At 44.5% G+C, this 72,089-nt stretch overlaps 1 protein-coding gene across 1 annotated transcript; it reads right to left on the bottom strand.

The window, feature by feature from the left end:
* Positions 1-29,842: 29,842 nt before the first annotated feature.
* LOC311521341 (O-acyltransferase like protein-like) lies at positions 29,843-66,774 on the bottom strand (the record flags this gene model as incomplete). Its single annotated transcript, XM_084629622.1, has 14 exons — positions 29,843-29,974; positions 31,028-31,170; positions 34,176-34,315; positions 35,087-35,283; positions 38,972-39,101; positions 42,820-42,933; positions 45,015-45,094; positions 49,085-49,154; positions 53,013-53,115; positions 54,729-54,908; positions 56,847-57,107; positions 58,336-58,390; positions 65,185-65,324; positions 66,627-66,774. The coding sequence occupies 14 exons, from the start codon at positions 66,772-66,774 to the stop codon at positions 29,843-29,845; spliced, it is 1,893 nt and encodes a 630-aa protein (XP_084485748.1).
* Between the last annotated feature and the right edge of the window lie 5,315 nt (positions 66,775-72,089).

The raw sequence follows: 72,089 nt of genomic DNA, 5'->3' as shown, positions 1-72,089 counted from the left end.
TGCATCTATATAAGTAGAATAATATTTGAATCAGTGAATATAAAATATTTGGACTGGAGACTATAAAATAAGCACACTGGATAAGGCTACTGAATAAGGCTACACTGGATAAGGCTACTGAAGAAAAAAAAATCACATTAAAGGATACATTTGAGGATACAAAGCTCAATTTTTTCTAATAGACACATTATTACTCAAAATTTACCTACTTTTCTCTTTCTAAGTACAAACCGGAGGTTGGGTAAGAAAGATGAAAAGAAGGGAATTAAGACTATTCTCCATGCCTGGGCTTTCCAGTTCTTAAAATTGTGCCGCTAAAATCAAGAGTGCTCGGGCACAGTTAGCCCATCTGCTCTCACTCCATCACACAAGAGGGCTTCCCCTAGGCCTCAGTCTCATAAGGGACTAGAGCAGGGGCTCTCAAACTGGGGGTCGGGACCCCTCAGGGGGTCACAAGGTTATTACAGGGGGGGTCGCGAGCTGTCAACCTCCACCCCAAACCCCACTTTGCCTCCAGCATTTATAATGGTGTTAAATATATTTTTTAAAAGTTCTGGATTTATAAGCGGGGGGGTGGGGTCGCACTCAGAGGTTTGCTCTGTGAAAGGGGTCACCAGTAAAAAAGTTTGAGAGACACTGGACTAGAGTCAATGAGCTTTTCTCTCTCTGCCAGTGTGCACTGCCTGAGCAAAGAGACTGAGATCACAATCAAAGAGATCTGAATCACAATCGGAAAGATTTCAGAGAATAGGGGAAGAGACATCTTGTTGCTTCCTGCTGTGGGGTGGGGCAGAGCTGTCCTGCTCTGGGAGCTCAGCGGATACAATCCTGCTGAGCTCCCTAGAGTGAAGTGGGAGGATAAGTGTCAGCAGAAGGGTAGAGACATGACCTCTTTTGGGATGACTGCATCCCTGGGAATGCAAAGAGGGAACAGCATCCCTGTGCTGCCCTGAACATAGGTACTGCTGATACACCTGCTCTTTTTTTTGGCAGGAGTCTATTTGCACCATCTTCCTCTGCAGGCCCACGAGTGTCCGGGATAATCTAGCCCTAAGTAAATACTTTAGGTTTGGACCCAAGAAGCTATTTTGGAGATGCTGGGTTAAGTTTTCTAGTCAGTTGCCAATATTTTCTAAGTACTTTCCCACACTACAGAAGCATCCCTACAGGAGAGGTACAGTATCCCTGAAGGGGAGATATTTAGTAAGAGAAATAAATGTTTGACACTTCAGAAGCTGGGATCTGAAGAGAATATGAAAGGGATCACAGTTTCTCCCTCTGGCTCTTCACGGTAAAGTATTCCAATTGTTCATTCCAAAAGGGGGAGCAGGCTCCCACCTCCATCAACCTCCTTTATACCCAAGCATTTCCAGGGAGAAGTTCCTGTAGTGCATAATAACTGAGTAGTATCCTTTTAAATAGTTTGTGAGTGCTCTATAGACCCTCACTGTTTTCTGTTTCAGAAACTACCAGAATTGTGCCAGAGTAGCAGTGTAAATATATAGCTAGGCCTTGCATGTTATATGTTTAGTAATACAGTTATTTGTTCCTCACGGTGTCTGTGTCATTCCTTCATACTATATATATGCGGTGTAAAAAGCAATACACAATTGGCTATGAAAATGGGATCCTGATCCAGAATCCAGTGAAATAGCAAATGCCTGCATGCCATAGACAGCGGCTATAATTGGCCAGGGCAGGCTAAGCCTCCTCGGGCAGAGCTGTGCTCGCTGGTTGCAGGGAAGTTTTTGCTTATTATTATACTCCTGGACTCCAGGGAGATTTCGGATGAACCCAGGAAGCTGACAGGTTTCAGAGTAGCAGCCGTGTTAGTCTGTATTCACAAAAAGAAAAAGGAATACTAGTGGCACCTTAGAGACTAACAAATTTATTTGAGCATAAGCTTTCGTGAGCCAGAGCTCACTTCATCGGATGCATTCAGTGCATTCAGGAAGCTGAGTAACTCATACCACCTCCTCAGATGCCCCAGAACCTGGATGGTGCATATCAAAAGCTCAGGTTCTTCAAGAAGATACGAGCTTTTCCCACAGGGTGGCTTGGGGTCTCAGGAGGGGAGGCGCGGCATGGCTGGGGGACTGGCTGTGGCTGCCAGGAGAGGGCTCGGGCCACCAGCTGTCCTCTAACTGTGGGGGGGGGGGAAGGAGGCTTGGGGTTCTTGTGGGGGGAGCCTCCGCAAAGGGGGTCTCCACTCGCCACCCATGCTGCATGATCACCTCTGTTCTAGGACTGATGTCTATGTGTAAATAAAGTAAGTTACGCAAGTATACCCAGACTTTGTGTGTCACTGATTTCTCCTCTAGTGGGAAGCTGACCTGAAAGGCCCAGGACATCTGCTACCTTTTGTCAGAGGGACAATGCTGATGTCAGAATGGAGCACCTGGTATTTTCACTTTGGGAAAGGTTTTAGTATATAATGTGCATATTTCCTCCTTCTCCCAACCCTCTGCCTCCTTCTTAGTATATTTCTGTGCATCAATTCTCATTCACTTGTGCTGAAATTCACCTTTGTGTAGAGGACCTGCACAAAGTGCATGCACCACCTTACATTCCAGCTACATCCTCAAAATACAGTTTGGTTGGGACAAAAACGGTACATAGCCCTTGCACAGACCCTCTCCAAAGGGATGAATTTCATCCTTGTAGCATATGCTTGTGCCTACATTCCTGTTGCTTAACCCCAATTCCTGCTTTAGGAGAGACAGAGGGTATGTCACAGGTTTCAGAGTAGCAGCCGTGTTAGTCTGTATTCGTAAAAAGAAAAGGAGGACTTGTGGCACCTTGGAGACTAACCAATTTATTTGAGCATAAGCTTTTGTGAGCCACAGCTCACTTCATCGGATGCACGATGAAGAGGGTATGTGGACACTGCGATTAAAAACCCGCGGCTGACCCATGCCAACTGATTCAGGCTCGCAGGGCTCAGACTAACGGACTGTTTAACTGCAGTTTAGATGTTTGTGCTTCAGCTGCAGACCAAGCTCTGGGACCTTCCCACTACCTAGGGTCCCAGAGCCCAGGCTACACAGCCTGAGCCAGAATGTCTACACCACAGTTAAACAACCCCTTAGCCCAAGTCCAAGTCAGCTAGCATGGGCCAGCCAGGGGGTCTAATTGCAGTGTAGACATACCCTGAAGTCACAAACCTGATCTTTGTTATTGTAAGAGAAACGGTAATAAATGACCAATTCCGATATGGAAGCAAAAGGGGGTTCAGCAAGGTCAGTTCTAGCAATATTTTAGAGAGGGGAGGTGGGGAATTAAGCTTTTCACGTTCTTTCCCCCTCTTCCCAACTGGTAGCCAGAGCTTGCAGCAGACACCCCAGGGGTGTAGGTGCACAGTGTGTTTGCTACACTATATTCTTATTTCTCTTTCCACTCCATTATCCCTTCTTGTTCCTTGTGGGAGCTCAGACAGATAACCTTTTAATAATCATCTGAAATTCAAATAGAGAGAAATTCACTCCTAACATGCCCTCATGTTTGAGAAAGGTTTTAGAATAAAGTAGGTGTTTAAGCGTCCCATTATTGCCCTGGCATCTGCGTGTGTGCTCTAGGTGTACCGAGGAAAGTAATATTAACAGAATGAAAAGGTCACTGTTATATAAAAATCCTTTTTAAACTAAGCAGGCCTGACATACTGAATTCCCCACAGACACTCCTGGAAGCGTTTAAGAGCAGATAACATTTGGACCTTTTGGGGGGGGTGGGTCAAGTTGTGCATGCGAAATGCCCTCAAAAATAAAAGTCTAGAAGTAAATAGCTATGAGTCAGATTCTTGCTGAATAGAACCTTACTCCACAAAAGGACTTGGATGAGGCTACTCACTGGTCAAGGTGCTACTCAACACAAGTAAGGGTGGCAGAATCTGGCTCTTTAGCCACATCATGAGGCAAGTCGGCAAAGAGTGACTTTTATGCTGTCTTTCTTGGTGTTTCTATTTTCTCTTTCATTTTTGTTCTTAAATTTATCCCATTATGTTCTTCTGTCTCCTCTCAGACAACTGGCCACCACCACACTTCCTCACCTGAAGCTGGAAGGTCAACTACCAATGCCTGTTCATATGACAGCCCCAGTGAGGGGGATAACAGCAATGCTCAGGCTTCTATCTCTATCGGTTGAACGACAGCTCAACAACTTCTAAATACGCTCAGAGGCTGGGGTCCTGGGTTCCCCACCTGGGCTTGTGATAGTCTTGCAGGCTGGGGATGTTCAAATGAGCCTAAATCTTATGGACTTTCAATGGGATTTGGATGCATAACTTCCTTCAGCTCCTTTGAAACTCCCAGCCCCAGTTAGTCACTAGTATCACAATAGGGTGCAAGGTTTTTAAAGCATTTTTCTCCCTTTTTAAAATGCTAAGTATCATCATCATAAATAGGTGAATCGGTATCAGTACATTGTGTAAGGGGTTCTGAAACGAATAACCTGCTTTAAAATTAATTAATATTTGCAAGCGTTATAAAAGCTGAGAAATTAACAAAAAAAGATATCACACATATATTTAACAAAACAAGGTACCTCCGCAATGAGTGTCTGGGACACAACTTTGCTTTTTAGTTAAAAATACAAGTAACTGTAAAAAGTATCTCTGCATATATTACATCACCACAGCTTCCACTATCTGCTGTTTTGGGCCAGAACCTCAGAGGTGCTGAGCACCTGCAACTTCGTATTCGCACTAGAATGGAAGAGATACTAGACATGTAAATAATTCCGTGTAGAAGAGTGGATTCACGACTGGCACGCCACGTTGTGGCAGGCTCCCCTAATCCAGCATCCCCTCCCAACAGCTGCTTTGGCCCTGCCTCTTCTCATGACTCGGCCAACCAGCCATTTCACATTTAGTCCCACTCCTTCCAGGTGAAGAGTTTAACAGCCTCACACCGACTCTGGGATTTGAGTCCAGAATCGGTAGCCTTTCCATCCCTGGTCTCCAGCAGTCTTTGCAACGACTGTTTTAGTGGGCCTGTAAGGAAACCCAGGCCTTCCCTCTCCTCTGGGTTTCAGCCCAGGGACCCTGCAGTAAGCAGGCAAAATCTGTCTATTCAGACTCCAACCCCCACTTCCTTGCTACACTTCTTCCTACCTCAGCCTATCTGCAAGCCTCTTCCTCAGCCCCTTCCTGGGCCCACTGTGTACCTGCATTCTTCTCAGGCTCCACACCCCCATGGGGCTCCACCTGTCATTCAGAGCCGGGGCTCCCAGGGACTCCCCCCAAAAATCCCAAATGAAAATATAAACTTAAATCACTTTGGTCCTCTTTTGCCTTGAGCTTTCATCCCTCTTAAGTTTCCCCTGCTCAGTTTCTCAGCTGAACACCTCCCAGGGCTTTCTCCCTGGAAGTGCCAACCCTGCCCTTTTATCAGGATTCACCCACAAGAGCTTTCTGCACCCCAGTGGCTTCTTTCTGTCCTCTTGCCAGAGTTCTCTCCTCAGGGGTGGATCTCAAGGCCAGCTCTTCCCCTGGGCTTCCACTACTCTGAAGTCCTTTGTTACTCTACCGGTGATTTTAAAGGCCCCAGCAGAGAATGAAATACATGCTTAAGTCTAAGAACGTACCTCACTCCACTTATATAAAGGGTATCGTAAGGTGAACATAGACACCTGATGTGTCATTTATCCTGGTGGGTGGGGATGAAACCAGAAAAGCATAGTGGTGCAGCCATATTTGGAATTGGATGTTTTAAAATTAAATCAGACTATAATCGGATTGAAATCCATCTGTTTACTTCAACCACCAGGTGCTGAACAGATGTCTTTTATTACCAACTGCAGTATGTGGTTAAGTTTAATCCCAAACCAAGATGTAATCATGGTTATTAGAGGCCTCAAGATGTTGCTAGAGCAAAAGCGCAAGATGAGCCATAAAAATCATTGGGCACATATTGCACAGTGATTATAAGCTTTCAGAGCTCATCACAGGAAAATAAGCCAATTATTGCTGTCATCCTGGTGATCAGGAGAAGTCCCGGACGACTGGAAAAAGGCTAATGTAGTGCCCATCTTTAAAAAAGGGAAGGAGGAGGATCCTGGGAACTACAGGCCAGTCAGCCTCACCTCAGTCCCTGGAAAAATCATGGAGCAGGTCCTCAAGGAATCAATTCTGAAGCACTTAGAGGAGAGGAAAGTGATCAGGAACAGTCAGCATGGATTCACCAAGGGAAAGTCATGCTTGACTAATCTAATTGCCTTCTATGACAAGATAACTGGCTCTGTGGATGAAGGGAAAGCAGTGGACGTGTTGTTCCTTGACTTTAGCAAAGCTTTTGACACGGTCTCCCACAGTATTCTTGCCAGCAAGTTAAAGAAGTATGGGCTGGATGAATGGACTATAAGATGGATAGAAGCTGGCTAGAGTGTCGGGCTCAACGGGTAGTGATCAATGGTTCCATGTCTCGTTGGCAGCCGGTATCAAGTGGAGTACCCCAAGGGTCGGTCCTGGGGCCGGTTTTGTTCAATATCTTCATAAATGATCTGGAGGATGGTGTGGATTGCACCCTCAGAAAGTTTGCAGATGACACTAAACTGGGAGGAGAGGTAGATACGCTGGAGGGTAGGGATAGGATAGAGAGGGACCTAGACAAATTGGAAGATTGGGCCGAAAGAAATCTGATGAGGTTCAACAAGGACAAGTGCAGAGTCCTGCACTTAGGACGGAAGAATCCAATGCACTGCTACAGACTAGGGACTGAATGGCTCAGCAGCAGTTCTGCAGAAAAGGACCTAGGGGTTACAGTGGACGAGAAGCTGGATATGAGTCAACAGTGTGCCCTTGTTGCCAAGAAGGCCAATGGCATTTTGGGGTGTATAAGTAGGGGCATTGCCAGCAGATTGAGGGATGTGATCGTTCCCCTCTATTCGATATTGGTGAGTCCTCATCTGGAGTACTGTGTCCAGTTTTGGGCCCCACGCTACAAGAAGGATGTGGAAAAATTGGAAAGAGTCCAGCGGAGGGCAACAAAAATGATTAGGAGACTGGAACACATGACTTATGAGGAGAGGCTGAGTGAACTGGGGATGTTTAGTCTGCGGAAGAGAACAATGAGGGGGGATTTGATAGCTGCTTTCAACTACCTGAAAGGGGGTTCCAAAGAGGATGGATCTAGACTGTTCTCAGTGGTAGCAGATGACAGAACAAGGAGTAATGGTCTCAAGTTGCAGTGGGGGAGATTTAGGTTGGATATTAGGAAAAACTTTTTCACTAGGAGGGTGGTGAAACACTGGAATGCGTTACCTAGGGAGGTGGTGGAATCTCCTTCCTTAGAAGTTTTTAAGGTCAGGCTTGACAAAGCCCTGGCTGGGATGATTTAATTGGGAATTGGTCCTGCTTTGAGCAGGGGGTTGGACTAGATGGCCTCCTGAGTCCCTTCCAACCCTGATATTCTATGATTCTATGATCCTTATTCAAAAGTAAGAAACAACAAAAAATAGAGTTTCCCTGGATCTCCTCAAACCAGTACAACAACATACAGATCCAGCTAGTAACAGATATATAGGGCTCTCATTCACACGGGTTCACACCCAGATAACCACTGATTTCAGTGTGGTTAGTTCTTATTTACACCAATTTATAGGAGACTGAATTAGTAAGTGCAAAGATAAGGCTGTCTCAGACAGCTCAGAGCTGGAATGTCAGAGAAGGAAGGAACTTTGAGATGAAGGAGAAGGATGCATTGGGGCTCTGGGAATTCAAAACATAAGACACTTGGTGAACCAGGAGCTGTTTGCACTCAAAGGGGCAGGGTGGAAAACAGCAAGATCAGCGGAACTGCAGGAGGACGACAATAAGGAGAAGGATTTTGTTGACTAGAGAGAACTGCAAAGAGGGTCTTACAATGAGAAGCGCCTTCTCAACCATAATGAGAACACTGCTAGTGCAACTCTGTAATACAGTAACTCCTCAATTAAAGTCATCCCGGTTAACGTCGTTATGTTGCTGATCAATTAGGGAACATGCTCGTTTAAAGTTGTGCAATGCTCCCTTATAATGTAGTTTGGCAGCCGCTTGCTTTGTCCACTGCTTGCAGGAAGAGCAGCCCGTTGGAGCTAGCTGGTGGGGGCTTGGAACCAGGGTGGACCAGCAGCCCCCCTATCAGCTCCCCTAAGTTCCCTGTGCAGCAGCTTCCCAGCAGGATATCAATTGCCTGGCAGTTCAGCTGTCCCTCCCCCCACTGCCATGTGCTGCTCCTGCCCTCTGCCTTGGAGCTGCTCCCCGGAGCCTCCTGCTTGTTGTGCGGGGCGGGGGGGGAGTGGGGGACTAATGTCAGGGTATCCCCTCCCCCCTACTCCTGCCCCCCGCTTACCCCTTCTCCATATAGGAGAGGGGGAAGAGACAACAGGGCTCAGGACGGAGAGAGCTGGCCACAGCTGCTGTCTCAACTTCCTGATCTTTTTAAAGGCAATGTACTTGGAGTGTGGTGTCAGCCTACTTACAGGGGAAATGCGCATCTCTCTCTCTCTCACACACAAACGCAGACACACACACAGAGGGTGTGTCTCTCTGTCTGCCATGCTGTCTCCCCTCCCTCCATTCATGCGGTCTTGTAGAGTGGGAGGCTACATTAACAACGTGTTAACTCTTGAGGGCTCAATTGAGTGCTAGTTCATCGTTTAGCAGCAAGGCATTCCCTGGGAAATATCCCACCCTCTGACTCCACCACTTCAACCGAGCTTCACAATCATCATTGCTGTGTACAGTATTCAATTGTTTGTTTAAAATTATATACTCTGTGTGTGTGTGTATATGTACACACACACACAGAGTAATATAGTTTTTTTGTCTGGTGGAAAAAAAAATTTCCCTGGAACCTAATCCCCCCCCCATTTACATTAATTCTTATGGAGAAATTGGATTCACTTAACATTGTTTCGCTTAAAGTCGCATTTTTCAGGAACATAGTTACAACAATAAGTGAGGAGTTACTGTACACTTTGGTTTTGATCAATGCGGTGTATGGTTTACCCCCATTTTTTTTTTTTAGACAGCTTAGTTAAGACTTCTGCTTGATGCAGAACTGCAGCCAAAAGAGCTAACATGATATTAGGATGCATAAGGAACAAAACAAAAAATTCCAGCTAAGGCCACCCCGTTATCATAATGCCTTTATATAATTCACCACCCTCAATTACCAGTTCAGTTTGAGCTGGTTCTTATTTTTCCCAGTTGATTCAACCCATTCCTATTCCTGACACATACAACAATATGTGACACCAAAATGGAAAGAGAACCTGTCAGCTGTATCAATAACCATAGAGCCAATCACTACAGGCCAACAGCTATCAGCAAAGGAGGAGTAATCTCTGGGGCAAGCATGGTTTGACTTTTTCTGCATGGCATGGCATGACATTAGTGAGGATGACCGTAGCAACCTTCTTCGAACTAGTCCCTGGCTCCCTTGTGCTTTGTCCTATATTAATGTCTAAATCATGCAATCTGTCAGCTCAGTAGGAGGAGCAGATTGAGAACTAAATGCCTCTCCAAGTCAGAACACCTGTTATTGTATTGTAGTTCTTTTTGCTAAGAGTTTTGCTTCCTATAGAGCTAAATGGCAGATTTCATTAAACAAGGCAACTTTGGATTCTCTAGTGTCCCACTTCTATTCTTTCATTGTTCCTTCCTGCAGTTCATGAAGCCTTCCTTTTCCATGGGTACTTTCATTACCTGCAAATTGAATGTTTTGGAAAGTAAATTAATAAATCCATCTGTGAAATGGAAATGGGATTTTGTATTGTTTTCTTGCTGTGCTATTCTAATTCCACACACTGTCATTTCACATGATCCTGCATGTGTGTTCTCTCACCAATAAGAGTGCCTCCCAATAAAAGTGTGTATTCAGTGTGTTATGAAAGTCTCCGTTATAGTCTTCCTGACCACACTAGGCTTGTTTTACATGGACAGTGTTCTCCATTATCCCTCTACTTCTGTGTCATATGATGAGCCATCTGTATTTATACAATGCTTTCAGGATAGCCTCTAAAAATCAATCAATGTGCTTGAATGTAGCAGTCTGGCTAATACAATATTTATGGTAACAAACTATGCCACATAACAGCCTGGAGTCAGGTGGATACTTTCTTTGTTGAAAGTGGTCCAGCCAATATATGACACATCCCAAACAAAAGGACATGCTAGAAACACAAGAGGTAAGGAAAGTTCACATACTCTCTGGAGACGATATTTTAAAGACTAGAACACAAAGACCTTATGCACATTATGTGAGACTCTAAGTTAGGGACAAAGAACATTTTATCATTTGTCACCTTTCTTTTAGCAGAAAACTATTTTAACCAATGAAAATGGGTGAATCGTGAGATATTCACTCAATTTTTATTAATAGAATAGTAGAAATCTAGGATTGGAAGGGATCTCAAGAGGTCATCTAGTCTAGTCCCCTATGCAGAGGCAAAACAAAGTATATTAGACCATCCCTGCCAGTCGTTTATCTAATCTGTTCTTAAACCTCCAATCACAGGCATTCCACAACCTCCCTGGGAAGCTTATTCCAGTGCTTAAATATCCTTATAGTTCGACAGTTTTTCCTAATGTCTAACCATAATCTCCATTGCTGCAGATTAAGCAGTGGACATTGAGAATAATTGATCAACATCCTCTTTATAAAAGCCCTTAACGTATTTGAAGACTATTATGAGGTCCCCCCAGACTTCTTTTTTAAGACTAAATATGCCTAGTTTTTTAACCTTTCCTCATAGGTCAGATTTTTCTAAAGCTTTTATCATTTTTGTTGCTCTCCTTTGGACTCCAATTTCTCCACTCACTTTCCTAATGTGTGGTGCCCAGAAATGGACATATTACTCCAGCAGAAGCCTCACTAATACTGAGAAAAACAGGAAAAATTAACTCCCATGTCTTACGTACTCCTGTTAAAACACCTCAGAATAATACTCGCCTTTCACAACTGCACCATGTTGTTGGATCATATTCAATTTGTGATCCACTATCATCCCAAGATCCTTTTCAGAAGTACTACCACGGAGCCAGTGATTCCCCATTTTGTAGTTGCACATTTGATTTTTCCTCCCTAAATGCAATTCTTTGCACTTGTCTTTATTGAACTTCATCTTGTTAATTTCAGACCATTTCTCCAATTTATCAAGGTTGTTTGGAATTCTAATCCTGTCCTCCAAAGTCCTTGTGATCTCTTCCAGTTTAATGTCATCTGCAAATTTTATAAACACAGTCTCCATTCCATTATCCAAGTAAAAAAATGAACATATTGACTACTACCAGGCAGTGTTCCCTCTAATTTTTCCCACTCATGTGCAGAACAAATTTTGTTATGTGCACCAATATGGAGGGGATGTATGGGGGCTGGGTTGGGGCTGTGGAAGAGGCTCCTCTCCCTCACCTCCAACCCAGCCCCAGCATAGACCTGCTGCAGCTGTGGGAGAAGCGCTCTTCCCCCGACCTAATACCGCTGCAGTCCGGAGCGTACCCAGCGCTCGCTCCGCATTAGGTGACCCTCTGGCTATTGCCTGGGGGAGCATGCTGAGCTGCTGTGTAGGGCATAATGGCAAAGAGCCACTCCTCCTGTTTCATGCACAGTGCGTTTGAGTCTGCCGCTGTGCCAGAGCCTTGGTGTGAGCGGGGCTTGGAAACACATATTCCAGCTGAAGGAGGAGCTCCACAGCAGCTCCAGGCCAGGCTGGGTTGGGGTTGCGGGAGAGATGCTGCTCCCCTGGACACAGAAGATCTGGGCCAGGCTGGGTTGGGTTGGGTCTGGGGGCGGGGAAAGAAATCTCTCCCTGATGCAGCCCTGAGCACCTGCGCAGGGCTTAATAGGCTGCTTCAAGGGAAGTTAGGTACGAGGCCCAGAACAACCCCTGTGGGAACCCTCTAGATACACCCTCCCAGTCTGACAGCGAACTATTGATAACTACTTTTTGAGTATTGTCTTTCAACGAGTTGTGCATCCACCTTTAGTCATTTCATCTAAATCACATTTCCCTAGTTTGCTTTTGAGAATGTCATGGGGGACTGTGTCAGCAGCCTTACTAAAAATCAAGATATGTCATGTCTACAGCTTCTACTCATACGCTAGACTAGTAACCCTGTCAAAGAAGGAAATTATGTTGGTTTGCATGATTTGTTCTTAAATCCCTGTTGGCTGTTCCTTATTTTCCTATGATCCTCTAGGTGTGTACAGATTTATTATTTAATAATTTTTCCAGTACCTTTCCAGGCAGACTGGTTTATAATCCCTGATGTCCTCTTTATTCCCCATTTTGAAAACAGGTTTGTCCTTCTCCACTCCTCTGGGACTTCATGCTTCCATGAGTTCTCAAAGATAATTGCTAACAGTTCCATAATTGCTTCAGCTAGTTCCTTAAGGATCCTAGGATAATTTCCTCAGGCCCTGCTGACTTGAAGACATCTAACTTATTTAAATATTCTTTAACCTGTTCTTTCCCTATTCTGGCTTGTGTTCCCTCCCCCTTGTTAATATTAATTATGTTAAGCAGCTGGCCACATTTAACCTTTTTACTGAAGACTGATGCAATATAGGCATTAAACCCCTCAGCCTTCTTGAGGTCATCCTTTATTAGCTCTCTTTCCTCACCGAGTAGTGGGCTTACACTTTCCTTCATCTTCCTTCTCACACCTAATTCAGTCCTTACTCAGGCCAAACTCCCATTAACTTCAGTGAGCCAGCCCATGCCTTTCTGATCAGTGTGATGAAGGGTAGGCTAGCCATCTCTGCAGCAACATCAACCCCTGGACCCCGTGGAGGGCTCTCTGTGTGCATGAGAATCAGTGCAGGGGCCATGAGAAAAGTTGGGTGAGAAGAAGCAAGGGTGATGGGTATAAACTCACTCCCTGCACCCAGTGATGATTTCTCCCCCCGCCCGACGTGATACAGCCAGATGCTAAGTAACATTTCCACATCCTCCTTCCTGGGAAGCCTGCAGCCACGCATGGCACTGCTAGGGGGCAGGGGCAGAGCCTGAGCTGCTGCAGAACCATAGGGTCTCCATGGATCTTGGACGATTCATAGGGTTGCCAACTGTCAAATCACACAAACCCCCACCACCCTTGCCCTGCTCCTGCCCCGAGGCCCCGCCCTTGCCCCACCGCTTCTCTGCAGCCCCACCCCATTCATGCCATCCCTCTTCCCTCGGTTGCTCACTCTCCCCCACCCTCACTCACTTTCACCAGGCTGGGGCAGGGGCAGAGGTGAGAGAGAGGGTGCAAGCTCTGGGCTGGGGCCAAGGGATTCGAACTGTGGGAGGGGGCTCTGGGCTGGGGGAGGGAGGGGAGGGCTCCAGCCAGGCAGCGCTTACCTCAGGCAGCTCCCAGTCAGTGGCGCAGCGGGCTAAGGCAGGCTCCCTGCATGTCCTGTGCCCACACAGTTCCTAGAAGCAGCAGGCACATCTCCATGCACTGCTCGCGCATCTCCTCCACAGCTCCCATTGGCCAGGAACTGAGGCCAATGGGAGCTGCAGGGCAGAGCCTGCCGTAGCCCCACTGCACCGGCAACTGGGAGCCGCCCGAGGTAAGCAGGGCCAGGGGGCTTCATGCACTACCCCCTCTGTGCACTGTTCCCAGAAGCGGACAGCATATCCCTGCGGCCAGCATATCCTTGGGGGACAGGGGGCGCCACACGCTGCCCACGCCTGCCGGCACCACCCTCACAGCTTCCATTGGCCACAGTTCCCTTCCAATGGGAGCTGCAGAGTCAGCACCCCAGGGACATACCAGCCACTTCCAGGAGTGGCGTAGGGCCAGGGCAGGCAGGGAGCCTGCCTTAGCCCTGCTGCACCGCTGGACTTTTAGTAGTCTAAAGTCTCCCAGTTTGGCTTCAGCAGCCTCCGGGAGATAGAGCCTGATTCTGGGAGACTCACAGCACAACCAGGAGGGTTGGCAACCCTAGCAATTCATGCTGTTTATGAGCCAGACTTTCGCTTTCTTTCAAGGGGGCATGAGGAAACCTGCACCCCTGAAGAAAAATGAAGAAATGCCTCAAGATACCTCGCAGAATGTCCTGCTCACTATATGACTATTTCCATACAAAGACCCAGGATGTGGCCCACAGTGCAGTGCCGCCAAGCATTTGGCCTTATATAGCTCTACACCACACAAAAACAGCAGAAACACAGCACTAAGGTTGTGAACTCAAGCACTCAAAAATTAGAACATGCTGGAATTTCAGGTGTGCAATAAAATGAAATTTACCACCGGTATTCTTGTTGAAATCCTGAGTTCAGCACTTTTACTTAAAAAAACAAAACAAACCAACCAACCAAAACAAAAACAAAACAAAAAAAACACGACTCATGCACTGGTTGAGGCCAGCAGAGGACTTCTGGCTAGGGTTGGGGTTGGAGCCTGCAAGGGTCCAGGACTAGGGCTGGAGCCAGCAGAGGGCCACAGGCTAGATTAGGGGATGGGCTGGCAGAGAACCCTTGGCTGTAGTTAGGGGCTGTAATTAGGCTGGCAGAGGGCCCCTGGCTGGGGTTAGGCTTGGGGGCTATCAGGGGGCAGCCAGGCTAGAGTTAGGCTCAGGGGCCAGCAGGGGGCCCCAGGCTAGGGAAAGGTTGGGACTGGGGCCAGCAGAGTGCTCTAGGTAAGAACAGGGATTGGGGCAGCAAGAATGCCCTGGGGTATGATTAGATTGGGGGGGGGGGCGGCCTCCCCAAGGCAGGATGATGCGCTACTAGCACTAAAATGGGGGCTGTAGGAGGGGAGTTCTCTTTGCAGCAGCCACCATTGGCAATCGTGGATATATTAGAAGCTTAGCAGCCCCCATATCTGGCCCAGCATCAGAATAGACTCATTATGTTATCAAGCAGAGTTTGCCTTTGGATTTTCATGAAGGCCTGTGAAACAATTTCACTCTCCCTGTCCCTCATATGATTGTGGGATACACCTGATTAAATCCAAATGTAATGGACTTAATTTACATAGAAAATGTGGGGGAAGAGGAGCTGCGGGGAAGGCAATTTCAGGTTCCACTGTCTTCTCCTGCTGCAGGAGTAGAACCCAGCTGTTTGTTCCGGTCAACTCTTCGGATCACATTAGTTTTTAGGGCTTCCTAGCTCTCTTCACACTTACAAGGCACCTGCTAGCTCCAGGAGTGACATATACAGGTGCTGTGTGAGAGTGTGATCAGCTGCCCATGGCTGATCTTGAAAAGACAAGAGGCCTGTTACTAACAGCCTTCACCTCAAGGGGGGGAGGCTTGTGTTTTTGGAGGTAAAGAACCAGGGTTCATGTCCCAGCTCCGTGTGTAGGTGAAAGACATTTCTCTCGGCTGTGTGACTGTTGTCTACAGTCCAGAGGAGTTACACCATGGCTAGGAATTAAGTTCTAGTTTTATATGCTAGCAGGAAGCACTAGTACTTTGACACTGAGACAGACTGTTGAATATTGTGTATTGCATCAACTTTTTTCACCCTCTCCCCCCCCGTTAAAGAAAAATAATTAGGTGGAAAGACAGTATCTACCCCCTCATAAGATGCTTCAGATAATTATATTGCATTGTAAATGGAAACAATCCCTACAAGAATTCCAGTCCCCTGCCTTCATTGCTTAAAACTGGGTCCACTTAACTAAAGTAATCTATTCTCACATCCCTCAGGGAAATCACAGAGATAGCTCCCATTAATACTAATAGGAGATGCCTTCTAAGCACAGCACATGTTGAATGTACCATAGAATCATAGAATATCAGGGTTGGAAGGGACCCCAGAAGGTCATCTAGTCTAACCCCCTGCTCGAAGCAGGACCAATTCCCAGTTAAATCATCCCAGCCAGGGCTTTGTCAAGCCTGACCTTAAAAACCTCTAAGGAAGGAGATTCTACCACCTCCCTAAGTAACGCATTCCAGTGTTTCACCACCCTCTTAGTGAAAAAGTTTTTCCTAATATCCAATCTAAACCCCTACCCTCACTACCCTCCCAACCCTGAGCCCTGGTCTACACTAGGAGTTTAGGTCGAATTAAGCAGTGTTAAATCGATGTAAACCTGCACCCGTCCACACGATGAAGCCCTTTTTTTTGACTTAAAGGGCTCTTAAAATTGATTTCCTTAATCCACCTCTGACAAGTGGATTAGCGCTTAAATCGGCCTTGCCGGGTCGAATTTGGGGTACTGCGGTGCAATTAGATGGTATTGGCCTCCGGGAGCTATCCCAGAGTCCTCTATTGTGACCGCTCTGGACAGCACTCTCAACTCAGATGCACTGGCCAGGTAGACAGGAAAAGGCCCGCGAACTTTTGAATTTCAATTTCCTGTTTGCATGGTCACCTACAGCTTGCCATGCTGGTCAGAGCTCATCAGCAGAGGTGACCATGCAGAGCTCATCAGCAGAGGTGACCATGATGGAGTCCCAGAATCGCAAAAGAGCTCCAGCATGGACTGAACGGGAGGTACGGGATCTGATTGCTGTATGGGGAGAGGAATCCGTACTATCAGAACTCCGTTCCAGTTTTCAAAATGCCAAAACATTTGTCAAAATCTCCCAGGGCATGAAGGACAGAGGCCAAAACAGGGACCTGAAGCAATGCCGCGTGAAACTTAAGGAGCTGAGGCAAGCCTACCAGAAAACCAGAGAAGCAAATAGCCACTCCGGGTCAGAGCCCCAAACATGCCGCTTCTATGATGAACTGCATGCTATTTTAGGGGGTTCAGCCACCACTACCCCAGCCATGTTGTTTGACTCCTTCAAAGGAGATGGAGGCAACACAGAAGCAGATTTTGGGGACGAGGAAGATGATGATGAAGAAGTTGTAGATAGCTCACAGCAAGCAAACGGAGAAACCGGTTTTCCCGACAGCCAGGAACTGTTTCTCACCCTGGAGGCAGTCCGTCCCAGACCCACCCAAGGCTGCCTCCCGGACCCGCCAGGCAGAGAAGGGACCTCTGGTGAGTACCTTTTAAAATACTATACACGGTTTAAAAGCAAGCAAGTTTAATGATTAATTTGCCCTGGCATTTGCAGCTCTCCTGGATGTACGCCCAAAGCCTTTGCAAAAGGTTTCTGGGGAGGGCAGCCTTATTCCACCCATCATGGTAGGACACTTTACCACACCAGGCCAGTAGCACGTACTCGGGAATCATTGTAGAACAAAGCATTGCAGTGTATGTTTGCTGGCATTCAAACAACATCCGTTCTTTATCTCTCTGTGTTATCCTCAGGAGAGTGATATCATTCATGGTCACCTGGTTGAAATAGGGGGCTTTTCTTTAGGGGACATGCAGAGGTGCCCATTCCTGCTGGGCTGTTTGCCTGTGGCTGAACAGAAATGTTCCTTGCTGTTAGCCGGGGGTGGGCTGGGGGAGGATGAGGGGCTAGCCACGTGGTGGGGGGAGGCAAAATGCGACCTTGGAACAAAAGCACATGTGCTGTGTATGTAATGTTAACAGCAAGGTTTACCGTGAAAGAGTGTAGCCATTGTTCTAGAAAATGTGTCTTTTTAAATACCACTGCCTCTTTTTTTTCCCTCCACCAGCTGCATGTGTTTCAATGATCACAGGATCTTCTCCTTCCCAGAAGGAAGGCGAAAAAAACGCACTCATGATGAAATGTTCTCTGAGCTCATGGTGTCCTCCCACACTGACATAGCACAGACGACTGCGTGGAGGCAGACAATGTCAGAGTGCAGGAAAGCACAATAGGACCGGGAGGAGAGGTGGCGGGCTGAAGAGAGTAAGTGGCTGGCTGAAGAGAGGGCTGAAGCTCAAATGTGGCGGCAGCGTGATGAGAGGAGGCAGGATTCAATGCTGAGGCTGCTGGAGGATCAAACCAATATGCTCCAGCGTATGGTTGAGCTGCAGGAAAGGCAGCAGGAGCACAGACTGCTGCTACAGCCCCTGTGTAACCAACTGCCCTCCTCCCCAAGTTCCATAGCCTCCTCACCCAGATGCCCAAGAATGCCGCCACCCGGCCACTCCACCCCAGAGGATTGCCCAAGCAACAGAAGGCTGACATTCAATAAGTTTTAAACTTTTAAAGTGCTGTGTGGCCTTGTCCTTCCCTCCTCCACCACCCCTCCTGGTGCTTCTCTCCTCCACCACCCCTCCTGGGCTACCTTGGTAGTTATCCCCCTATTTGTGTGATGAATGAATAAAGAATGCATGAATGTGAAGCAACAATGACTTTATTGCCTCTGACAGCGGTGATCGAAAGGAGGAGAGGACAGTGGTTAGCTTACAGGGAAGTAGAGTGAACCAAGGGGCGGGGGGTTTCATCATGGAGAAACAAACAGAACTTTCACACCGTAGCCTGTCCAGTCATGAAACTGGTTTTCAAAGCTTCTCTGATGCGTACCGCGCCCTCCTGTGCTCTTCTAACCGCCCTGGTGTCTGGCTGTGCGAAACCAGCAGCCAGGCGATTTGCCTCAACCTCCCACCCCGCCATAAACGTCTCCCCCTTACTCTCACAGATATTATGGAGCGCACAGCAAGCAGTAATAACAGTGGGAATATTGGTTTCGCTGAGGTCTAACCGAGTCAGTAAACTGCGCCTGCACGCTTTTAAACATCCAAATGCACATTCTACCACCATTCTGCACTTGCTCAGCCTGTAGTTGAACAGCTCCTGACTACTGTCCAGGCTGCCTGTGTACGGCTTCATGAGGCATTAAGGGGTAGGCTGGGTCCCCAAGGATACATATAGGCATTTCAACGTCCCCAACGGTTATTTTCTGGTCTGGGAATAAAGTCCCTTCTTGCAGCTTTTGAAACAGACCAGAGTTCCTGAAGATGCGAGCGTCATGTACCTTTCCCGGCCATCCCACGTTGATGTTGGTGAAACGTCCCTTGTGATCCACCAGTGCTTGCAGCACTATTGAAAAGTACCCCTTGCGGTTTATGTACTTGGCGGCTTGGTGCTCCAGTGCCAAGATAGGGATATGGGTTCCGTCTATGGCCCCACCACAGTTAGGGAATCCCATTGCAGCAAAGCCATCCACTATGACCTGCACATTTCCCAGGGTCACTACCCTTGATATCAGCAGATCTTTGATTGCGTTGGCTACTTGCATCACAGCAGCCCCCACAGTAGATTTCCCCACTCCAAATTGATTCCCGACTGACCGGTAGCTGTCTGGCATTGCAAGCTTCCACAGGGCTATCGCCACGCGCTTCTCAACTATGAGAGTAGCTACTCTCATTTTGGTATTCTTGCACCTCAGGGCAGGGGAAAGCAAGTCACAAATTTCCATGAAAGTGCCCTTACGCATGCGAAAGTTTTGCAACCACTGAGAATCGTCCCAGACCTGCAACACTATGCAGTCCCACCAGTCTGTGCTTGTTTCCCGAGCTCAGAATTGGCATTCCACCGCATGAAGCTGGCCCATTAGCACCATGATGCCCACATTTCCAGGGCCCCTGCTTTGGGAGAAGTCTGTGTCCATGTCCTCATCACTCACGTTACGAGCTGACATTGCCTACTCGCCCAGTATCGCTTTGCCAGGTTCCGGTGCTGCATATACTGCTGGATAATGCACGTGGTGTTTAATGTGCTCCTAATTGCCAAAGTGATCTGAGCGGGCTCCATACGTGCCGTGGTATGGCGTCTGCACAGAAAAAAGGCATGGAACGATTGTCTGCCGTTGCCCTGACGGAGGGAGGTGCAACTGACTACATGGCTTACAGGATTGGCTTACAGGGAATTAAAATCAACAAAGGGGGTGGCTTTGGGAAAACTGAATGGCCCCCTCAAGGATAGAACTCAAAACTGGGTTTGGCAGGCCGTTGATTTCACAGAGGAAAAGAGGGAGGGAGGAGAAAATGAATACAAAACAAATCTGGTCTATTTCTTGTTTTGAGCCACTTCATCTATCTTTATACATCTTGCTGGCAGCAGACTGTGCAGTACGACAGCTAGCCGTCATCATCTCCTGGGTGCTCAGCAGAAGACGGTGCAGTATGACGACTAGCCATCATCTTCTGCTGGCTGGAGGTTAAAAGACAGTGCACTGCTGGTAGGACTGAATTGCCACGAGACGAAACTTAAAAGGGAAATGGCCTGGCTGAGTCACTCCCATGTTTGCCCAGGCGCCCGATTAAAAGAGCACCCAGGACTACGTTGATGACGGTTACCAGTCATACTGCACTGTCTGCTGCCAAAAGGCAATTAACTGCTGCTGTGAGGCAATGTAGTACCACGTCTGCCAGCACCCAGGAGACATACGGTGACGGTTTGCTGAGCGGGCTCCATGCTTGCCATGGTATGGCGTCTGCACAGGTAACTCAAGAAAAAAGGCGCAAAACGATTGTCTGCCCTTGCTTTCACAGAGGGAGGGAGGGAACGGGGGCCTAACGATATGTGCCCAGAACCACTCGCGACAATGTTTTAGCCCCATCAGGCACTGGGATTTCTACCCAGAATTCAGATGGGCAGCGGAGACTGCGGGAACTGTGGGATAGCTACCCACAGTGCAACGCTCCGGAAGTCGACAGTTGCCTCGGTACTGTGGACACACTCCGCCGACTACATGCACTTAGAGCACTTGTGTGGGGACACACACAATCAACTGTATAAAACCGCTTTCTACAAAACCGACTTCTATAAATTCGACCTAATTTCGTAGTGTAGACATACCCTGAGTCTTAATTAAAAGTTATTTTATTCAGGTGTTAAGCCAGCCACCAGAGGCACCCAGAGAATTCCAGGGATTTTCTAGCAACAAAAGCAAAGGAAAACAGTAAATATTTTAAATGCTCATTTCAAACTGCGATCCCAGCTTATTCCAATCTCTGCACCTACAAATGGACAACAGCACCACAACACCAGACTTCACCATTGTTTTTGATGTTTTAGAAAGAAAGAACACGAGATGCAAAAATCAGTCCCCCACTTTACACAGTTCCATATCCCAATGCTGTATCCCACTAGTAGAGGTGAGACAACAACAGGTTTTTCGGGGGGGAGGTAAACCAAAACAAACAACTCCCCTTCCCTCCAAAACAGGTGTGGACTAAAACTGAATTTTTTAGAATGAAATACTGATTTCCCCAGGGTTTTTTAAAAATCTGAAACCAAGCTGAATTTAGACCAAATTTGTCAAGTTTCCACACCCTGAAAAAATTTGTTTTCCAGCAAATTTACTAAGCTGGAAAAAGATTGCCCTGCTCTAATTAGAAGTATTACTTCTAGATTGTGCTGGATCTGTAGAAAAGAGGCCCAGGTCTTGGATTCTGCTCACAGCGTGGGTGCTCCTCTTGAATCAGGGGGACTTAATCCTCCCCTGCCCAGGTCATGGAAGGCTAGGGCGGCTCCCCCACAATTCTACTGCAGCCTCCAAGCTGAAATATATTCCTCAGAAGATACAAGAGTAGATAAGGTGGTGGTCTAGGGGACTGGGGATTTACTGTCTGTATCTCTGATGACACCCCCATCCCCCCCCCAGCACACACATACACATGGGGTGCTCCTAAACAAAGTTTCTCCCAGTTTGTCCCCACTTTTGCATAACCACTTTGTCTCTGCTGCTTAGTGGGCAGGGGTGGGACTTGGGCTACAATGAATGAAGTGAGAGCCTGTTATAGCAATAGCCTAGGTTTTCCACACATTTTGGTTTTGTTAAGACAACAAAGTGATGCGGTTTGGTCTATCCTGGGCGTGTCACTCATGTGACTGTCAAATTAATTTTAAGGTTAGGGGATTAAGTAGCAGTAATTTAAATAAATGCTGTGTGTGACTGGGGGCTGGGTGGGGGCAGGCACGGCAGCAGCTCTCTGCTGGATGGCGCTGCCTCCTGGTGGTTCTGGAGATTAGCTTTGCCAGGCCAATGCCCCTGCCAGCAGTTGCACTTCACAGCACTGTCTCTTTCACTATCTGCAGCCATTCTCTTGGTCCACGAGCTACTGCTTCCTCTTCATGACTCGGCCCTCTGGCCAACTACACAGTCTCCCCTTTCGGAGCAAATTGTCCTGGGCAGTCAGCTGGGTCTGTGCCACTTCTCCAGTGGCAATGAGGAAAACCCAGGCCCACCCTCTACTCCAGGTTCCACTTTCGGGCCATTTCTTCAGAAGCCAAAGTCTGCACTAGCCTACGCTTGGGTGACCAGGTGTCTGGTTTTCAGCTGGCACACCCAGTCGAAAGGGGACCCTGGCAGCTTCAGTCAGCACCGCCAACCAGGCCATTAAAAGTCTGGTTGATGGTGCTGCAGGTCTAAGGCAGGCTAGTTCCTACCTGTCCTGGCCCCGCACTGCGCCCCAGAAGCAGCCAGCAGGTTCAGGTCCTAGGTGGGTGGGGGCCCACATGCTGCCCCCTCCCCAAGCACCAGCTCCGCAGTCCCATTGGCTGGGAACCACGGCCAATGGGAGCTGGGGGTGGTGCCCACAGGCAAGAGCGGTGCAGGGAGCCTCCTGGCCCCCCCACCTAGGCCCCAGACCTGCTAGCTGCTTCCAGGGCACGCACAGCAAGGTGCCAGCTGCCAGGACCGGCAGGCAGCCTGCCTTAGCCCTGCTGAGTGGGAGCTGCCCGAGGTAAGCCCACGCCCCAACCATCTGCCTCAGCCCCCCCTAAACACAGAGGCACCCCCTGCACCCCAAATCCCTCATCCACAGCCCCACTCCACAGCCAGCACCCCCAGCCCAGAGCCCTCACCCCCTCCCACACCCCTGCCTCAACCCGCAGTCTCCTCCCACACTCCAAATCCCTTGGCCTCACCCCCCCTCCTGCACCCAAACCCCTCATCCCCAGAGCCCACACCCCAACCCCCTGCCCCAGCCCAGTGAAAATGAGTGAGGGTGAGGGAGAGCAAGCCACCGAGGAAGGGGGAATGTAGTGAGCAGGGCCCCAGGGAGTTCAGTTTGTGCAACTAGAAAGTTGACAACCCTATTTTATGCCTTGCTGCTTTTCCCCTAAGCCTTTCCAGCTCTCCCTCTTCTCTGGGTTTGCCAGACACACAACTCCCTCCTCCCAAGGAGCAACTGTAGTTACTTGCCTCTGTAGCCCCCAAAACACCCCCCTTCTGACAGGGAGTGACTGAAGACTCTTGCCAATTTCTCCTCCCCACCCCCCACAACATCTTAAGTCCCACACGTCTTTCTGGGAACATTTGCTTAGCCACATGCAATCAGAAGGAGGCCTGGAAAGTAGATTGGGCTAAACGAGACTTTAAAAAAAGTTAAGTACCTTGTGCTGTATCCCATGCAGAAGGTTCCTGGGTTCAACCTTCCACAGTCCTCTAGGTCAACTATGAACCAAATCTGAACCAACCATGGTAGATGTGGACATTTAACACACAAATGGAACATCAAGGACTCCCCAGCATGCAAGTGTGACTCCTGACAACAGACCATCAAACATATCACCACCTACTGTCCAATTTGTATATCGGAAGCAGGCATTACTGCAATAAATTCTGCTGCTCCTGGTGTAGCCATTTGGCTCAGTCAACCTCAGGTGACATTGTAGTTGCTGTATTACACCAGCCAAAGAAAAGAAGAAGGCTGCAAACTACTCCCTCACAGCCCTCTTCTGTGCTCAGCTCCTGGGCTGTATAGGGGACCCCTCCTGTTCCTGTCCAGCTGAGCCTCCTCTCATGAGGCTTTGCTCCCTGGCTCCTCCTGCAGGTGCAACCTAGTCAGTTAATTGGCCTACCTGGCCACCTTAACCGCTTCAGGCCTTGTGTGAGGTGGGCACCCCATCACACTCCAGTATCCACAGGAGCAGATCTGTCTGAGTTTGATTGGAAGGTATTTTATCTGTAGGACTCCACAAGTGCACATGATACTTAAATAAATATCAGGCAGAGCCCCGATCCCAAGGAGCCTACTGTCAAACTCGGACACATCTGCTATCCATCTAAGTACATTACATGTTTATATTTTAGTCACACATAGATGTAAGTGTGTCTACATGTATGCCGTACACAGATCACAGATACCAGCGTCTTCCAACACAGACATGACAGAACGGAGTAGAAGAAATACATCTCATTAACAAATAGCCCATTTGTAAATGCCAGGTAAGGCCTGGGAATGTTGATACACAGCTCCTGCCCGTATTGCCTTGAGCATGCTTTTCAGAGGCATCATTCGCTGCAGGCACAGAGCTTTTGAAAGTCCGCAGAGATCAATAAAGTACAACATGAAGCAGAATGAACCAAATCAACTATCGTGCTGGCTCTCTGTGCTGACACAAGTTTAAATGGCATATTTTGGGGTGGAGGTAAGAATTTGACCAACTGTTGTAGCAGGAGCTCCTGTTATTAGCATGTTCCTTAGCTTCCTCCAGGTGTGACATTTCAGATGAGTGAATATTGTATTACAAATGTCAGAAGTGATCAATTTAAATGTATGGCATTTTATTTACTAGCAGCTCAGGGGAGATTTGGTGTCATGACACACTTGGTACTAATCTTATAAACATGTAGGACAACACTGCAGTTTCCCAGAAGGCTTCAGTGAAAAGAGTGCATTTGATTTAGTTAGGGCACCTGGAATTCTGGGTCATGTAAGGACAAAATTATACAGCACCAGATAGGCCAATTAAGTGGCACATGGAGTTTGGCAAGGCCCAGTTACAAGAGCCCCAGAATGTGCATTCATCAAAATAAAGTTGTATGTTATGGAGGACCGCAAGGATCCTGGGAGGAAGATCTTATGCTAGGGTTCCAAGTGGAAACTGGATTCTGAAGGCGCAGTCAGTTTGTGTTCCACTCTCACATAGAGGTATGGAGACACATAACCATATTTTAGCCCGGCTGAAATTTGGAAAGGCGTTCAGTGTTGCATTGGCGAAGCAAGTTACCCTATTATTAATTAGAGATGGGCAAACCAGTTCAGAAAACAACCAGAACTCCAGTCCCTTAATCCTTTGTCCACATTTAGAAGTGAACCAAACCTTTTATTCATTTCTAAATATTTCTGTCCCACTCGCTCTCTCTCTCTCTATACACATATTTCACCAGTCACTTCTGGCTGTGACTGAAGCTAGGAGTTCAGAAATCTCACAAGAAGGGTTTTATGTATGTAAATCCGTGACCAGTTTTGCAGACTCAAGTGACTCAGGTCAATGGGCAAAGATTCCCAAAGCTACAGTAAGTGAAATAACTCCAGTCTCCAAACCATTCCAGGTTTGTGTATCGTGGCTACATAGACATAAGTTTAATGTAACCAGACTATCCAAACACTATGATCTGCATTCTTCCCTCACATACACAGCACAACTCCTTTGGCGTCAGTGAAATTACTTGTGATTTACACCGGTTTTGGGGAGCACAGAATCAGGCTGCTAGTTTATAATTGAACTGACTCAAACAGATTCTTTTTCTCCTAGGATTTAGGGCAGAGCAAAGCCAGGTGAAAGATAAGACCAATTCTTGGCTCTGCTATGGCTGCTTGTACTGCAAGTCAGCTAGAGATGCAGTGGACCTAAACCTGGGCTAAAGCTGATTTGGCTCAGCCGTAGCAATGCTATGGCTCTATCTACACTGCACACCACTGGCACCAGTGCACAGGATGCATGTACACCTACACACCACAGTGAAAAGCAGGTGCGTCCACAGTGCAGCATATAGCAACGCACGTCAGTGAAAGGCTCTGGCAGGGCAGAGGCAGTGGGGAGGCAGCAGGACATTGCATTGCTAAAAACAGTAGCGCAGACTGGGGAGTGCACAGGTGAGTAGGAAGCAGTGTAGGGTAGATTCCTACTGGGGTCAGGAGAGGCTTTACCCCCCCCCCACACCTAACCAGGGCCTTGCCATCTACACTGCTGTTTATACCCATTCTAGGGGCCATGCAGTCTATGTACTTTACATGCCAAAATCAGGAGTGTGCGGTGTTGATGCGCCCTACTTTGCTTTCCCCACTGTCCCCAGTGCAGGAGGCATATTCAAAGGGAAGAGAGCAGAGCCTTGGTGTGGAGGGGGTCACTCAGTGATGCCCCCCTCATAGCCAAGTATGGTGCAGTAACATCTTCAACTCTGGCACTCCCTCTAGGCCTGTGGTGGTTTGCCCCATCTCATAACTCAGCCTCCAGCCAGGGTAGTCTTGCAGGGTAAGTAAGAGTCCGACCAATAAAAAACTCTAATGCCATTATGCAAGTTCTTCATCCCCAGCCCGAGTTCAACAATCCTTGCCCTCTTGTGTCAGGAGGGCATTCACCCCCGCTTTCCCTGGTGGCAGGTAGGGGAATTGTGATATATTGTGATTTTGGTTGGTCTTTGGCTTTTTGGACCCCCACTCTCGCCGTCTCTAGCATGCGTGTGTGTGGTGTGTGTGTGTGTGTGTGACAGACAAGCAGTGTTGCCCATGCACCCACATTTATTGGGTAAGGTGATTTTGGCTGCCGCTGCAGGAGCTTTCACCCCCACATCTGCCCAGCAATTCATTCTGCCCTCCACCCTCATCAGTTCATCCACCGCTCCCCCAAGTCTCACCTCTGCTCCTTCATCACCCTTTGCCAGGTCTGGGGGGACTGCAGCCCCCTTTCCAGGCTGAAGGCTCCAGGGGCTCTTCATCCCCACTCCCTTCTCCCAGGCTGGGTACTGCAAGAAGGTGTGGGACTGAAGAGAGGTGCTTCCCATTCCCTTTGCTCATAGGTGGGAAGAAGGAGATACTAGGTTTTTTGTGAATGGCTCTGGATTGCAAAGGGGAGGGGGAGTAGCAGCTCTGATTGGTTATTCTACTCCAGGAAGCGGGCAATTGGGGCAGGCAGCCAATCAGAGGGTTCAAATTTGCTAATGGGCCAAAGTTTCTCACATCACTCAGGAGACTGGCTCTGGCCAGCCAATACCAAGCCAGCTGGGCAAAAATCTCCAGCGTTGGCAACTGCCTTTCACAGAGCAGGTCAGCCCAGGGCTTTGTCCTTGAAGGTTCCAGCTTCTTGAGCTGCTTCCCACCCAGTGTGCAGTCCTCCACAGCCACAGCCCCTGTCCCCAGCAGCCTGGGCCCCAGCCTCTTCTCCCAACTGTTTGCTGGTCAACAATTAGCTGCAGCTGGGAAGGTAGCTACTCTGTCCTTTAACCCCTCAATGACTGTGACAGAGCAGGGCTTATCCACCCCATCACACCTGGCAATTCTTAGCTGCTGGAATGGGTCCTCGGGTCCCCTATTTGGAAGGCATATTAGTTATATTATTATCATCATTAGAGAGCCTAGGAGTCCCAGTTAAGGAGCAAGACCCCTCTGTGAAAGGTGCTGTACAAACACAGTTCCTGCCCCCGAAGAGCTTACAAGAGAAATGCCAGTGTAATTTGTGTAGGAGTGTGGACCAGCCAGCTGGCCCCAGGATTGAGGGAACATGATAGGCTTGAAGCAACCTTGGTCCCCTCGTTCCTCCTAGGTCCTGCACTGAGCACTGCTCAGACAGACTGGAGGATGTAGCCCATAATATTTAGACTCTTCCTCACTGAGCAAAAGCTTATGAAAAGATTAAAAATATAGACTATGAAGAATGGATTTTTCAGCAGAAGATACATTTCCTGGCAAACTGTGAGATGGCTGAGGTGCGTGACGTTACAGACTATGGTCACTGCTGCACAACAATCTCCCCCATGTGGGCATAAAATGTGGCCTGCCTGAATCATGAGGCTTTAATCAATATGTTAAAAGAGAAACTATCTGGTTTTACAGAAGTCATGGAGATTAAATCGCTCCCCCAGAGCAACATCTTTCAAGATACTAGCTAGATAGTTTGGATGGCAAAACTGGAAGATTCCTGACTTGTAAACAAGCCACAAACATAAAAAAACAGTGGTGCTTTAAAAAAATATGGACACAAGACGGACACTTAAAAAAGTAAAAATGTTGGAGGGTGATGAATGAGTCCCTTTGCATGTATCTATAGAGCCCTGCAAATCTGTGGCCCATGTTTGTGGATCGCAGATCAGATGAGAATATAAATTGTGCATATGTGCAGGGGTCTCTTTTTCTAAACACGGCTAGAAGAAATCACTATTTAATCCTCATGTTTCGTGTTTTAGTATGCTGCTACTGTTACTGTCACAGGGAAAATAATGCAGCAGCTGTATAAATCAAACATGTCAACATTCCACACACAAAGGTATTTTAATAAACTTGCTGTAATCCCTCCACTACATAGTCTACAACTCGATACAACACACACAGAAAGGGTGGGAGACATTCACAATAAGCACGTGCTTGTACCTGCGGAAGTTAAGCTGAATTATTTCATCAGACATTTGCAAACACCAAATGCATGCTGGACTATTTACATTTAAGATGTATTTCCATGCTTCCAGGTTTCCATACAGCTAATGTTAGAATGGAGATTTGCACATACAGTATCATTATGAAGACACTTCCTTTGAGCCAAGGAAATAATCCAGGCCCATCACCCCAAAGACACCAGCAGCTTTCATAGAATATCAGGGTTGGAAGGGACTTCAGGAGGTCATCTAGTCCAACCTCCTGCTCAAAGCAGGACCAATCCCCAACTAAATCATCCCAGACCTCTGCAATAGCCTTGCAACCCCTTTTTGGGTCAGGACCCCCAGTCTGAGAAACGCTCTGTACTTTTGTATACTGTTACCCTATAGTATAGGGTACTTTTATAGTATAGGATAAAAGTACACAAAAGACCAGATTCCACAGTCCGTGATGCGTTTTTTCACGGCCTTGAGACCCCGTTTTGGATGGAGACCCCCAGTTTGAGAAACACTGAGTCTTAAGGGCTTTACATGTTTATATTTTGCCGGTTTTAAATACATATTCATGCTTTGTTACAACACTATTAAATTTAAGATTTAAATATCTGAAGCCATGAAATTAAAGATTTTAAAAATGCTATGACTGAAATTTATGAAAATGGACCATGAATTTGGTGGGGCCCTCTTTATTACATGTATTACAGGTTTCAGAGTGGCAGCCATGTTAGTCTGTATCAGCAAAAACAACGAGGAGTCCTTGTGGCACCTTAGAGACTAAAAAATTAAGTTGGGCATAAGCTTTTGTAGGCTAGAACCCACTTCATCAGATGCATGGAGTGCAAAATACAGGAGCAGGTATAAATACATGAAAAGATGGGACTTGCCTTACCAAATGTGAGGTCAGTCTAACAAGACAATTCAATTAACAGCAGGATATCAAGGGAGGAAAAATAACTTTTGTAGTGGTAATGAGAGTGGCCCATTTCAAACAGTTGACAAGAAGGTGTGAGTAACAGTAGGGGGAAATTAGGTTTAGGTTTTGTAATGACCAAATCACTCCCAGTCTTTATTCAGGACTAATTTGATGGTGTCCAGTTTGCAAATTAATTCCAGTTCTGCAGTTTCACATTGGAGTCTGGTTTTGAAGTTTTTTTGTTGAAGAATTGCCACTTTTAGGTCTGTTACTGAGTGACCAGGGAGACTGAAGTGTTCTCCTACTGGTTTTTGAATGTTATGATTCCTGATGTCGGATTTGTGTCCATTTATTCTTTTGCGTAGAGACTGTCCGGTTTGGCTAATATTACAGTATTTGTCCAGTATTACAGGAGCGCTTAGAATACCCAGCCAAGCCACAGCCCCACGGTGCTAGGCCCTGTACTGACACACAAAACAGGCCCTGCCCCAAAGAGCTCACCATCTTTAGTTTAAGGCAAGATGCAAGAAACAGGAGAAGCAGACGAACAGCTTGAGGTAACAATAATGGTAACAATAATTTAAATGTGTTTGCCTAGAGTGTCTGTGCAAACAAACTGTAGGAACAGAGGTTGGTTGGTTTGTTGGTGGAGGAAGATAAACATCAGTAGTTTCAGCTTGCTACTTGCCTAGCCATGATCACCTAAAAATGTTTCACAAGCATCCTGGTAAAGGTCAATCTTAACGCGGGATCTGATCTGATAGGTTAGGGCAATGGCCTGACACATATTTTCAGAGCACCATTCTGCCTTTGTTTTCCCCTTTACAACCAGGCCTTCCTGTGAAATTGACATGAAAGAGACTGCTTTAATCCTTCAAACGGCTTCTCAACCAGCACCGTCAATGCCAACCCGGTGATGAACGTCATCAGACAGTGTCCGAAAAACAGGTAGAGCTACGGGGAAAAGCACAGGATTGGTTAGAAGGGTTTCGTATGTGGGTTCAAAACTGTGATTTTTTCCTTTGTTTTTTTATGCAGATTATCAGTTCATTGTAGCCAGGGGATTCATTAAGTCAGTACTAAAATATCAACTGTGTTCAGCATGTACCTTAGTCACTATAAAACTGAAGAACAAAATATCTAGAGCAGGGGTGGCCAAACATACTTACCCTCTGAACCACATACAACAATCTTCAGAAGTTTAGGTACTGGGGTGTGCCTTCCAGGGCTCGGGGCTTCAGCCCCATGGGGAGAGGGGTCTCAAAGCCCTGAGGGCCCACCACCCTGCTGCAGGGCAGAAACCCTGAGCTCTCCTCCGCTCCAGTCTGGTAGGTGGAGAATGGGGGAGGGGCTCCATGAGCCACATTTTAACTGTAAAAGCGCTGCGGTTTGGCCACCCTTAGGCTACAGCAATGCAGGAAAACACATGGGGCCTGATTGTTCTCTCACACCTTTGTAATTCACATGTAACACCTTTGAAGTGAATGCTATTTCACCAGGTTCATACTGGCATAAGAAGAAAATAAGCCTTACCTAGGAACGAAATGATAATAGCTCTTAGCCTGCAGAATGTGATGTCAGGATGAGCACAAATATATTTGTAACCTTTCTCAGAAACAAATTCTGGTATCAAAATAAATAATGACAGGTTTCAGAGTAGCAGCCGTGTTAGTCTGTATTCGCAAAAAGAAAAGGAGTACTTGTGGCACATTAGAGACTAGCAAATTTGAGCATAAGCTTTCGTGAGCTACAGCTCACTTCATCGGATGTATCAGATTCATCGACGAAGTGATCTGTAGCTCACGAAAGCTTATGCTCAAATAAATTTGTTAGTCTCAAAGGTGCCACAAGTCCTCCTTTTCTTTTTGCAAAATAAATAATGTAATTTTCAGCAGCAGCACAAATATTTAATAAAAACACAAATGATAATCATAATAAACGTTAATCAATAGTGTTTCATTTAACAATGATTATAATATCTCCAAAAGATCAGATAATCCCACTCACCATGTTTATGTCTGAGTAGTGCATAAGAGTTTCCTGAAGTCCATTATAAAGTATGATTAACATAGGATGCACCAAATAGCAGGCATAACTAATTTTAGCTAGCAGAGTCCAAATGTCCCATGAAAGCACCCAGTTAGCTAAACCTGTTGGGAATAAAGCAGAATATCTGTTTCACTCAGCACCATACTGGCCCCTCTTTAAAGCCTGCAACAATTTTTACTAGTTTTCTTATCCTTAAAATAAAAAAAGAAATCTGTAAGAGCTAGAGCAAAACTGTACACTTTATAACAAGAACAAAGCAGACTAATTCTCAACATACCAGTGGAGTGAAAGAAAAAAGCTTCCAGAACAATGTTAAGTTTATGCATACATTAGGGGGCAAACATTCAGTGGGGGTGTTTTAGTTGCTAGGTCCCAGTACTAAAAACGGGGAAGGGTCGATGGGGAATCAAGACCCTGAGACTGACAGCCCCCAGGAACAATGGGGAGAGGCCAATGCTCCTGGTCAGCCTGAATGACAGGGTGGGCAGGCTAATCAGGGAGTCAGGAGGCCAGGGAGGTCCTGTCCTCCCTGTGAGCTGGATTTGCCTGGGTCAGACAGAGTGAGGCCGAGCTAAGGAGAAAGCAGGGGCCCAAGCTGAGCTGGGAAGCAGAACTGGGCCAGATCCAGAGGGATCAGAAAAGCAGCCCAGAGAGAGCAGACCCCGTCCTGGGAGCAGAGCTGCAGCCCCAAAGCCAGAGGCACAGCCCAGAGAGAGCAGACTTGTCTTGGGACAGAGCTGTAGCAACCAGAGCCAGAGGGGCCAGAAAAGCAGCCCAGGAAGCAGGTCAGTGCTGGGAGCAGAGTCACAGAAGCAGCCTGCAGAGCAGACCTGTCCTGGGAGCAGAGCTGTAGCAACCAGAGCCACAGGGGCCAAAGAAGCAGCCCAGGGAGCTGGAGGCAGAGCAGCAGCAGCAGTGCTGAGACAGAGTGGTGGAGCTGGAGCAGTCCGGAGCCGGGTGCGGTGAGCAGCTGGGGAGAGCGAGGGGGACCCTGGGCAGCGGGCCCAGCACAGGGAGACGCCTCAAAGAGGCTCTGCAGGCCAGTTTTGGATCGTAACCCCGACAGGGCGGGGGTGACACTAGAAAGAAGGGTCATACCACTTAGAGCGTGTGGCCACCACCAGAGCAAGTGTCCAACCCACAGCATCCCTGCAGCACAGCCAGGGCCTGAGCAGAAGGCCTGGGACTTACAAGGAACAGACTGTGAACTGCCCTGACATTCCAGAGACACTGTTTGTGATGTTCTGTGCCACAGAGCGGGTTGATGTGTTTCCTTTAACCTTTCCCATTTTTCCTTATTCTTTTTAAAATTAATTGTTGATTAAATAACTTGCATTTGCTTTAAATTGTAATGGTCAGTGGGTCAGAGAAGTGCCCAGTGCAGAGAGAGTACCCCGGAGTGGGGACACCCTAGCCCCTGTCCTAGGTGACCACAGCAGGGTTGGGGGTCGAGCCCCCCAGGAATGCTGGGCCTCGCCTTGTTGGGGTTACGAGGATTCTGCCAGACAGGAGAGTGGAAGAGGAGTCCTCCAGGGCAGGGAAGCCACTGGGTAAAGGAAGTGGGAGCAAGGACTCAGATCCTTTCGCTAGCCCACTTCACCGGGGTAGTACAGAAGCCAGGGAAGTTCCCCACAATAGCGGGACTATTCCCCCGCTTACACATAGTTGGATTTAAATTTTATGCTATTTCCTGGATTGTTTCATCAGAAAATAAGAAATGTTTAACCTCATTTTCTATTTATTTGAATGCATATATTTTTGAAGGTCTTCTTAGACTTTTGGGGAGCCATATTCTACAGATTTACAGCCAGATAGCTTCACTGGATTTCCCAGATATACTTCAGCAGCAAATTCAGGCTTTTATTTAAATTCACCACAGCCCTCTTTTGTATGTTGGGTGTTTGTCTATACTTCCGTGAAAGGACCTATCCAATCATTCCCTGATTCAGCAAAGAATTTAAACACACACTTATGCATGTTCTTAAGACCAACGGACTTGAATGGGGTTGGAGCATATGCTCATGTGCTTTGCAGAATAGGGATGTACTTTAGCAAGGGCTGAAGTACTTCGCTGAATTGGAGCCTATGAATGGCATTCACGCCACGGCACAAGACCAATGCACCACCTTAGCACCATTTAAAAATTCTAGCTACACTTTTTAGACACAGACATAGCTGAAGCAGTTAAAACTTGAACGCTGGCTTCCCACTGAGGACTGGTTCCTCTCAAGGGCTGCTGTTTGAGGGTGGGAGTTTAAAAACTGAACTTGTATGCAGTGGGCATGTGCTACAATATTTACCAGAGCTTTATAAGGCTCTCTGCTGTTTTTGACATCACTTTCTCCATATCTGGCCTGAGCAGGGTGCTCAGCAGGAACAGAGACTGTTGGTGGGACAGTTTGCATGAGAGGGATGAAACACACACAGGAAAATCCTCCAGGTATATTTATCAGTGAAAGGAGAAATCATAGGTGTGAAAAAAATCGTGTGGCACTCATAATTTTATGGTGTCTCAGTTTTCCTACATTCTGCAACCTTCTGCAGATTCTACCTGTTCATTTAAAAAACTATAGGAATTTCACTTTCCCCATTGCTGTGAACAGTAAGCTCTTGGATAAATGAATTTGTTTCAGTGCAGTTTCTCTGCACTACAGCAAACCATAGTTTGGGACTGTTTTTCTCTAGCTCCACTGCTATGTCAACATTTCAAACCCTGTTTACTCAGAGACTGACAATTCCTGTACTTTGGTTATACAACTAAAAAGTGTTGCATTGAGGCTGGAAGACAAATCCCATAACACATGGGGGCAGAGCCTCAGCTGGTGTAAATCAGTAGATCTCTGTTGAACTCAGTGGACCCGGGCTGATTTATATTAGCAGAGGATCAAGCAAATACAGTGTGTAGTCGTCTATTGTTTCTTCTATCTACATCATTCCCATTGTTTCTCTCTTTACTCTCCATCATGCCATCCCCGTGTCCACTCTTCATCCACTTCTCTCTCTCCCTTACCTTGTCTCTCTCTTTGTGCATCCTCTGGCCCCCATCTTTCCTCTCACCTCTCTCTGACTGCTAGTGCCACCAGAGCAGCCGAACTAGATGCCTTACCACCTGTTCTGCGTGGATGTGCCTCTGCTCCTTGCTGAATCCAGGTGAGCTGCCTCTGCTTAGTGGGACAGTGTGCCGGAAGAAAGGCCAGTGAAATCTGAAGAGTGGGAGCCCCACCACAGCCCCCACATCTCCAGGGCCTACATCAGCGAAGCGAAGAGACAAGCATGATGCATGAAGAAATAGCGCCACCCTTTGAACTAAGTTCAACACTTGGGAATGTCCAGAGCTGATCCCATCTGATACCACTGTAGTATTGGGATGGTAGAAATGGTGTAAGAGTACATGCAATTTTATGACTAGGGGCATAGGACCAAATCTGGACCCAGGTTAAGGGCCCTTTGTGCCACTTCAGAAGCACAAAGGCTATGCAGAGTTGACTCAAACAGGCAGCTCAGGATTCTTTCTGTGGAGGGGAACCCTTGGATGACATAAATGTGATCAAGCTGGTTTATGCCTCCCACTTTCCCTCTCTCAGCACAGGAGGCAGAAGAGGGTTTGTGGGCAGGGCTGGTATACACACTGCTCCACCCAATCCTTGACCAGCAGATTGATTGCTATGGACTTCTCCTGTCAGAGTAATGTAGCAAATCTTAGGCTGCCCTAAGTTATACCTGAAGACAAAATGACACCTGGTAGCCCAAGGATCAGGGAAATGGATACATGGTAGAAAGCCAACTTTCTCCCTTCCCCTTCAGCTGTACCAGTGTGAGCTTTGCCCATATTCTCCCTGCACTAATTCCTCTTCCTGAGTTTTGCGATGTACTCCTCCTCCTCCATAGCAGAGGATCTAGGCTATGTAATACACTGACAAAACACATCAGCAGTAAGAGCACATGCATGTGAGCTGGACCATTGTTTAAGCCAGTCAGTTTTAAAGAATGGATTTACAGCCAAATCTGTTCACTAACTGTGAGGTACCTCCATAGCCTTCTTGACATGCAAAAATGATCCAACCAATTGCTGCAGCCCACAGAGTCCGGTGAAGTGCTTGATAAATTACAGCAGCAGGGGAATAGGAGTTCACAGAGTCTTCTATGGTATATGCCAGGGAGACTACTGCTAGCATGGCAAGCATGGCACAAAGCCATCCCAGAGAAGCCTGCACCTGTAGAGATGAAGAACAACATACTTTAAAACAAATATTCTTAGTGAACTCTTTCAATAGCTCTGAATGCGCTCTTCCTTTCCATCTAACTGCCTCACCCCCGCTGCAGTTCAGTGCTTTATCCTGATGCACTGTGTTACCTTTCTACCCTTTACTTCCCAGCCGACAAGTTTCAACCTTGTCTTGATGCCTGATGTGACTGGTGTGCCTCTTGGGACCCTGCTCTCTCTTTCTACCTCTTTCTTGCTGCCTTCCCATTTAGTGGCCTGGCTCCTTCATTCTCAGTCATAAGCTTCCTCTTCACATGCACTAGAGTGCATCAGCCTCTCTTGTCAGATTACGGCCATGGCTCTTCTTGGTATCGAAGTGGGAGCTTCACCCAAGCACAGACAATGACATTTTCACATTGTTCTAAATGAAACCCCAACAACCACAGAATATTGACAATCAAGGAGATTGTCTCAAGTCCCATGTGTGCCAAGCACTCCCTGGCACAAAAAGACTGCCTCAGCAAGAGACATGTAGTCATTGGTTCAGCCCAAAAGACTTGTTTATTATTGCAATTTCCTGATCAGCCTTGCTTATTACTTTGTCTTCCTCCTCCTCTTTACGGAGTGTTGTCTGACTCATTCCCTGCTTGTTTCATTATCCTTTGTCCTCACCCTGGAACATCTAATCCTTTTCCATTTGATGGAAATGCCATTCACTGCTGGTTCATTGTTTCCTTACAATGTCAGAGCAAGACCTTCATTCTTCACTAGGACTTTCTGCCAGAGTGGGTCTTGAGTGAGGACTGCAGGATTTGGCAGCTCAGTCAAATAAAGTGAGTTGGTAAATTCAGTCCTTTTACAACAATGGTGCTAGTTTACCTCACTGAGCTAATTTGTTCATCACATGGCACCAGTATATTTATAATCACTTTTCTCCAAGAGAAATAGTAAATCCCTTCCATTGCACAGTCTGGTCTATTGTTTTAAAAAAACACCTGGAGCCAAAACATACTGGAGGTCAATTTGGGGAATTTACAGTAGTTCCAAGCAGCCGGAATAAGCAACCGTACCTGGCTTCTTTGAAATAGACACAGTGTGGCCTGGGTTTGATTTGAAGGCACTTTTGATGAATCATCTCAAGATGCCTTGCCAGTGCAAAAAGGACGGAAATGGTGGCTGCTCAGTAGTGCCTGCTATTTTAAATGTCTTTCCTGCACTGGGTCATTTGTATTGCACTGCAGCATGACACAGTCTTATTCTAACTGGGGTCCTCCACACAATCAAGATGTGCATCTCATGAGGCTATTCCTATTGAGCAAAATGGCAGTAAGTAAATAAAACCAGTATTCACAAAGTTCTTCACCAGATCTTAAGAATGCCCGATAATAGGATGTCTAAACCAGTGGCTCCCAACCTTTCCAGACTACTGTACCTCTTTCAGGAGTCTGATTTGTCTTGCGTACCTCCAAGTTTAACCTCACTTAAAAACTACTGGCGTACAAAGCCAGACATAAAAATACAAAAGTGTCACAGCACACTGTTACTGAAAAATTGCTTACTTTTTCATTTTTACCATATAATTATAAAATAAATCAATTGGAATATAAATATTGTACTTACATTTCAGTGTATAATATCTAAAAATTTCATATAGACAATGACTTATTTATACTGCTCTATAGCAGTATAAATAAGTCATTGTCTATATGAAATTTTTAGTTTGTATTGATTTTGCTATGTAGCCTGAAATTTTTAGTTTGCAATGTGATTTTTATGTAGCCTGTTGTAAAACTAGGCAAATATCTAGATTAATTCCAGGTACCCCTTGGAAGATCTCTGCACATCCCTGGTTGAGAACCACTGGTCTAAACAACCATTTCTTTCCTGGGCAAAAGACAGGGAGGACAACCATAGTATAATAATGGCTGAAGTGACATTATTACATCTGAATATAAAAGATCTGTGCAAATGAGCCCAAGATAGGGATGATTGGCCCTGTTTGACTTCTGCCTCATTGTGTGGGAAGGATGATAGATGATGATGATTCAGAAAGTAACTTTGTGTTAGCTGTTACTGGTACATGGTTAGATTCAGAAAGCCTAGCGTTTTCTGGTGGGGAGGGATCCAGACAATTACTGGAGAATGCAGCCATTTATTTTAGCGTCAACTCAGCAAGGTACTTAAGCACTCACCTAACATTTGTTCACGAGTAGGGTCACTGAAGTAAAACATTAGGAACACGTTTAAGTACCTTGCTGAATCGGGGACTTGTCTAGCAGTGCACTTTGCATGCAGCTCATTATGCCCCAGAGGGAGTTGATGATTAAACCAGAAGAAAACTCATATCAACATCAGGCTTTACATTCTTTTTAGATACCCAAAGGCATCAACTCCGTGGGTGCTCAGCCACGGGGTGGGGGTGGGGGGAGAAATAGTGGATGATTAGCACCCAGGAGCCAGAGATTGAATGTGGAATGTGATGAGTTCTGTGCAGCTAGCAAGTTCTGCCCTTGGGGCAGGGAGTTTATTTATAAACAGAGACAGGGTTATTAAGATATCAAAAGGCTTGTCATTATATAAAATTAAGGATCAGGGTCAAGTTAGATGATCCTGAAAGCATTCTCAGGCACTCCCGTGAAAAGGTAGGAAACAAAGGGTAGGAATAAATGGTCCATTTTCAGAATGGAGAGAAGTAAGTAGTGGTGTCCCCGAGTGGCTTGTACTGTTGAACATATTCATAAATGATCTGCAAAAAGGGGTAAACAGTGAGGTGGCGAAGTTTGCAGATGATACAAAATTACTGAAGATAGTTAAGTCCAAAACAAACTACAAAAAATTACACAAAGGAATCTCACAAAACTGGGTTAGTGTGCCACAAAATGGCAGATGAAATTCAATGTTAAATGCAAAGTAATGCACATGGGAAAATATAGAATGATGGTGCCTAGATTAGCTGTTACCCATCAAGAAAAAAGAAAAGGAGGACTTGTGGCACCTTAGAGATTAACCAATTTATTTGAGCTTAAGCTTTCGTGAGCTACAGCTCACTTCATGCTGTAGCTCACGAAAGCTTATGCTCAAATAAATTGGTTAGTCTCTAAGGTGCCACAAGTCCTCCTTTTCTTTTTGCGAATACAGACTAACACGGCTGTTACTCTGAAACCCATCAAGAAAGAGATCTTGGAGTCATTTGCTGTACTCCTTCTCACTGTGCCTGTATCATCCTGAACCCATTCTCCAGCTTCAGAAGACTTAAAAATTATCTCCAGTCATCAATGGGACAGACGCAACTGAATAATGTAGCTGTCCTTACTGTGCATCAAGACCATACCATGGAACTAGATGTAAATATGATTGCTAATAGTTTCATTCAGAAAGCTACAGTGAGGCATAATGTCTTTAAACTGGGATGTTAGTGAAGACAGCTTGTAGGTGATTGCAATTATTTTAATATACCGTAATTCATAACAATGTAATTATGTAGCTCATAACAATTGAATGATTATTAAAATATTAAAGGTACGAATGACAGACACCTTCAGTAACTAGAATATGAAAGAAGTGTATAAATATGCTGAAAACAGCCTCCGCCCAAAACTGGCAGAGTGTCCCCCCCTCCCCAAACACACACACCTCTTTGAAAGCACCCCTTAGCAAAAGCACAAGTCAGCACCTATGTAGAAACCGCATCCATGTACCTTGTTTCTGAGGATTTGTGCTTGTTGGTGATACATGAAAAGCTCCAGAAGGACACCAACTAGAAATGGACCATATCGACAGTAAGGCTTTGTATAATATTCTGTGAAATACATCACTGTGGACATTTCCCTAAAAGTAAATAGGAAAGGATTATGCTGAAGTGCTGAGTGAATGGTAAGATAGTTAACTATTGTTCACAAAGAGGCCAACCTTAGTGCATCTATTCTTAAACTGTGGTTCTCCAACCATAACTGCTGCAACAATGGCACCATCCAGGGGTGAAAGTAAGGCAGTACGGGCCGGTACGACGCACCGGTAAAAAGTAGCCGCCAGTACTGGCCCGTACAACTGACTTTAAAGCACTCCCACGGCAGCACTTTAAGGATCCTGTTTAAAGCGCTGCCATGCTTTACTGCCTTTTTGTGCCCCCTATCGGCAGCCCTGCTGGGTCCGTACCAGCTGGACCACCAAGGTGGGGGCGGCCGGAAAAGGGGCAGCGATGTTAAAGCATTGCCACGGCAAAGGACCCTGCTTAAAACCAGGGCCCACTCTAGGTTTTTTGCTGCCCCAGAAAAGGCCCCAAAAGCGGAATGCCGCCGAAGGAAAAAAAAGGGGGGAGGGCGCGGAATGCCACCCCTTGAAAAGTGCCGCTCCAACCATGTGCTTGGTTTGCTGGTGCCGAGAGCCAGCCCTGCTTAAAGCGCTGCCACGGCCCCGTTTGCCCCTTCCCCCAGCCGCCAACAGCGGGCGAGGGCAAAAGAAGTAGCTGCCCCGGGGCCGTGATTTAAATCTCCTTTAAATTGCCACCGGGTAGTGCGGGCCAGGCAGCGCAGATGGGCTGGCTGGAGGACACTGATCCCAGCCCCACCCCTTCTGCCCGAAGCCCCACCCCTTCCAGTGAGAGCTCCATTTTACTTTCACCCCGGCACCATCTTATTCAACAGTTCTGCTCCTGGTGTGTATTCAGAGCTGTATGTGCTTGATTTAGGGACAAATATAAATGTTGACTACTTGCTACTCCTTTAAGCAATGCAGGGGCACGCAGCTTTGGGAGAGTGAATGAGATCCTTTTTTATTTGCTGGTTTTTAATCTTACCATTTCTTCAGCACTGAAACAATTCCAAACTGTGAATAGTTGTTGGAGCTGCTCAAAGTTTTTCAAATGAAAACCAGCCTTTTTGCCAAAAATCGGGTATTTTCACAATTTTTATTTTTTTTTCTGATTAAATTGGAAAATGAAAAGTTACTAATTTAAAAACTGATTTATTGTTTTTTCTTTCCCCCTTTCTCCTCCTTTTTACTTTCCCTTCCCCCTTTTCAATGGCATTTTATCATGAGTTTTGTGATATTTGGTTTTTCTTAAAGCCCCAGCTCCTGGAGGTATGTGATTAAGAAAAAAATCTCAGCTTTCATTAACAAAAAAGTAAGTTTCTAGCCCTCATGGTTGCAGAGTAGAGCTTGAACATGTGACCCAAGTGAACCCTAAAAAAACCTCAACAACCAGAAGGCAAAAGAAAAGAATCCCAAACTTGTTTACAAAAACCCCACCACACCTTACGGTTTTTAAGGAAATCTGATCTTTTTTTTTTTTTTTTGGAGGGGGGGAAGGAGAGGCTGAGTCATGATTTTTGAATGCTTATGGTTGGCAATACTGTTTCTTCTTCAAGTTAAAGAATCATAGAAATGTAGGGCTAGAAGGTACCTCAAGATGTTATCTAGTCCTTCACCCATGCTGAGTCAGAATTATGTATACCTAGATCATCCCTGACAGGTGTTTGTCCATGCTATTCTTCAAAGCCTCCAATGACCGGCATTCCACAACCTCCCTAGGAGATCGGTTCCAGTGCTTAACCTTCCTTATAGTTAGAAAGATTTTCCTAATATCTAACCAAACCTCCCTTTTTGCAAACTAAGCCACAGTACTTCAGCTGAGGCCTCACCAGTTCTGAGCAGAGCAGAAGAACTACTGTGTCTTACATACAACACTCTGTTAATATAACTGTCCCAAACTGAGGCTGTGCCTCAGTTTCCCCTTTTGGCTATATAAATCAGTCCCAAGTCAGACTTACTCTACAATAGCCCCTTGTTCATGGAGCCTGTCTCTTTGACAGCAGTCTTGATCTTCCTATTTCCTTCCCAGGAGTCAGGCTCACACTAGGCTTCTCTGATTGAGAGGCAGACATCAGCTATCCTCCTGAAGCTTACTGACAGAAGCTCCCCACTGTCTCACTTCCCCAGGGACTCTGACAGTTTTCTTGAAGCTTTTACTGTAAACTCTAAGCCCCCATTAATGACTGGTCCTCACAGAGGCCTAGTCCACCTCTTGTGAGTTCCTCCAGCCTGCAAGAGCCACAGGGCATCTCTATCTCATCCTCTTTGTATGGTTCTACCCTTCCAACTCAGCTGCTCCATTTCTAATTAGCTAAATGGTAAGCACCTGGAGCACCTGATTACTCCCAGGTCTTCCCCAAAGGGGCCTCGTGGGCCAGTTAGGCCTTAATCCTTCCTGATCCTATGACAACAATCCAGAATGACATTTACTTTTTTCACAATTGCATCCCAGTGTCGACTCATTCAATCCGTGATTGCTATGACCCCTAACTCAGGGGTCCCCAACGTGCTGCCCGCGGGTGCAATGGCGCCCGCCGGGGCAGTTGTGTGCGCCCGCAGGACGCCGCACCGCCAAAATGCCACTGCCGAGCACGGCCACCGGAGAACCGCCCGCTGAAATACCGCAGAGAAGTGTTGTCGTTTCTCAGCGGCATTTCAGCGGTGGGGTGTCTGGTGCCCGCCACAGTCTTCTGGGAATGGAAATATGCTATTCCCACAGAAAGGTTGGGGACCACTGCCCAAACTTCTTTTCTGCTGTACCGCTGCCTAGCTGATTATTTCCCATTTTGTATTTGTACATTTGATTTTTCCTTCCAAAGTCCAGTACTTTGCACTTGTCTTTCTTATAATTTGATATATTATCAAGACTTTCAGAATTAATGGATACCTGAAAAGAATGATTTTTCCTACAAAATGTCAATAAGTTTTGTTTCTAAAACTTAAAGAGGACAAATAGAGTCTAGAGAGGTTAAATACCTTAGTCTGAATGCTCTTTGGCTCAGACTGCTTTGGGTGAATATTCCTTTTTTATTAAAATAATGTATTTTGTTTATTCAGATTTAAATACTAACTAAAAAGATGCCTATCCAAGCTTTAAATGCTCTGACACCCCATTAACAATGTAGTTAATAAATTATGTAGTGCTATAATACTGGCCTAGAAAGTTAAGATAATAGGAATGACTACACTGACTTGATGGTGATTGAACTTCTGTGTTAGGAAGAAGAGGGGAGAAGCTGCTGTTGAGTTGGCCATGCCAGGCTTTAACCAGGTATTTGAAAAAATGTATTAAGACAAAACTGAAGACTTGTATATACTGAAAATTTCTCTCTTATTGTTATGACTTTGCAGAAGTCATCCTTTGAATAGCTATTCATCCTGAGTATCAACATTTTGGCTGAATAGCTATTCAAAAGCTATTCAAAAGCTATTCAGTGGGGAAGGTTTAGATTGGATATTAGGAAAAACTTTTTCACTAAGAGGGTGGTGAAACACTGTAATGCGTTACCTAGGGAGGTGGTAGAATCTCCTTCCTTAGAGGTTTTTAAGGTCAGGCTTGACAAAGCCCTGGCTGGGATGATTTAACTGGGAATTGGTCCTGCTTTGAGCAGGGGGTTGGACTAGATGACCTTCTGGGGTCCCTTCCAACCCTGATATTCTATGATTCTATGATTCTAAAAACTAATTTCCATATAAACCTAGTAGTAAGAGATGAAGAGTATTTGTGGAACCTTACCTTGTATCTGAAGGAGATGCAACAGGAAGTCTGAAAAATGATGACAGCAAGGCTGTAACAGTGAAAGATGCCAGGAACAGAGTGGTTCCTAAGATAATCAACCCACATTTGCTTCTACAAGTAAAATGTAAAGAAAAACATTTTTAACATCCAATTTTCTGATCTCATTGCAAACATTTCTTTCATCCTGTAATTTAATCCCATTTATTCCTTTTCTGAAGTATCAAAATAATTTCCTCTAATTGTGTCACACAATCATTTCACAGATCCATTGTAAAATCTTGGGATATCTCATTGTAAATGTCATGAGATCTGATTATTAATACTGCAAATGTGCAATTATAAGACCCCGATGCATTACAGTACTTAACCATGTGCTTTAAAGGGACATGCTTTTCTCTGTCATTGATTTAGGGTCATATATTTTGTCGCTGTTCAATTTATTTACTTGATTTAAAACATCTTCAGAACATGGTACCAATGATAAAAAATTGGGGGGTTATAGCTATCTGATGCTTGAACAGACAGATACTTAATATTTATTGTGAGCATGTAAATCCAAAGCTGAACTGAGAGGCTAGTGAGACAAACAGCTCCAGAGAGTCTGCAAATCAGGCGAAAAGTTTTTCAAGATGTGTACCCAAAACCACTTATGAAAATTTTGCTGCAGTCCTATCACATGCTACAAGGCCTAGTAGAATAGATGATGGCAAGGTGTGAGTCTCACCTGAGGGATATGATCATTGCTTGCACTTCAGCAAAGCGATAATGGAAAGCATCTACCTTTTACTCAGTTCTCTTGAGATGGACCCTTCTGTGAGATGTTCACAGCAATCTTAAATCAGGTCTTTCATCATATTCCTTAAGACTTTTCAGAAACCATATATGACTGAAGCTTATTATATTGTGTTCTTTGGGGGAAATACAGAGGCCAAAAAATTAAGAGGAAGAGAAATGTGTAGTATCTGAAGCATTGTTCAAAGCATACAGAATTTGAAATTTTACAGGAGACAGAAGGCCGCTGGTATTTTAGAATTAGCATATTTGATCTCAAGGTATTGATTTCTCAACAAACAACAGGAGGTGTTTTTGAACACACACAAAAATACAAAGTCAGGCTGAAATACTGGCCCCATTAAACTCAATGGCTTTGCCTTCAGTGGGGCCAGGATTTTATCCTAAATTTCTAGAGCAGTATATATACTTAGGGGGAATTGGGTGATATTTATTCTAGCCACTCCTGATCTGCAGACAACAGGCCAGATTTGACTGAATGCAGCCTAGACAGAGCTTGGGGAGGCTCTCTCTTGGGTATTCCTGATGGTAAGATTAAAAAAGCAAAAGCAGACAAAATGTTTACAATACCTTTCTGGACTTTTTATGCATCATCATAATCAAAAAAGGACATCAGTCCAATTTTTTAAAAATTCCATTAGAAATCATCTTTAAGGACCTGGACTGTGTGACATAGCCATTAGAGAGACGTGGTGGGTGAGGTAATATCTTTTACTGGACCAACTTCTGTTGGTGAGAGAAACAAGATTTTGAGCCACACAGAGCTCTTCTTCTTGACCTGATGAATAAAAGATATTACTTCACCCACCTTGTCTCTCTAATATCTTGGAACCAACATGGCTACAACTACACATGACAGCCGTTGACACAGAACATCTGCAGAAAATACTTGTCCAGTAACAGTCAAACCTTCAGTTCCTAGCAGTTGTAGTGGCATATCCAGGAATAACAGATTATCTGGCAGCAAGAGTAATGTATGGGCCACTCCTGCAAAGACAGCACTTGAGCAGACTGCTGTACCCTATGAAGCTCATTTCACTTCAGAACTTATCTATATGTTATGTAAGTGCAAAATACTATTATTTTTGCTATTAATAAAAATGTTCACAGACTATATCTGTCTGTATAAAACCCCTTTCTATATTTTTTCAGTATCAATTCTCTGTACATACAACTTGCATACCTCATGCAACCAGCTGACTGAAAAAAATACCCTTGAAAAATATTCAAAGCCTAAACTATATCCAGTGTGTTAAAAGAAAAGAAAGGCATACAACTTTCCCCTGTACACAGTACTTGTGAAGTGCCTTTTAATGAACTGAGGCTCTCTACTGGAAAAATATGCCAAGTCTAATGTGCCATTTTTATGGTAAACAATCTCCCTTTCAAAGAATACTCACTTAGTGTATAAAAAGATCACCAAAGGTGTTGTGAGATAGAACTGGAAATCATTAGCAAGATACCACGTCCATCCATTGCACTGAAAATAAAAATGTTCAAGCTTTTATCACACTCTGGGTTTTTACAAAAATGATTTCCCACCAAACAGCTTTCTGACTTAGTTTTGTCATTAGTTTCCACTGACTTAGACATGAAGCCATGTTTCATGCAGGGCATGATTCTTGGGTTTGCTTAGCTCTTCAAGAGGTTCAGCCTCCTCTTTTAGACTCCCTAATAAAGGGATGAGATTGGTCATTCCAGAGAGATCACATATACAGCTTTGTTTAGGCCTACAAAGAAAATAACTTTTAAAGGGAGTAACTTGTGCATGCATGCAGGGTGGGATTACAATGAGTTTATAGTCTCTCCTTTGGCAAGAGGCTAGACCCCCAAAGCATCTAAAGCTGGTGTCTTGCACCCTGCTCCAGGCCCATAGGGAGTTCAAGTCCTGCAAGGTTCCAATACTGATATGCAAGGCCTTCTCACTGTCCTCTGACCAGGATACCTTGAAGATCACCTTTACATCTACAATCCATCAAAACCTTTGCATTCCTTGAGGACATGAAAACACTCAGGGTATGTCTATACTACACACTCAGCCTGGGCTCTGACTCAGATTTGCACCCAACACCCCCTTCAGTCCACACACAAATCAGTCTGGCTCAGGTCAGCAAGCTTGGGACTTGGGTCCTAGAACCCTGGTAGGGGAGTGAGTCAGAGCCGGAGTCTTGCTGTAGTTGTGGTCCAGGCCCAAGCCTTGTAATTTTGCAGTCTGGATGCAAGTCAAGCTGCAGGATTGAAGGGTTCTGGGTACTGAAACTCCCTGTTGGAAGAGATCAAAATGAGACATGATCGTAGGGTGATCAGATAGCAAGTATGAAAAATTGGGACGGGGTGGGGGATAATAGGTGCTTAAATAAGAAAAAGTCCCAAATATCAGGACTGTCCCTATAAAATGGGGACATCTGGTCACCCTATACGTTCAGCTTGATTTCAGAACCGAGTGCAAAACTCCCTTTTTACAGATATGAAACAGTAAAAGACATTGAAGAATGAGGTTGAAAGGAAAGGAGGAAGAGAAAGGAAAACATGGCATATGATCATGTAATTGAGGACTTTATCATAAGCTTAAATCTGGCATTTCCTAACTTGTGGGGGCTTGATTTGCAATCGTAACATTCTTTTAACTGAGGGGTTGGGTTTTTTTGATGCAATAGTATCATATGTGAACATGATCCATGACAGACAAATAAGAACATGAGGTCTTAAATTTACCACCTATGATAGGCAGATAACAAAATGACAAGAAACCATGAAGAGAAGGACGCAGTGGCAAGAGAATAGTAAATAATGGGAAGAAAATTCAGTTGTTAGGCGATTGTTTTCCAAGGAAAGTAGCTCATATATATTTCTTTGGGGGCAGGGACCTGTGTTTGTACAGTGCCTAGCACAATGGGGTCCTGATCCATAACTGAGGCGCCTAAGGGCTACTCTAATTATTAATAAAATAATAATAATACATTTCAAGGTACAGTTTTTTCCATTAGTTCTAATATGGAGGGGTGTCAGAGTGGGAGTAGATAACATGGGCGTGCGATTGGGGTAAAAAGCCAAGAAAAAAAGAGTTTGGAGGACAGCCTTTGAGGCGAGAAAGGCCCTTTGGTACATGAAAAGAGGCAATGTCAGAAATCGAGCGCAAGCAACTGACTGTTCTTAAGAGATTTCCAGGCTAGGTTTGCTGATTCAAGAGGTTTGGATAAACTTTGGAGAGGCATCCAAAGTTTTGGTTGCCTGTCTGAATTACACACAAACGCCAATCTCCTGTTCACGCCTTGGTAGCTGACAGTGCTCTTATAGTGCAAAGTTATGTTCACTAACTGCAAATATAGAGTCAAAGCTTGAAGTCCTTACTGAATTTTTACTCTTTACTTAAGTAAAATTCCCTTTGATGTCTTAATCTATAATTCTTCTGTGACGCTGGCAGGCCAAGTGCCCACTCTTGCCCAGGCTGCAGGCATTAGCTAAGAACTAACAAACTCATAACTAACAAACCAGATCAGTTTACCTGTATGTTAATTTTCTCAAAGTAGGCATTACTCTTATAAGAATGTAATTAGTGTTTAGACTCCGTGAAATATTATTTAAATTGCTGCCTGCATTAATCTCACTTGTTATGTCTGTATTCCATGCTATAAGAAAATATGTAAAGATTTGCTTCATAACTTTGAAAATGTTTGCTCTGAACTTGTGAATCCAGGCATGGGAACCATCCTCCCCCTCTTCCCTTTGCCCCCCCCCCCCGACAAGTTTTTAATGATACAGCGGAGGGTGATACTAAGGTGTATAAGAAATTTAATGAATATGTACTGAAAAGGTTTAAGATTACCCCTATTGATCGAAGTATAGAAATCTTAAAATGTCTGACAATGTCACTCATGTGGAATATATGCAGGAGATATTTAATTATATGAAAAATGGGTGGTAGGAGCAGGGGCTGAAAGTAGCTATGAAGAACTGTTTGATCTGGTGGCAAAAGAGCAATTACTGGGGACAGTCACTGATGAGGTAAAAGTGGCCATCTGTGACAAAAAGCCTTCCACATTTTTGGAGACAGCAGAAATTGCTGGTGAATACACTGAGTGAAGGGCTCATGAGGGGTTCAAACTCCAGGGGAAGGGAAATCCTCCTGTTCCCCAGGTTAAGAGGGATGAGGGGGTCTAGGAATAAACCTAAGACCAACTTCATTAAAAAAACCTCAAGGGAGCCCAGATTTTGAAACCTCTTATCCTAAGGGAAGGCAGGTAGTCTGCCATCACTGTGGGGTGCCTGGCCACATAAAACTAAATTGCCTAAAACTTAAGGTCACCCCCAATCTGCACCCACTTCCCCCACTGGGCGTGCCAATGCTACCACCTTGATCTCAGAGGAAATTGTAGGGGAAGACAATGACCTCATTAAGTATATTAGGACTGAGTCTTGGGAAGGTAGTGAAGAATTTGTTAAGAGTGCTAGAATGAATGGCATTGAATGTGCTGAGTGGAGAGATGAGGCATCACAAATCATTTTGCTTAAGGAAAGTTTGGTAAGGGGACAGACTTCCTGGCAAAAAAGTCTAAATATTTTAGCTTTGGCTGAAATTTCTGTGACTGTGCCCTGGCTAAAGTCCACCTTAAGGAGGAAGATTTAAGGGTGATGTTATTGTAGGCATCAGAAATTTGCTATTAATAGGAAATAACATTTTAGCCATATCTAAGCAGGCTAGTGTTATAATACTGCCCCGAAGAGATCTACCTATTTTGTCCATGGACAGCAGGGAAGGTGGCAAAGGGGAGGGAAGTGCCCTCAGTCTGTTGACAGTTGCAATTTAGCTTCTGAGGGGGAATTTGAAAATCCTTCAGAGTCTGCTCTGAATTTAAGTGAAACTCAAAGGAGTTTGTGAAGGCTCAGCAAGCTGACCCATCTCTGAACCAAGAGAGGGTTGCAGCTCAGAATAATGCCCTGACTGGGGAAGGAAAAGGTAGACACTCACATTCGTGAGCCACTCTAGACAGCGTGACACCACCCAAAGACATCAATGGGAGTTTTGCCTAAGAAAGGACATCAGATTTGACCTGTATGATTTGTTATAGTAAATCATACCATCAAGTTTGATATCCTTTAACAATTGTGAATACTCGATGCTTCAGAGGTAACTAACAACAATTCCATAATTCTCCTAGCCAGTAGTAAAATGGGTTTATTTCTTCTTTACTGTGTAGATATCATCCATTAGACCAAAAGAGGAGATTTGGTTACCACTATCTTAGCATATATGACTACAATTGCAGTTATTCATCATAAAATTACCCAGCTACAGCATTCGACTTCTTGTGCTAGTGAATTAATTTGGTTAAATAAATGATGCGTGAAAAAATATTTCTTTGTTTAGACTTACTGATTCTGTTACAGAAATGAAGTTGTTTAGGAAAAAAAGATTGGACCACCAAACCCTTCTGCAGTTATCCAGATGAAATTTGGAGATCTCCCATACCGATCCCCAGGGAATAACAGAGTAAAGCCCAACTAAAAGACATATGGAATACATATGGAGTGGCTGAAGTCTGAAAACACAGCAAGAAGAGAGTTGATTAGGTTTTATAAAGGTTCTGTATCCATGATTTAGGTAGGAGTTTCCACAGTTTTAAAGTGCTTTCATTTTCAAGGCAGACTCTGCTATATAATTATATTATTGTATGTTTGTAAATATAATACAATCAAAAGAGATTCATTAAAATGTATACATGGTGGATGAACTTGTTTGGAATAACTCTGTAATCCCCAGGGTTTTTTGCATTTTACGGTGATGCCAAGAACTTTCCAGGTCTCTATCTTATTACCATGGGTGCTGTTAACTTTATGTATAAATGAACATGGGGGGTGAGGGGGTAACAGACTTGCCATGGACTTCAGTGGGAGATTTTCTTTCACAAGGAGTATGGAATTGGGTCCTCAGCTGCGTTTAGGCCTTGGCATAGGCACTAAGGAGCAGTTATTGGTGGGGAACGTGATCTACAGATGTTTGGTCCCAACTTTAACCATGAGTTGACTGGAAACACAACCCACCCAGCTCCAATGATGAATCCCTAAAATGCGGTTTTACTAGATCTGCAAGAAAGTTAAAAAAGTGTGCAGAGACCAACATATTGCAATAAGTCTCTCCGGTGATATGGGGCAGGAAGCAAGAGGGGCACTTCCCCAGCTCCACCAACATTGTACAGACCCAGAAGGAAAACTACAGTTGAATCTAGATAGCATCTTCAAAAGACTTAGAGACCCTAAGTCTCTACTACATCCAAGCTGTGCTTGGACATAGTGGAGAAGGATGGCCTCATGGAGCCAGATGTGGCTCTCCGATTCAGAGCTGTGGGGACCTGTTCTGATTTACACGTCTGATGCTGATTGTATAAAATCCCTTACACCATCGGAGATCTGGGCATAGCCTCTTGCCCCAGTCCCACATGCCCGCTTCCTTTGTCTTATGTTAGGGGGACTGGTGGCTGATGTACAAGGTGGCCATGCTGTCTGCACCATCTCTACACCAGCACAGAAGGATCCACACCTGGGAATCTCTGGCTGGGTTAAGGCCATGTTGAACAAAACGGCCGTAGCAGAATGTTCAGGCTACACAACCACGGGGGGTGGGGGTGCGGGAGTGGGGCTTGATCCTGTGAGGTGCTCAACACCCTCAATACTCATTGAGCCTGATGTGCATTCACATTCAGGCCCATTTACACTACTCAGGCATTTCAGACATTTACACACACTTTCAGGGCAAAGAGGCCTCAGTGTAAATAAGAATCAGACCAACTGACTTCATGAAGAATTAAAGGGACACAGTACCTTGCAAAATCCAGCTGTTAACACTTATTTCTGTTGTTACCATTAATATCTCATGCTGCAGATAAGCCCTTAAATAATTTTTAAGAAAGGAAGCAAAACATCCTCTCTATAAGACTCTAACATCACTTTTTTTTTTCGTTTTACACGTCTTTTTTTGCTTTTAATTTCTAAACTGTGAACCTTTCTACCAACAATTGTAAGAGAAAATATTGTTAAACATACCTGGCTAGTCGATTACAAAGATATTTCAGTGTGACTTTCAGAGTGATTCCTTTTTCTGAGTGATGAACCATGTTTAGAAGTGACCTGGAACTCAACCAGCCACTGGAAACAAATTAATATTATGTTTAATATTTCCCCAACTTTGGAGACTGTCCCGATTAATAGGTTTCTTGTGAAAGTGTTAGATTGATAGCACCAGAATAGGATGTCCTGTGTCCATAGGTACAAGTAGGTAGAAGTTTTGTTCTATTGCCCCACCATTGTGTCATGGGGCACAGACATGACTAGATTCTCCATGCCACCCGATCCTAGGCTTCTGTCAATTAAAGTAGTGTCTTTGTGTGTGTCAGATTTGGACACCTACCCACCAGGAATTAGACCGAGAACACCAATCCATTGTATATAGGCCAAACAGCCAGTAGGTGTTTTTAAAAAATAAAATTCAAATATGTTTTCTTTCAGATAGAGATTATTATGGAGGCATTGGATACAACTCCATACTTAAGGATGCGTTCTGTTTTGCACTTAGAGCAGGGAATCAACCTCTTTTGTGTGAAAAACAGAATATCCTCCCCAATACAGCACTTATTCTGAGAGTACAGAATGAATTTGCTGAGAATTTACAAGTAAATCTGTTTATTAGTTTATGACTTGCAATTAATTAAAAACTTGGACCCAGATCCTCAAGGCAATTTGTCTCCCCCCAGCTTCCATTGATTTTAATGAAAGTTAAGAGCCTAAACACCTTTGAGAATCTGGGCCTGGATCCTTTCAGAAATTTTGCATGTGTGTCAGTCTTTTTTTTTTTTTTTTTTTTTTGTCCCAAATGATCTTAACAATGGAATAATACAGGCACTTCAAATTTTTCATGCAGTTAAAATTAATTGAAATCTTATGCCTCGGCTATATTTGACTAAGTTATGTTGGTGACTCAGAGCTTTATGATGAAAATGATAGAACTCAGATCTGTTAGCTCCAAACCACATGATCCTAGCACCTGAATGAAACCAGACTCTCTCTCAGTTTTAGCAGCATAGGCCTCTGACATACAGTTGAGCAATTCTGAGACCATCCAGTTAAAGAAAGCGGTGTAAATAGACGAGACCGTTCACTAATACAAAAGCAAGGTGTCAAGGTTCCTTCCCCACTCTGAACGCTAGGGTACAAATGTGGGGACCTGCATGAAAAACCTCCTAAGCTTATCTTTACCAGCTTAGGTCAAAACTTCCCCAAGGTACAAAATATTCCCCCCTTTGTCCTTGGATTGGCCGCTACCACCACCAAACAAATATTGGTTACTGGGGAAGAGCTGTTTGGAAACATCTTTCCCCCCAAAATACTTCCCAAAACCTTGCACTCCACTTCCTGGACAAGGTTTGGTAAAAAGCCTCACCAATTTGCCTAGGTGACTACAGACCCAGACCCTTGGATCTTAAGAACAATGAACAATCCTCCCAACACTTGCACCCCCCCTTTCCTGGGAAATGTTGGATAAAAAGCCTCACCAATTTGCATAGGTGATCACAGACCCAAACCCTTGGATCTGAGAACAATGAAAAAGCATTCAGTTTTCTTACAAGAAGACTTTTAATAGAAATAGAAGTAAAGAAATCACCTCTGTAAAATCAGAATGGTAGATACCTTCCAGGGTAATTAAATTCAAAACATAGAGAATCCCTCTAGGCAAAAACTTAAGTTACAAAAAAGACACACAGACAGAAATAGTCATTCTATTCAGCACAATTCTTTTCTCAGCCATTTAAAGAAATCATAATCTAACACGTACCTAGCTAGATTATTTACTAAAAGTTCTAAGACTTCATTCCTGGTCTATCCCTGGCAAAGGCAGCATAAAGACAGACATACAGACCCTTTGTTTCTCTCCCTCCTCCCAGCTTTTGAAAGTATCTTGTCTCCTCATTGGTCATTTTGGTCAGGTGCCAGCGAGGTTACCTTTAGCTTCTTAACCCTTTACAGGTGAGAGGAGTTTTCCTCTGGCCAGGAGGGATTTTAAAGGGGTTTACCCTTCCCTTTATATTTATGACACAAGGGATATGGGAAACACAGGGCCTGATTCACCATTGCCTTGTGTAGTTATCTGCATTGTGCAGAGTGGATCTGAATTTCTACCAAATCAGACTTTGCCACTCACTTACACCAGTGGTGCCATCTGCATTCACTTTGCACAGAAGTAACTGACTACTGAGGGTGCAAGGCAGTGAAGAATTGGGCCCACAATGTTTACAGAGCAATAAACCATAGTTGCTAGTAGTTTAAATGTCAAAGCAACCTTTATCAACCCAATAGAATGCAAACAGTCAGAGTTTAAATAAACCCAGATAATTTAATCTTATTACCTGATCAGAAAAAATGTATCAACACCTAAATAAAAAGGTCCACTCCGAGAATAAACATATATGGGATTTTTTAGTACTCGTGCTTTCCATTCCAATACATTATCTATAGTGAAATATAAAATATATAGTAAAAAAGAAAGAAACATAAGATGATGTGTTTTGATAACATATAACGTCACACAGGGAAGGCAATGTTGTCTAGTAGATAGAGAAAGCACGAGGGTGGGAGTTAGGATTCCAGGGTCTTATCCCCTGCTCTGTTATTGACATGCTGTGTGATGTTGGACAAGTAACCACCCTGGGCCTCCGTTTTCCCATAGATGAAATGGGGACAATAATGCTTATCGTCTTCTGTAAAAAAAACTTTGAAAGCCAAGGACAAAAAGCACTATGTTAAGTGCTAAGCCTTATTATCATCCTCCTCTTAGGTTTGTCTATGCCTCCATCACCATAGTGTCTAAATACCAAATTACTTCTAACAAATTACTATTTATTTCCCTAGGAATTCTTGTTTTAATACCATCCAGTCCTACATAACAATTTCAATTACATTTCTCAAGTTTCTCCATCTATTTTCTCTCTCTCTCTTTTTTTTTTTTTCTTTTTCCCTTTTGGATAAGTTTATCCGTGACAGTTTTCTACCTGAATTACTCCTAACAAGAATATAAGGCTTTCTCCATAATCCTCTGTCATGGAGACAAATGTGGAAAAGAAACTTCAGTTTCTCTATGATCTCTTTGATGGACCTCTTTGCACCCCGCTAGTCTAGAAGATCTGTAGATTTTCTGTTGGGCATCATCTTTATTTCTTCCTTTAAACAAACTCTTTACTTTTTTACTACAGAGTGTATAGCCTCATAGTGATTCCTCTTGCCCATACTACTTTCTCATAATTATTTAGGACCCCTAAAAACAAACAATCTGCTGGCAACAAATTACCCTGCTTCTTCCCCTTGGGGATGTTTACAGTCTATGGCAGGGGTGGGCAAATTTTTTGGCCCAAGGGCTACATCAGTGTGTGAAACTGTATGGAGGGCCGGGTAGGGAAGGCTGTGCCTCCTCAAACATCCTGGCCCCTGCCCCCTATCCGACCCCTCCCACTTCCTGCCCCCTGCCTGCCCCCCTCAGGACTCCCACCCATCCAACCGCCCCCCCCCCGCTCCTTGTCCCCTGACCACCCTGTCCCAGGACCCCCACTCTAACTGCCCCCCAGGACCCCATCCCCTATCTAAGCCCTCCACTCCTGTTCCCCATCCCTTGCCCCCCCCCCAGAACCTCTGCCCTATCCAACCACCCCTTGTTCCCCGTCCCCTGACTGCCCAGAACCTCCGCCCGCCCCATCCAACTGCCCCCTGCTCCCTGTCCGCGGACTGCTCCCCGGGACTCCCTGTCCCTTATCCAACCCCCTGGCCTCCGCCCCCAGCCCCCTTACCATGTCGCTCAGAGCCGCATGTCTGGCAGCCGCACTGCCCGGCTGGAGCCAGACACGCTGCCACGCTGCCCTGCATGAGCACGCAACCCCACTGCCCAGAGTGCTGGACGGTCCTGCAGACTGGATGTGGCCCGTGGGCTGTACTTTGCCCACTTCTGGTCTATGGAGTATGTACCAGACTTCCAAGTATGTTACAAAACTGCGATTTGATTGTGAACACAAAAAACAAACACTGGTCTTTCTTTAAACCCAATAATGTATGCTAATTTGTCACATCCCCCATACCTAAATTCTGCCAGGCTGCCATCTGACTGGTGTGTCCAGAAATTATCCATACAAGACTCAAAACTCGGATACCATTTAGTGCAGAGCAGACAACTTTAGAGGATTTCATTGTCCATATAGTTGGAAGATTCTTTTGCAGGGAAAAGCATTTTAGAGTGCTGTCCAAGGCACCTAAAAAAGCTAGAACAACAAAGATGAATTCACCCCGGAATTTTTAACCAATGAATTTCGTATCATTAACGTAAAAATGGCGTCTCTTTTTTTCCCCAAGGGCTCCATCTTATTTCCATAGAATTAATGAGTGTTTTGCCATTGTCTTGAATCCTGATCCCAAAACCATGAAAATCAATAGAAAGACTCAGAAGGGATTTGGATCACACTCCTTAGCGAGTGGAGGATTGGGCCCCACAACATCAGGGAGGTGATATTTAGTGACAATTCAAGTTGTAACAGTTTGGTAACACATAAATCATGTAAATAATTTAATTTGGCATTGTAAAATCCAACATAGAAATAATCAAAAACAACAAAGAAAGAATTTATAGAAAACCTTTCAAATACGGAATCTATTTTTCAAATTATCAAAGAAAATTGGATACACTTTTCCTTAAAGATAGATTTAGCCCCAAATATTGCAAATTATAATAATAATTGAACAGTTTCAATATTGTCAATGAGCAGTTTCAGTGAGATCTTGTTTCACTCTCAATTTATATAGATCATAATCAGTATTTTTCCCCCATACACCCTTTATATGTGGTATTCCAACGTAGATAATTTATAGTCAAGACTAATCCAGGGATTAACATGCCCTCATACAAATTATATAACAATTGAACAAAAAACTATTAAGTATTAAAAATTATGCAAGTGACCAGTTGATTTATACAAATATTCCACTAGCCATATACTATGTACATTCAGTGAACAATAATATTCCCGGGGGGAAAAAACCCTACATATTTCACGAATGGTTTTAGCTCTGATACACACAGCACACGGCTTTCAAGTTATATATTCCTGTGTCTAGTATGGTTTTTGAGATGTAATCACATGTCCACTAGAACCACACTTGGACCACCTAACTCGGAGCCTGATTCTGCAGCCACTATTCACCAGAATTAATCACTTTAGTCACCTAAGCAGTTCCATTTACTCCATTGGGACAACTCATGTGAATAAGGATTCATCATTTGAGCAAAGTTTGGAGGATTGGGTCCTCATTTATTTTCCTTGATTTTTATAACGTGGGCCCAATCCAAAGCCCATTGAAAAGACTGAGAGTTTTTCTATTGACTTTAATGGACTTTGGATCAGGCCTCTTCTGCTTTTCATTTCTTTTTAATATTTGGACATTGAACTTCTTTTCAAACTGATATCTATTATATTAGGGGTTCTCTGAAGGAGGTGAGTGAAACCTGAAAAGGATACTCCATCTTTACTTATTAGTTCCCACTCATAGAGCTGTCCTTTCAGAGGAGCATGGTCATGTTTTTTAGCCTACCTGTGTTTTGGCTTGTAGAGCTAATATGGACCCTTAGCTTGGATTCTTGAGTATGACAAGATCCTAGGCGTTGAATTTTTATAGGCCTTCACTGCATTCCAAGCACTGTCATTTTTTTCCCCTGCCCCCAAAACGTGTGGGGTTGAATCTGATTTTATTATTTAATATTGTTATTATTTGTGTTACTCCTGATACTATATATAACACATTTGGCTCAGATTTATGTATGTACCTTTGCCTTTGACATCACCAAAACATTTGATTTGACTCTGGCAATAAAATGACTAATAGTTAAAATATAATAGCGTTTAGGGATCCACATTCTAAGGTCCAACAGGATTTTTTTGTTATGTATCCAAACCTTGCACAGGATTGTTTTAAGCCACAGTCATTTCTTGTAATATAAAATATAAAATATGGAAACCAATATTGAAGCACTGGTACATTTATGATACATGTTTGATGTGCTCTTTAAAAGAGATATCTCCAGGCGATATCTAAAACCAATCTTGTATTTTGTTACAGTAGAGCATTGTATCTATTATTTCCCAAATGTGTACTATGTAAAGTATGACTTGACATGTTTGTGATCTTCATACAGAGAAAATACTTACTTTTCTTTGTGTAGCAGACATCATCAGAAACAACTGGCAGCACCGAATTCATTTTATAATGATTCCGTCTGATATCTCCCTTTGATTCACTCTTATCTTTCTCATTTGAAGATGTGCTCCCGTAATTTGCAGAAGGTAAACTATCTGATGGTGATTCATCAAATTTCACTTCCCACCTCACAGCGGCAGCATAAACAGTTCCAGTGATTGGTAAGACAATAAACAAAATGCTAACAAACCTGGAGGAAATAAAGTTCATTACTGCAGAGTGACAATCACTTTTATAGGACACGCTTTTAAAACTGATATCCCAAACCCTCCCATACTCACAAACAAATAGCAGCAAACGCATCAATAGAAAAAAGGCCTTTAGCACATCTGGCTACACTCACAGATGAGACTGTAGAATTCAAAGTGAAGAGAGATGGGAAAGGTGATACAAAAGAGATGGTCTTGAATTTAAATATATCTATCAAAAAAGAATGAATTAATATTACAATCCCAGATAAGGCAGCTTTTTTGATTATAGATCTTAGCAGCTTGTTCAAGAAAGTAAATGGAAAGATTTGTTCCTTAAGGCCCAGACTGTATTTCTGTTTAGTACAGTTTTATTAAACAACTGTTCATCTGTAAGTCCAAGCTGTAAACAAATTTTCTCTTCCAAGAATATTAAACTTTCAGCAATTATTTACTGATACTTATCATAGACAAAGGTCTGGGGCAGGCAGGCAGGGTTCAAGATGAGTATCTGGCCCTTTTTGAGGGGTTCGCTGAAGGAGGTGAGTGAAACCTGAAAAGGATACTCCATCTTTACTTATTAGTTCCCACTCATAGAGCTGTCCTTTCAGAGGAGCATGGTCACGTTTTTTGGCCTACTTGTGTTTTGGCTTGTAGAGTTTGGACCCTTAGCTTGGATTCTTGAGTATGACAAGATCCTAGGCATTGCATTTTTATAGGCCTTCACTACATTCCAAGCACTGTCATTTTTTCCCCTGCCCCCAAAACATGTGGGGTTGCATCTGATTTTATTATTTAATATTATTATTTGTGTTACTCCTGATACTATATATAACACATTTGGCTCAGATTTTTTAAGGCACCTAAGGGAGTACCCCCAAATTCAGCATGAGCTGGGTGCCTGACTCTCTTAAACTACTTAGAAAATCTCAGTTTTGGACTCTTAGGGTATGTCCACACTGCAGTAAAACACTCGCGGCTGGCCTGGGTCAGCTAACTCGGGCTTGTGAGGCTCAGGCTGAGGAGGTATAAAATTGCAGTGTAGATATTCAGACTAGGGCTGGAGCCTGGGCTCTGAGACCCCACAAGGGGGAAGGGTCCCAGAGCCCAGGCTCCAACCCAAGCCCCAGTGTCTACACTGCAATTTTATAGCCCCACAACCTGAGCCCCAGGAGCCCGAGTCAGCTGACCCTGGCCAGCTGCGAGCATTTTATTGCAGTGTAGACATGCTCTAAAGGTCCAACCCTGCTACCACTGAAGTCACTGGCAAAATTCCCATTGGCTTCAATGGGAGGAAAATCAGATCCCTAGTAAATAAGAGACTATGTTTATGAAAAACATAAAACAAGTGTAAGACCCCCCTCCCACTTCCTGCCATGTGATTTGATCCTCCTGCATAGTACTCTCCCAGAGTACCACAGAGGGTCAGGAAATTTATTAGGGAATTATCATTCATCCAGCATGCGTAGACATGGCCTCCCCATTGGAGGAACACAGGAAATTTTAGCTGTGGGAAGAATATATATTTAAACTCTGAGTTAGCCATATTGGCCCCAATTCAGGAGATACAGCTCAGAAGGAGTTGGTGGAGGCTGCGGTAATTTCTGGTGGCCTCCCATTGCTGGTCTGCTGGCTCAAAATAATCTGAATGCTCTGTGGCTGAGCCACACCCCTTCCATTCGCCCCCAACCTCTCTGTCCCTCACAGCAGAGGCCTACTCCATTACTGTCTGGAACACCGGCCAGCAGGGGTATTTCCTGGGCCTAGTTAAGCTGGGGTGGCAGTCACAGCATAGCAGGCAAGCCAGTGAAAATACAGCTAGAAAAAACAGGAACAAAAAAAAAAAAGCAAATATTTAAAATAGTGTTTTTAGAAGGTTGGGTTGTTTTTTTTTTAAAATGTCAAGGACATTTTTGGAAAATCAAAACATTTCCAACACGCTGTACTGCCAGGTGGCCCCGGTGGAGGCCAGAGCAGGCCTTTACCTCCAGAAGGTTGTTTTCCTCCAAAAAAAGTACTATTATTAATAATTTTTTAAGAAGAAAGGAATTGTCAGACTGGATCAGGCCAGTGGACCCATCTAGTGCTGTCTCTGACAGTGGTCAGTATCAGCTGCTTCAGAGCAATAAGCAATAATGAAATAATCTGCCCTACTGCCCCTGAAAAATTCCCTTCTATCCCCAGTAGCTAAAGGGTGGATTATGTCAGGAGGGTGTGCATTCCTTCCAAAATGCTTGTGTTGGCTTTGGTTTAATTTTTGCTGTTATAACCCTAGATATTCTTGTTATCAATATAAATGTCTAGTTCTTCTTTAAATGCAGTGTTGTTGTAGTCGTGTCTGCCCAGAAGATGATCTCTGTGTAGCTTGAAAGCTTGTCTCTCACCAGCAGAAGCTGGTACAATAAAAGATATGACCTCCCCCACCTTCTCTGTATAGTTTCTCTTTAAATCTTTTAACAGCATGTTCCAGTGATAATTCTCCATAATGATAGAAAAGTGGCCCAAGTGTACAGAATGGCAGCACAGCTTGATATGTATAAAGTGTTCATTTTCTATGAATATGGAAATTCAGTAACTATCAGTAGAAAAGTACAATTAAACACAAGAAAGGCCTATTAGGTTATCTAGCCCATCCTCTTCTGGCAGAAGCTGAATAGGTAATCTGTTTGGCATGAAACGTGTAGATTATAGGGTGCAGTAGCCAGTGTATTTAGCTCCGGAAAGTTTGTATTTTTAACTAGATGTAAGGGGACTGTTGCCCCCTTACTAACATTCAGTGGGGGTGTTTTAGATGCTAGCTCCCAGTACTAAAAAGGGGGAAGGGTCGATGGGGAATCAGGACCCTGAGACTGACAGCCCCCAGGAACAATGGGGAGAGGCCAATGCTCCTGGTCAGCCTGAATGACAGGGCGTGCAGGCTAATCAGGGAGTCAGGAGGCCAGGGAGGTCCTGTCCTCCCTGTGAGCTGGATTTGCCTGGGTCAGACAGAGTGGGGCCGAGCTAAGGAGAAAGCAGGGGCCCAAGCTGAGCTGGGGAGCAGAGCTGGGCCAGATCCAGAGGGACCAGAAAAGCAGCCCAGAGAGACCAGACTTGCCCTGGGAGCAGAGCTGCAGCAACCAGAGCCAGAGGGGCCAGAAAAGCAGCCCAGGAAGCAGGTCAGTGCTGGGAGCAGAGTCACAGAAGCAGCCTGCAGAGCAGACCTGTCCTGGGAGCAGAGCTGTAGCAACCCAGAGCCACAGGGGCCAAAGAAGCAGCCCAGGGAGCTGGGGCAGAGCAGCAGCAGCGCTGAGACAGAGTGGTGGAGCTGGAGCAGTCCGGAGCTGGGTGCAGTGAGCAGCTGGGGAGAGTGAGGGGGACCATGGGCAGCGGGCCCAGCACAGGGAGATGCCTCAGCTAAGAGGCTGTGCAGGCCAGGCTTGGATCGTAACCCCGACAGGGCAGGGGCAACACTGGAAAGAAGGGTCCTACCACTTAGGGCCTGAGAGCGTGTGGCCACCACCAGAGCAAGTGTCCAACCCACAGCATCCCTGCAGCACAGCCAGGGCCTGAGCAGAAGGCCTGGGACTTACAAGGAACAGACTGTGAACTGCCCTGACCTTCCAGAGACACTGTTTGTGATGTTCCCTGCCACAGAGCGGGTTGATGTGTTTCCTTTAACCTTTCCCATTTTTCCTTATTCTTTTTAAAATTAATTGTTGATTAAATAACTTGCATTTGCTTTAAATTGTAATGGTCAGTGGGTCAGAGAAGTGCCCAGTGCAGAGAGAGTACCCTGGAGTGGGGACACCCTAGCCCCTGTCCTAGGTGACCACAGCAGGGTTGGGGGTCGAGCCCCCCAGGAATCCTGGCCTCGCCTTGTTGGGGTTACGAGGACTCTGCCAGACAGGAGAGTGGAAGGGGAGTCCTCAAGGGCAGGGAGGCCACTGGGTAAAGGAAGTGGGAGCGAGGACTCGGATCCTTTCGCTAGCCCACTTCACCGGGAAAGTTCCCCACAATAGCGGGACTATTCCCCCGCTTGCATAGACTAAGTAGAAGCTAACATATGTAGGGCCAGGTCCTCAGCTGGTATAAATCACATAACTCCATTGTCCATACCAATTTATACCAGCTGAGGATCTGGCTCAAACTCTTTGCAGAGTATTGTTATAGCATGGTAGTGTGGCAGTATACTGGCAAGAGATGTCTTGACTAGAAAATAGGAGTCGGTAACATTTGCTAATAATTATTTGTAGTATGATAGTGCCTGGAGGCCCCATCATTATTGAGGCCCTTCTGCGTTAGGCACTGTACATACGTAACACAAAGATGGGCAGTAACTCAAAGAGATTACAACCGAACCATATGACAAGAGTGAATGGTGGGGAATGGCACAGGGTTACAATGAAATCATTATGATCACAGCACACCAGCTATCTAGTGGTCACAGCACACCAGCTATCTAGCCACCGTCAGTGTTTGGTAGGCAAACTGGAAGAAGTGTTAAACAGCGTGGGGAGATGATACTCATTAGTAATTCATTATTTTGCCTGCTGCATATGACATTACAAATTGTAGGGGCGCGATTAAAGTTAGATAGGCAGTTAAAGCTGGTTAGGGTTATAGTGAGTGAGGAGGGATCATATGGCAGTAGGGATCTGTCTGGATCCTTTCACTCTTTGTTCTCAGAGGCCATTGGATGAGATTTGAAAAGCTGCCTATGATATCTGGACACAAAATCCCCATTAAAATTAATGCAAACTGAGTGTCAAAATCACATAGGTAGTTTTGAAAATCTCTGAATTTAACATTTGGGATTTTTGTAATTTTTTGTAAAGAAAGAAGAATATTGTTTCTGCATGCCGGCTGGACTCCACCAAAACAAACTCTTAACCTCAACTTTTTGCTTTTTAAAAGTTGATAAAAACATGCTTTTCTTACCTAATATTGCGAACGTTGTAATGTCTTCCTCATGGCAGGAGTCAGGAACACATATACCAATACTGTAATCAAACCCTTCCTAGAAGACATAACTCTCCTTAGCACTCTTTGCCCAAAATGTTTACAAACAACCTAGGCTGAGAGGTAGAGGCCTAGGCAGAAGATGGACCCTAAGGGAGTTAAATTCTCTAAACCCATAGAGTTTCAATGGAATTTGAGTGCTCCTTTGTCAATATTTACAAGATGTCTGTGGAGAATTAGTTCCTCATATGATTGTGTTTAGTCCTTGCTTTGGTATGCACATGAAAAGGGCACAAGGAGCCTCCAAACACCACCACTGTTCAGGGGCCTGGTCCAAATGCATTCCAGGCCAGCACCACCCAGAGTACCAGCCACCCCAAAGGGGCCAAGGAAAAGGCATAACGATAGCCCTGTCCCTCACTGTAACTGGCTAGTGGTGCTGGCCAGCAATGGAGGGGAATGCATGTGGTACCCAGGAAAAGGTGGAGAAGGGGTAATGCTTCCCTGAGCACTGTGACACTCCAGGAGGTGTTAGTGTATCTGCCCTAAGGGGAAAGGGTGAGGTGATTTCCTATCCCTTTGAAGGGCCGAAGGGATTGAGTGGGAGTCTTTGTAGCTGGTGACGCTCCCCAGAATAAAAAGCAAAATGAGGCAGCAGCCATCTAGGATGACCAGATAGCAAGGGTGAAAAATCAGGTCGGGGCTGGGGAGGGGCGAGTAATAAGCCCCTGTACAAGACAAAGCCCCAAATATTGGGACGGTCCCTATAAAATTGGGACATCTGGTCACCCTAGAGCCATCTCACCTCCCCAAAAGGGCCTGGGTGTGAGGCACTGGGGTTCAGCAGGTAGCGGGAGGGGACTCACTAGACAATTGCCCATTCACCAAGAACAGAGTATAGCAAAAGTAAAGTTTTGGAGCAGGCTGTCCCACAGCCTGGAAGGGAACCACCACAGCTCAAGCTGGCTGATTTTTCTCCTGTTCTTGCTATGGACCTGGCCTGATGTTCAGATTTACTAAAATCTGATCCCATCGTTGGTTGTGGGTGAGTTCAATGTTCTTACCAAACACTCTTCACTGGCCTAATGTTAACTCCACTGTGATAGCCAAATTCCAAAGTAGGTGGCTACATTTGGCCAAACTAAATTCTTCCTGCCAGTTTAGTTAGTATTTCCTGTTCTAAACTGTTGTGTAGACTTGATGTGCTGGATGCTACCAAAGCAGTGACTGCATCTCAGGGATGGGTCAAGTGATCCCTTGCCTGCCTCAAATGGATTTTTGTGAGGCTTAGCTAACTAATGTTAGCTCCTCTGAGGAAAAGTGCTGTAGAAAAGCAAAGTATTAACACAATCATTATAATGCACTACCAGGTTCACAATAATAATTAAAAACAAACCATGCAAATGTCAGACAAAGAGCAAAATTGTATTCAAATATTTTCTTAATCATTTATGACAATAAGAATAAATAAAATAATTCTCTTGTCCATGCAAATTGAGGGATATTTCTATTAAACATGGAGTTTGGCTAGTATTTAACCCTGACATTTTGTTTTCCTTCAAAAACCACTTATCTGATTGAAGACATGAGATATTAATAGTGTATTTGTTGCTTATTAAAAAAGAATAATTCAATGGGTCTCCATCAACTGATGAGGCTTTGATGATAAATTTGCTTTCTCCTGCATTTAAAATTTATGAATCCAACTATAACAGGGTTAAAAAAAGAACTAGATAAATTCATGGAGGATAGGTCCATCAATGGCTACTAGCCAGGAGGGGCAAGGATGGTGTCCCTAGCCTCTGTTTGCCAGAAGCTGAGGATGAGTTACAGGAAATGGATCACTTGATGATTACCTGTTCTGTTCATTACCTCTGGGGCACCTGGCATTAGCCACTGTCGGAAGACAGGATACTGGGCTAGATGGACCTTTGGTCTGACCCAGTATGGCCATTTTTATGTTCATTTTGGGTCATATTTGAACTTAAAAAATATTGAAAAGAGATAGAATTTTCTTACCTTTACTGTGTTTCTTATGTTGATCAGAAAAAGTATTTTTAGTTAGTTAGTTACCTAATATAACACATTTGAAACTTATCATGTTGACAAACAGTGCTGGTGGAATATCTCTACATGCAAGTAACAGAGTGGAGGCTGATTTACCTTATAGCAATCCCTAAAAGTATTTGTGACTTAAGGATGAGATTTCAGTGCCTCTAGTGTTCTTGGAAGTGAGATATTTTCAAATGTAAGGTCTGATACTGCTCATGAACTCCCATTGAAGCCAAGAGGAATTCCACATTGTTCATTTTACTGTTACTTCATCCTTTCTGCTACCCCATCTCCATTTGTCAATTTGGTAAACCTGTCTAACACCTATACTGTGACTCTCTGGAGTAGGGACTATCCTCTTTGTTACTTCTTTGTACAGTACTTAGCACAATAAGGCATTCTGTCTTCATTGGGATTCCTGCTCACTACTGTAATACGTAAATAATGGCAAACAAAGACATCATCATACATCACATAATGCATCACATTGCATAATCTTTTACATTTTAGCTTGGTTGAAAATGAACTTAAATTTGGAAGCCTTTTTTGGCATGTAGAATCCACTGTATCAATCCTTTGCAAGTCCAGGATTCCTAATCAGAAAAGTAGCAATTTTCAAAAGAAGCGTAGGAATGAAGATGAGTTATTATGAAAATTTAGTCAATTATTTTATGTCAATAAACTATCAGATGAAGGCTGAGGGGGTAGTTGACTTAAAATTATTGTGATCGTGAATTCTCAGACAAAATCTATTTTGGCAGAATTTATGGTTTTATAGTTCAGATTGTAAACTCTGTGAGACAGGAACTGTCTTTTTTGTTCTATGTAGGTCTAGAGCTTAGCATAATGAGGTCCTGATTCATGACTGGGGCTCCTGGGTACCACCACAATTCAAATCATAAATAATTTCCTGAAATTCAATTCCAGTCATTATTTTTGCATACTGAAGGGCCTGATTCTATATTCCTTGCATACTCAGTTGATGTTAGCAGGGGTTTGGTTTCATAACTGACTACAGGATCGGCACCTAAGCATTTACGCAAGTTTTAGTCAACTGTAGCACACCAGTATAACATCAATCAAAATAATATAATACTTGAAAAGAGTATACCTGCTGCACTTGCAATTTGCAGTATTGTCCTTGGAATTTACCTGAAGGCACCTTGGCAGACAGACATTCAGTGTAGGATCCCAGTCTGTCTGTATTTCCACCAAGGATATTGCTACCAAGTTTTCCCAAAGAATCATACACTGAAATTTGAAAACAAATATACTGAGTAAATAAAGGTCCTTAGACAAAGCTGGAAGCTCAAGCCAGTTTAAGAGGTATGTTGCCTGCCATGCATCCCATAGGAAATTGACACAGGCTGTCCAATCAGAGAACTCTTTGATAATACAAAGTATAGTACCAACCTGACCACTGTCTTGCACTTAAACTAAAATTTAGTCTTGACCCAGTTTCATTAAAATTATGAAATAAACTCTGTGGCAACCAGAATTTTGTTTCTCAAACAGCGTTATCGGGGGGAAAAGATCATGTCCACGCCCCAGTCTGAACTGTTGTATCTCTCTGTCCATAAAGCCGGAGGGGGGGGTGGGTGGTCAGTTAGCAGAAGCCCAACCTAAAATAGTTTAAAATAAAATTACATCTTTAAAGCCCACTATCACAGAACATTTCAGGGCTAAAAGAAATTTCTGTGCATCTCCACCACTGAGAAGCTAGGATTAATCCATTGAAATGAGGAGAAATGCCCTCTGCAAGTTTGCAAGGTGCTTCTAACATACATCATAGACAACTGCAAAATAATGTATTTCATCTGCCCTCATGTTACCTTCTTAGAGCTCGCTCCTATAATTGAATATGCTAGTACAGACTCCCCCCCCACCCTGGAGCTCTGTGAAACTGAATGTTAGAGTCTGTGCTAATACATCGAACTGCAGGATTAAAGCTTTAGCGATACAAGTGACTTCACTAGGATGCCCATCTGAGGATAGCAAACAAGATTTGATCCTAAACTGAACTGTTTAAAGGAAGGCTGAAAGCAGAGTTTCCCATTAAAGACATTCCTTGCTATAGTACTACTAATCCCTGGAAAGTACTGGAAAGGATGGTCCAACCGTGGGGGCACTAGCCTGAGACTTAGGAGAACCGAATTCCCTGCTCCACCACAGAGTTCCTGTGTGACTTAGTCTCTCTGTTCTTCAGTGCCCCTGTCTGTAAAATGGGAATAGCTTTGGGAAAATGGGAGATACATCTCTACCTCACAGAAGTGTTGTGAGGATAGGTACTTTTATGGTTGTGAGATGTTCAAATAGTATGGTAATAGGGGCCATATAATTACCATAGGTAGACAGATCACAGTTAAATTCCTACCTCTTGGATTCTATATGCCTCACCATTTATATCTGAGACCAAAATTGCATCTGTGGGTTCTACATACAGAAAAAGATCAGCCTTTCCACCTCTGCTCCTAAGTTTTGTAGTGTGGTCATTAGGTGGCATAGCCCAATTTCACCCTTGTAAACATACCAGAGGTAGAAAAATGTACTTACTCATTATTGCATACGCTTTTGGTTCCACTGCATTCAGATCAGAAAGAAATTGATTTGTGTCTTCCAAACACCTTAGAGAAACATTTCTTACAGGAGAAGCATAATGTATTAGAGGCATCAGAAGGAGCATTAACAAGGAGACCGACATTTCTCTACCTCTGTTTTCCCTAGGCTCTTCACTTGTGTCCCTTAAATATTTCACACGGTATGTGTAAGGGACACTAGTAATTTCACATAGGTCAGAGGAAAATGTGATACTTCCTTCTTCTTAATATGCATAGACACGACATGCTTTCCAAAACAGCTGCGTAGCGACAGAAATGTACAAGCGTGAAAAACTATTTATGCACCTACTTTTTGTTGAATAAAATAGCTCTCCAGTTTCCTGTGACCTTCCAGCCACCTGCCATCCATTAGCTATGCGGATCAAAACGGATGTTCAGCCTGGATACTGCTTTTAATCATGTTCTTTGTGTGTGTGTGTGTGTGTGTGTGTGTGTGTGTCTCTTGCACACGCACACACACACACACACTTTAATGGTGCCAATTTAGTGCTCACTAATGTAACCCTCCTATGAGGTAGGGTCGGCAGCAGAAAGTGCTGGGTTCAATATCTAGCGGTTCCTCTTAACAATAAGAAACAGAAGCAGTTCGAGCCCCCATCCGGTAATCTGGGAAAATTTACCACCACCACCTTTGGGTGCCTCTAAAAGGCCATACTTCCCCACTCACACTCACTGAGACTAGTGTATAACAAAAAAGAGCTTTTATTAAAAGGGAACCCAGCATTAATTTGGGCAAAAACCACAACCCCATTTGAAAGCATGTGACCATAAGCAAACCCAACCTCATAGTGCATTAATCAGCATCCTTTGCCTCAGTTTCCCATTTGCAGTGGGAAAGTCCAATGAACGATGTCCCTTTAACACATGACTCCCCTCTCCCTCTGCTGCACCCCACTTGCAGCTGGTGATCCTTAGTTAGTGAAGACCCAGAATCCAGAGATGCATTCACAGGGTTCACCTCCCACCCTGGGGGAAGAAGGAAGTGGCATTGAGCAATGCCTCTGCTGCTGCTTGTGCAACTGGCTCATAGCTGCCACTGTCTCCCTGCCACCGCCCTCTCTCTGCCATGGCTTGCTGCTGTCTCGTTGGCACCACTCTCTGCTGCCATCACTAGCTGCTGCTGTGAAATCACGTTCTGAGGTTCCACCACATAACCCAGCTCTCGGTGATTTCAGCAGATAGCGGGGAACCCCACTGCCAGTGCAGTTCATGTTGTCCTTCTCACACAAGGTCAAAGGCTTAGCCCCTAGACTTGTTCAGCAGTGAGAACAGTGCTAGCAACCACTAACTGGAAACAAGAACTCTTAATCAAGCCTAATCAGCTCTGTCATTAAATGTTGGAAAGGGACAGGTCAAATAGTGACTAAAATCTAAAGTGACTCTTCAGCCAGCAGCCACACCACCAGGTAAAAATGCCTATTCTCACCCACTCTCTTCTTCCCTGATATTTGGCATCCCTACCGTCTGCTTAGTAAGAGAGGTTCAGCTGAGGGTGACCCCCTCAATCAGGACATGCTAAGCACTGTTCTGCTACCCTTTACTTGTACAATAAGGATAACAACATTTCATTACCCCTGTATTCAAATAATAGAGTGATTTGTAATTCAAAGCCAGCCAGAATTGATCATTTTGGCAAAGCAGCTCCATCATGCTGCACACCCAGGCGGTGTCTATGCAAACATGGTCTTTTTCCCCAGTGTGCCACTAGATGTCAGGGGAGAGCTCATTCAGACTGTGCTTACCGTGTGCTGAAGTGACAGTGCTCGAGAATTTGGCCCAGATCTTCGAAGATAGGAGTTAGATGCCTACATACCTGTGAAAATCTGGGCCTGTCTCTATCTAGGGAACTTATATGTCCCCCATTACCATAGTATCTGAGCTCCTCATAGTCTGTAATGTATTTATCCTCACAACATCTTCATTTGAGGTAGGGAAATATCCCCATATTTACAGATGAAGGACTAGAGCATAGAGAGAGACTAAGTGACTTGCTCAAGTCACACAAGAAACCTGTGACAGAGCAAGGACTTGAATCCAAATTTCAGGCTAGTGCCCTAACTAAACCATCCTTCATCTTTGTATTTAGCTTGGTTTTAATGCTTTGCATGAGTTATGATCAGATTGCAATGCTCTCATTTCCTAACCCAAAAGATGTGGCTAATTAACTGAAATTAGCATTTCAACATCATTTTAGGAGTCAGGCTTCACATCAGCAATTTGTGCAAAATGTGTTGGACAGGTGAGTTTGTAGAAGTACCGACACACAGTACCCTGAATCTGCTGCTAAAGGACAAGTAGAAACCTGCATCTATACACAGGGGACCATACATAAATGAAAACATCCAAAACTGTGTTACTTGCATATGAAGATTTAATGTTGCTGGCTGAGTTAGCATGTTATCTCATGTGATTAGTTAGTCCTACTAGGTGGGGTTATCATTCTGCAACTGTATGTTTAATTGTTAGAGCAGCTAAAGCTTTATGTACAGGCATTTATGGGTAGTTTAAATCTAAATAAATACATGAAATAAAAAAGTTTTGCAACAGGCCATTGTGCAAATCAGGTAGAGCATCTGAGGCTCTCCCCGGTTTCTGGAGAGTTGTGTGCATTAGCACTTACATAAATCTTTACAAACTTTACTTAATAGTTTCAACAACTCTGTTGTGGTAGGTAAGTAATATTAGCCCCATTTTACAGATGGGGGAACCAAATGAGCATAAGATGGGTAAGTGACTTGAGTAAAGCTAGAGAGGGAGCTGGTGTCAGGTGGGACTGGAATTCAAAAGTCCCTTGGTCTCTGTGATTTTTGGGTGCTTCAATTTGTGGGTGCCCCACTTCTGACCCCTTAGAAAGACCTGGTTTTCAGAGGGTGGGTGAGCACTTTTTGAAAAATCAAGCTCCTTCAAGATGCTACATATCATCACTAGTCATTTTTGACAACAGACACATTTAGAAACCAAACAAAATGTTCTTACCTTGGTTACTCACAACATAGATTAACTCACTGAAACTGAAAAATTATATTTCAAATTGAATTTGCTTTCAACCACTTATATTCTTTGCTTTCATTTTGCATTTCACTTATTGAACAATGTAAATTAACTAATCAGTTTCATTCTCACAATCTGGAAAAGGGGGTAAACAGTTAAGTGGCAAAGTTTGGAGATGATACAAAATTACTCAAGATAGTTAAGACCCAAGCAGACTGAAGAGTTACAATGGGATCTCACAAAGCTGGGTGACTGGGCAAGAAAATGGCAGATGAAATTCAGTGTTGATAAGTGCAAAGTAATGCACATTGGAAAACATAATGCCAACCACGCACATGAAATGATGTGATCTAAAGTAGCTGTTACTATGCAAGAAAGAGATCTTGGAGTCATGATGGATAGTTCTCTGAAAACGTCTACTCAATGTGTAGTGGCAATCAACAATGTTAACAGAATTTTAGGAACCATAAGGAAAGGGATAGATAATACAGTAAATATCATAATGCCTCTATATAAATCCATGGTAAACCCACTCCTGGGATACTACATGCAGTTCTGGTCATCCTATCTAAAAAAAAAAGGACACATCAGACTTGGAAAAAGTATGGAGAAGGGCAAAAAAATAATTAATAGTGGTATGGAACAAATTCCATATGGGGAGAAATTAAAAAGACAGACTGTTCATTTTAGAAAAAGAGATGACTAAAGAGGGGGATAACAGAGGTCTATAAAATCATAAATGATGTGGAGAAAGTGAATAAGGAAATGTTATTTACCCCTTCACATAACACAAGAACCATGGTACACCCAATGAAATTAATAGGCACAAGGTTTAAAACCAATGTAAGAAAATACTTCTTCACACAAAGCACAGTCAACCTGTGGAATTGATGGCCAGGGGATGTTGCGAAGGCCAAAATAATATCTGGGTTCAAAATAGAATTAGATAAGTTCATGGAGGATAGATCCATCAGTGGCTATTAGGCAGGATGGTCAGGGATGTAACCCATTGCTCTGGGTGTCCCTAAGACTCTAACTGCCAGAAAACAGGATAGTGGGGTAGATGGGCCATTGGTCTGACCCAGTATGGCCATTCTTATGTTCTTAACCACAGTATATGGTGGTCTTGGTCTATGGGTTTCTGTGGGGGAAATCTCCTACCAGGCCAGAAAGCAGCAATGGTACTACATCCCCATTACTGCTAGTACAGCTCTGAGACTTCATTAAATCCCACAGTTCCTGCTTCCCCAGTCCATGGGGCAATGGTTCAGGGGCCTGTATAGCAGTAGAAAGCTTGAAAAATGTTCCGATATCTACAGAGCATTTTCATACTATATCTATTGGGTATAAATAAGCGTAATAAGTAAAAGGGACCTTAATGTCAGAACATATTGCTCCCAAAGGTTATAAAGCCCATGCATCATGGCCATAAAGAAAAAGTCACAGTGACAGGCATGATGAACTCCAAAGTGTTTCCTCATGAAATGTAAAATCCATAACTGCTCATTGAGGATCTCTTTATTCTTTTTTTACCTTTTATGGTTAGAGTTATTGTTGTCACATAAGCATAGAATAAATATTACCAGTAAAACTGTGTTAGGTACATAAAATCTATAGTGAGGAAAGCGTAAGGGATTGGATTGATTAGGAGCTTGATAACTGGACATCCTATCAAGATCCCAACAAGGCCAGTCAGGACCAAGAGTCAGAGCAGGGGCAAACCAGAGGCTGGGAGTAGTGGAGGAGTTCATAGTCAGGCCAGGGTCAATACCACAGAGTCAGATTTCAGGATCCCGATCAGGAGGCAAAGTCCAAGTCAAGCCAAGGTCAAAGCCAGGAGTTCAGGAACAAAGATGGTCATGGTAGCTACAGAAGACCCACACTGTTGCCTAGACACTTCCCAGAATGCCCCAGGGAGTAATATAGGGTGGGGAGCCAATGAAAAGACATGAGGCTGCTGCCTGTCAGGCCTAGAGTTACCATATGTGAACATTCAAAAAAGAGGACACTCCACGGGGTGGGATTTGCTCGTGGCCCCTGCCCCTTCCCCAAAGTCCCCACCCCCTCACTGCCCCACTGGACTCCTTCCCCAAATCCCCACGCCGACCTTGCCTCCTCCCCTGAGCGCGCTGCATTCCCCCTGGTCCCCCCTCCCTCCCAGCCATGCAAAACAGCTGTTTCACAGCGCAAGCACTGGGAGCTAGGGGGAAAAAGCGGGCACGCTCTTGAGAGATCAACGTTCTCTCTTTCTTGAATAATCAACTCTTCTTTGGAGAAAAATAGTAATGGCAAAATCCCAGATGTTTTTAGATATTTAAAAATTCCTCCCTGATGGCGATTTAAGAACCCAAAAGCCGGACGTGTCTGGGAAAATACAGACGTATGGTAACCCTAGTCAGACCCCTTG

The sequence above is a fragment of the Lepidochelys olivacea genome (genome assembly GCF_965140295.1).
Source record: "Lepidochelys olivacea isolate rLepOli2 genome assembly, chromosome: 5".
Lineage (NCBI taxonomy): Eukaryota > Metazoa > Chordata > Testudines > Cheloniidae > Lepidochelys > Lepidochelys olivacea.
This window is presented reverse-complemented; position numbering and strand designations above follow the sequence as displayed.